Raw genomic sequence first — 70722 nt, forward strand, 5'->3', positions numbered from 1 at the left:
TCCCAAAGTAAAAGTAATCATCATAACATTAGGGTATTGTATTATTGCAACATAGAAATATAATTAATAATACATGTCTGTAATTAATATTTATTACTAGATCAATCTTTGTTAATTTCTAGATCAATCTTTATTATTCACATGTCTTCGTTTACGATTTTTGATGAGGGCAAAATTGAAGCTTCACTCAAATTTAATGAGAATAAAACGGGGGAAGATTCAGATCACCGACGTGTACTTGCACCAACATGAATGGATGATTGCATTACATTAAATACACTTTTTGATTATTAAAAAAAAAATATTGATTATAAATATCAAATGTTGAGATCATTTTATAAGTGTTAGGTCATTTGCACGGTCGGCGCATAGAAGAATTTCTAAAATAAAACTAGTTGAATAAGGTCCCTTCGTCTGCACGATTATGGTTTCTTTTTACATCAAGTTAATGAATCTCCTGGAGTACCACAATTGAGTGCATTGACGAAGGGAGATTCAAGATAGTTTTCTTAGTGTAAGCTGAGATTTGTAGTTGTGTAGGCTCTTGAATATAAGTGAGCTTCATTGTACTAGTGGATGATACCCGTATTCCCTTAACTGCTTGACCACTGATTTATGGTACAAACATATACGGCTTATTTGTGCCGTTCTGGCTTTGGGATTAAATGAAATCTCTATTACTCTGTCAAAAAAAAAAAAAAAAATAACGCAAGTAAAGATTATGCACAAACGTGAACCATATAGTTAATGTAATGTTATATGTACTAGAATCTTTGTTAAACACTTCTATAATCTCGAAAGAATTTAATAGAACGTGACACAACACTTAACTTTTTTTATTAATTGAATTATATTAGGCGTACATTTGTACTAAACCCCAAGGTCACCACTAGATTCAAATTTCATCCTCATTGCCACCACCAACATCAACAATTGATAGTGATATCTATATAATATCTCACACATTACACGGTGTTCAATCAAACTTTTTTCTAGTTTGAACCCATAGTCATTTTTCTAAAAAATAAAAAGAAAGTTTCAAAAAAGGATATTTTTCCACAAAAACACACGATAATTGAATTCAAAACAAAAAAAGAAAAAAAAGAAATCCGGAGCTACACATTTGTACTTTTGCGGCTCTCCTCTCTCTCAAGTCTCAACAGCTCTCACCGATTTTTAGCTAATAAGCCAATTAGGCTTTTCTTTCACTTCGCAGCTTAATATTTTTCTCTTTTTGGGGCTCATTTCCTCTCTCTTTCTCTCTCCCTCCCTCTCGATCTTCACGGCCCTTGTTCCCTAATCGATCTCCCTCAAAACCTAGGGTTTCGGCTCTCCAGCTTCACAAGCTTCTCTTCCCAGTCCACTTCGTCGTCTTCGCTTCGGTCCTCCCTAGATTTGCTGCTGCTGCTGCTGCTTCTTCTAGGGTTCACAGATCTAAGACGGCTCTTACTTCCCAGCTCCGCTCTTCGCTTTCTTGCTCTCCACCATGTTTTGGAAGCTCACATCTCCCTCCTCGCCTGTAACTCTCTCTAACCTTTACTTTCTCTTTCAATTTCAAAACCTAAGTTTCTGCTGCTTCTTTTATGAGGGAATTTAACCGGTCTTCTGTTTGATTAATTTGCTTATGAACGAGTTTAATCGCTCTATTTTAACTGCTAGTTAAGTTTATTTGTTGTTTATCTTAATCCAAGCACCGCTCCGTTAGTATCTTAATTGTAATTTGTTGTGTACTGATCTAACTTAGTTGTACTAGTTACATGGATTGAATGGAACGTGGATTTTGTGAGCTGTATTTTTTCCGGGATTGGTTTTACTATGTAAGAGCTCAAATTGGATGTTTTACCTATTTGTGATTACCCTCTGTTTTGTTTTCGAGACACTGAAGGAAAATAGGGAAAGAACAATTTTTGAATGTCATGCTTGTTTTTTTAAGGGTTTGGATATAAGGAAGGCTGCATTCTTTAGCAGCTACTAGTTTGTAGGTACTGCCTATTTGCCGAGTTATAGGCACGAGTAGCACCGTTAAACTATTGAATTTTAAGTGCTTTCAAGCCCACGATCAGTTTCTTGCTTATCTATTTTTTGTGTCGTTCTCATTATTACATTTGGCCTTCTGGTTTCTCTTTTCTACAGGTGGAGGCGGTGCTAGATAAGGAGAATTTTACATTGGAGGAGCTTCTGGACGAAGAAGAAATTATCCAAGAATGCAAAGCCTTAAACACTCGACTCATTAATTTGTAATGCCCCGCTGAACTCTCTTTTGGGCTAGTGCTATTCCTGATCTCAAGTTTCCTTCTGAATTTGTTATAAGTTCAATACTAAAATTTGCTCCCTTTCCTTCCCAATTTTGGGTTTTTATGGAGGAATGAATTGTAGATGATGTCATGTATTGTATCTAACATGATTGTGGATGATAAACCCTCATACCCTTGTGTAATTGTTGTTTTCAGTTTACGGGATAGAGCCCAGGTGGAGCAATTACTGCGTTATATTGTTGAAGAGCCTCCTGAGGATGCGGAAAGCAAACGAACCTTCAAGTATTCTTCTGACTTGACAAAGAATTTTAGTTTCTTTTTTAATATGTTCAAATGCCCGCACTCCAAAGTGTTCTAAATTTCGCTTGGTTTTGTTTCTGATTAAGTAAATTTGTTTCATGATTTAGGTTCCCGTTCATTGCTTGTGAGGTTTTCACATGTGAAATTGACGTAATTTTAAAGACTTTGGTGGAGGAAGAGGAGGTATTCATGATCACATGTTGTATTTAATAAGAAAGTCGATGTCTAAAATTTTGTTATTACTGACGCTCTTATTATGTGATCGTAGCTCATGAACTTACTCTTCTCCTTCTTGGAACCAAATCGTACCCATAGTGCCCTACTGGCTGGGTATTTTAGCAAGGTAAGCTACGATGATGTTTGTAATTCTCTCTTAATGTTGGTGAGAAAACAGATTGTTTGATGCTATTTAGTTTGTGGCCAATGTAGGTTGTTGTATGCCTTATGATACGGAAGACAGTCCCACTTATGAATTATGTTCAAGTAAGTAATTATTGGCTTATCTGATTTTATCCATTGCATATTGGCTTATCTGATTTTATCCATTGCATCAATGTGGAGCAGAAACTGTGCATGTATTGGACCATTGACTGCATCTTCATATTGCAAGCGTCCTACACTTTTTAGAATGTTTTGTATATACTCTTCGACATGAAGATGCACAGTATTCTTTTATATGTTTCCCCCTTCTGTGTAGATTCTCAGGGTGGTTTAGAGTGTATTGCTAAACATTGGCCCTATGCTCTGGGTCATGACATTTGGCGCCAAACTTGTGTTGTTATGACAGTTGATCTTTTAAGAAAAATCAGGATGTTTTGGAGTTGTCTTATCTGTGTTTGTAGTAGTCCCTTATGTTTGCCTTATTAAATATCGTTATTTGCTTCTTAAACAGACAAGTTATTTTCACTAGGTTCAGCATTGATTGACTTTACTATATATTCCCTCCACTGACTGCTCACAAAATTTTGAGGCAAGTTCTCTGAAATGTGGTTAATGTTCTGAAATTATTGTACAGGCTCATCAGGATGTTTTCCGGCAACTAGTTGATTTGATAGGAATTACATCTATCATGGAGGTAATTAAGAGTTAATTTTGCAGAAGTGAGTTTAAAATAGATGACAGTTATGCATGCAAGTTGTTTTGTTTGAAATTATATCTAAGGCACTTTCATGGCACAGGTTTTGGTTCGACTTGTTGGCGCGGACGACCACGTGTATCCCAATTTTATAGATGTGATGCAATGGTTAGCTGAGAGTAATCTGCTAGAGATGATTGTAGACAAATTGAGTCCATCTGTAAGTGAAAGATTAACTGTTGACTACTTACGTACTTCTTGTAGCAACCACAGACATTTTTACGTATGTGAAATTGCAGTTCCTTTTTCTTTAATATTCTGGTCACCGTTCAGTTGATTACCTCAAGTAGAGAACCATATATGGAAAAAATAACTTATTGGAGAGTTTTGCACGTGTCATGTGTATGTCTATTGCTTTTTTCAAATGTTACATAAGAGTGCTGCAAATTGTAAATTGCGTTGCTTGCGTTCTCGACTTAACTGTCTACCTTTGGTCTTTCTGTTTGGTGTTTTATATGTTATAGTTTCTTTTTGCAAGAATTGATAACAATGTGGGAAAAAAGCACAAGAGAATAACTAAATGAAGAAAACAGTAGTTGGTAACATATAAATTTATATATGCTAAAGAAGTTTGAATTAAATTTTGAATAGGTTACCTCAGTGGTGCTGTCACAGATTGAACATCTAACAGCTTTCTTTGACTTTTGATCAGAATTCTCCTGAAGTTCATGCTAATGCAGCAGAAACACTTTCTGCTATAACTCGAAATGCCCCATCAGCCCTAGCCACCAAGCTTTCTAGCCCAAGGTTTGCAGTGAGAGCCATTGTTTGGCAATGATTGTTTTATAATGTTTCTGTACATAGTTTTTGGATGGTGGTTTTGAATTGTTAAAATAATTCATATGCAGTTTCGTCACAAGGATATTTGATCATGCATTGGAAGATTCACCTTCAAAGTCTGGCCTTGTGAATTCACTTTCTGTCTGCATATCTTTGTTGGATCCCAAAAGATCAGCAGCTTCTTCACCCTTGTTTCATTCTTTTCGGAGCCAACATATGTATGAGTCTCCAATCCCTGTTAATCCAGACACTGTCAGTGCAATGCTCCCAAAACTCGGTGAGTCTGCTAAATAGTTTCCAACCAAACGTATTATATGAAAACTCTATTGCATATTACATTATATTGTGTTATTTTCAGTTCATTTCCCAGCACAAATTTTGAATGTCCATGCTTTGTAGAATTTCAATTTAACATGGACTTCATATCCACTTTAAAGGGGCTATCTTAGGTCCAGTCCATGAATGGTGGAAGTAATTGAGCCTCACAGCAGCTTGGATTATTAAGTGGCTCATAACTATAGGGTAAAATATATTGCTAATGTCTGTTAACTGGTGGGAAATCTAAGGGCTATTTGATTCATTAATTGAGTGATGCATTTTCTGTCATCTGTACAATCCTTGCACTATAGCTGCCTTAAAGAACACGAATTGTTTTGTCAGTATGATTTCAAGATTTAAAGTTTCGTTGTGCAGGTGACTTGCTTACGCTTTTGAATGTGGCATCGGATGAGAAGATATTGCCGACAACATATGGCGAGTTGAGGCCTCCACTTGGAAAGCATCGTCTGAAGGTTAGTTTGGTTATTCAGTATATGACCTCCAATTATGCTCTGAACTGGAGTTGATTAAATACTATAGCTGTCATTTATTCAATGATTAATTTCATGCTGATTACCTGAGGTTATAGATCTTTCCAACTAGACTCCTGTGGTCTCATTTAGTCCTTGTACACACCTTTCCTATTAATCACTCTTAACAGCAAAATTTCACTTGACTTGGTTTGGCTGACAAAATTGGAGATCTACCCTCTGATCAATCAAGGGACAAATTGGTGGTCTTAAAATAAAGCTCGATACATGAAACCTCAATGACTATTAAACAAGAGAACAAGTATACTTCTGAAAGAAAAGTTCGCCTTGCTCAGTGATGGAAAAGTCAACTGGTATTACCTAAAATCTGAACTCACATTGGTAATACAAGGTGCAGAGGTACAAGTAAACATTTTACGTGATTCTAACATAAAAAGCTGGAAGCCTGGTGGAATCTCTGCCACAGAATCTGTTTCAGGTGACAAAAATGATGCCTATGAGACTAAAAATTGGAGCAGCAGCAAAAAGAATCCATCTCCAAGGCCCCCAACTTTTTTTCAACTACGCTATTAAAGTGCAGGTTCCTGGCTCTCTAGGAAAACCAGTGCTCCATTCTACCTTCAACAGTAGCATGCCTTTTCTTTGTTAGCTCTATTTGAAACAGTTAACCCCACCCGCGTTCTGCTACCATATTTTCTTCACTTCAGCACTCATACTATTCTGCTTCTGTCTGCCATCGATTACTATTCTGCTTCTGCATGCATTCGGCCTGGTCATCGTGTGGTAGCTTATCGAGATGGAAGTGCCCATTTTGAGAGCTTCCATCCAATTTAATCTGCTTCCTTTTATATAGATAAAGAAGATGCTTTTGTACTTTTTTTTTTGTGTTTTTTTTTGGCCTTTTGGGTTTCTTAAGATTGGAAAGATGATCGTACCCTCCAACCTCTATGTTAAGTTGACTGCTATTAAAAATGAAAGGCGGGATGATTAAAAAAGAACTGGTAAATGCAAAGAATTGACATTTTGTGTAATGCTTGTCTAACTGTCAAATATATTTCAGGTAGTGGAGTTCATTGCTGTTCTATTGAGATCTGGCAATGAAGATGCAGAAAAAGAACTGGTTAGCTCGGGAACCATACAACGGGTCATTGATCTTTTCTTTGAGTAAGTTACTACTTCGATTGTTCAATCTTCTGACTTTCCATACTGGAACAACGGACATGCTCTCAACTAGGTTTCTTCTTAAAACTGCACCTATTCTTTTTATTTTTAATTTTTAATTTTCACTAGAACGTTGGTCTCATATTGAATGTCTCATTCGGTGCCTGCATGTGTCCTGAGGATAGCTTCGTATTTTTATTGATCAGTAATAATAATGTCACTTGTTTTAGTTTGGTATAGACAATAATCTTAACTTCGTTCTAATTTTAAATTTTATTAAATCAAATTAAATAATTTTGATTTTAATTTAAAATTCGATTTGAAAAAGTAAGACATGCTGTTCTATTTATTACATTAATGAAGATCTAATTTGGAGTAACTTACTGTGTTTATTTGATTAAATGCAGATATCCATTCAATAATTCATTGCATCATCATGTCGATAGTATCATATTATCATGTTTGGAGAGCAAGAGTGATGCCATTGTGGACCATCTTCTTCGGGAGTGTGATTTAGTGGGAAAGTTTCTCCAAACAGATAAACATCCCATTGTTTCTGGCGATACCAATAAGGTAGGGAGATGCATTTACTGGATATATGGATGAATTGTGGTTATTTTCATGTAGAATTGTGCACCACGGGGTTAGCTCAGTGGTTAGAGCGCCCACTACCTATGTACGAAGTCATGGGTTCGAGTCACCATGGGGGCAGGAGTGAAACCTTTTGATCCTCTTTTAAAAGCAAAAAGAAAAAAAAAAAGTAGAATTGTGCACCACATTAAATGCTCAACATGTTATATATTTATATAATGTGTTAATTTCCATCATTTGTGTTAAATATGATTTTCATTGATCTGTATGTTTACAATTGTACAATTATATAGCTAAGATCTGCTCTACTGTTACCAACAGAATTCAATGCTATAAATACAAATATTCAAAACTAATCTACAGTTACACAATTAGTTTTGATTGTGGAGAGGTTACACAATCAGTTTTGATTGTGGAGAGGAAATCAATATAGGAGAGTATTGATTTCCTCTTAACACTTTGCAATGAGGTGTAGTCAAGAAGATCGAGCATGCTTTTACTTAAATGGAGTTTGTAATTTGCAATTGCACTCAGAATATATAAATAATTACGTACTTGGTCTTGATTTTATTTCAAGTTCTGATAATTTTACTTTTCCCTCATTTTGTAGCCAACAGCACCTGCTGTGGGAAAATTGACCCCACGGGCGGGAAACCTTGGACACATAACACGAATTTCTAATAAGCTCATTCAGTTGGGGAACAGCCAAAGCCGTGTTCAGGCATGCCTCCAGGTTGGTTGTGGGTTTCGAGTACTATAAGGCACCTAAAATTGGATACTAGCTACAATTACAGTGTATGTCAGAAGTGATTATGTGTATCATCGATGAAGCGATTTCACTGTATTTCAGTTATACCTTTGTATCATTAGCTCCATTTATTTATTTTACTCTGTTTCTAGCAAAATGATAATGTTGAAGTTACATGTTTGGCTACTATATATATATATTACTCAAGTAGTCTGTTTGATGTTTAATATACATGCTTTTATATTCTCTCTAACACCAATTTGTTTTGCTGGTTCTCTCTAGGAAAATACTGAATGGAATGAGTGGCAAGCTACAGTTTTGCAAGAGCGCAATGCAGTTGAAAATGTTTATCGATGGGCTTGTGGGTATGCTCTTGTGTCATATATCTGCTTTGCAATGCACATTCTACCTACTTTTCTGGATTCAGTAGTATCGAGTCCAAATTAACTTTGTTGTTGGTTAGTTTAGGCCATGGCCCGTTTAAGTTTAGTCTTGCAACTATAAGATGTGAGGCTTAAGTAGCAATAGTATTATGTGGCCTTGAATGATCCTATATATTGGATTCTTTCACGTGTACTATATGTTGTGCCTGTCTAATAAAACCCGCAGAACAGTAAACTAGAAATTGGATATGTCAATATCATCAATTCATATATAAATCTAGCCCCACAAAGTTTGTCAAAAGCAGAAGTTTACCACTACTCTACATAAGCACTACACTGTCACCACTTATTTGTTAAGCAATAAACCAATTTTATAAACAAAGCTTTTCACACCCTTTTTCTTGCCCATTAGTTTAAACTACATAATTCTTTTCCCATTCTGTTATGTTTTCATATGCCTCTCTCGTGATAGATAATTTAGATAGTTTAAACCTTGTTCTCTTCAAATTTTTGGTGGTGTTTTGTTGTGAAGTTATAATTACAACTTTGCCGTCATAGATGTAAATGATTTAGGCCTAATTCTTTTGTTATTTTTCTGTAAGCATAATCACATATGATTCAAATACTACATAATGCATTAATTATCACAATTTTTTGATTGAAACTCAAATCATATATGCGTATAAAAGTGTAGTAGATACTTGGGAAAACAAATTGTGCTCTTTCTATTTTTAACATAACACCATGTGAACATATGACATGAATTTTGAAATGTTAGTTATGATGTACGTTGAAAGATTGTAAGAAGTTTGATTTGATTTTTCTAATGAACAATTTTTTCCCCAATAAATTACAGCGACTTCCTAAGATGATTCTTGCACATAGCATATTTTTGCGCTTTTATGGACAGATCTGCCAGCGTTATTAAAATGGTCAACTGATGCACTTCTATGTATTGGATTCTTTTTATTGGATCTCAACTTTGAGTTCACTTCTGTATCTATGTGTTACGTACAGGCGGCCCACTGCCTTGCATGACAGAACAAGAGATAGTGATGATGAAGAGATGACTGACAGAGATTATGATGTAGCAGAGCTAGCAAACAATCTAAGCCAGGCTTTTAGATACAAAATATATGGGAATGAGGATGCCGGAGAGGTATTTTATCTATTTATTTAATCCGGTGTCCATACCTTTTTGTTCCTCGCCATTGGTTTTTATGGATGAATGATATGATTGATCTGGCTGTAGGACCATGGAGCTCTTGATCGAGATGACGAGGTAATATTTTGGCATTTCTATTTTCTACCTCTGTTGTTTCCTGGGTTCATGTACTGGGCTTGGGGATAAAAAAAATTAATTTCACATAAGTGTGGCTCTGAGACCGAAACAAGATCCAAAAAAATCTTTGGTTGATTGTGTTTTCCCCGCTTAAAAATGATCTAGTTGTTTTTAGTTAGGTTCTGAATGAGGTGGTTTGATTGTAATATACAGGATGTGTACTTTGATGATGAATCTGCTGAAGTAGTCATATCATCCTTGAGGCTTGGGGATGACCATGGGAGGTGAGTTCCTAAATCCATTTTAGTTTACGTACTGGATTTTGTATGAAGGGAAACAACTCCTAGTGCATTAGTTACTTCTCCTAGTTAGTTTTCTGGGAAAACTCTTCTGCGGATGTTTCACTGTATTAGTCTGACCACTGGTGAATTTTCCATCTGTGTGCTTCATGAGAGATGAATTCAAGAGCTTGATATTGTTGGAAGTGTATGAAAACGTTGTTGTATACTATAAAAGTTTATTTGCAGAATCAATTATGTTAATGGAAATGCTGATTAGCTATTGTCCTTAATGCAGCAGTTTATTCACAAATTCAAACTGGTTTGCATTCCAAGATGATAGAATTGGTAATGCTTCTACGGATGCATCACCCTCAGACATGATGGATGATATAAACTTGAATGGGACTGCGAATGGTGGAAATAGTAGCAGTGATGATGAGGTTGTCGTAGGGGAGGATGATGAGTTGGCTGGAAGTAAAGACTCTGTCAATGGCACATCGAGTTCCAGCAAAGACCATCTGAATGGACCTAGTGGGAGTGGTTCCATGAGCGCTGGAAACCTGAACCCAGATGGTGAGAACGCAAGTGCCTCGCTTGATATGGGGTTCTTCAGATTTGAGTCAACTGACAATGAGGACTTGTTTGGCAACAGGCCTTTACCTGAATGGGTAAGTTGGGGTGAATCGTCTGATTTGCAAGTTGGTGGTTCAAGTGTAAATCCATTTGAGGATCATAATGACACTGATGCGAAATCTTCCACCCAACCTGAGCTAGTGATACCTGATACTAGTTTGCCTTCAAGTGGAGGAGAATCTATACTTCCAAATGGTTCTCCAACAACCACTGATACTTCCAGTGAAGGGTCAGTAGGCAGCGATGCAACCCAGAGATCAACTGCTGTACCATCATTGTTTGAAGAGGATGTTGAATTTGTTGGTGTGGAATTAGAAGGTACCGAGAAGGCTATGGATCAGGCTCTTAAAGAGGGCATAGTTGGGGAGGCTGGGCCATTGAAGAAAAACATTGTGTCAAAGGTGTCGGAAAAGGAGAATTCGGATGAGGGTGGGCCTGCAAGTAAGGAGTTCAATGATGCCAATTATTGGCGTGTTGATCAAGAGGTTGCTGTTTTGGAGTAATGATGGGTTGATGCCTTGGTGGTCCTGCTTAGGCTTGCAAATCCAAAATTGGGTCTGACGGCCACAGATCTGATTTTGAGTTGAAATTGGCTTGCGCAGGAGTCTTATGTACAGTACACTTCTGTTACGAAATGGGATCAGATGGTAGGTTGTGTTATGGGTATTTCTGTTTATTTATTGTTATTCATTGTTTATTATTCAGGGTCTTCTTTTTCTTTTTTTTTCTTAATACTGATTATGGAATTTCCCAGGTCCATTTTTTTTCGTTTATGGCTGGAATCATTTTTAATGTGGAACCTGGACTCCTTAATTATTGGTTAGGTATTCTTGTTCTATATTAGAAGTTTTGATATTGGTAGACCTCTCTGAGATTGTGTTTTGAGAAGTTGACACCGAAAACCGAACCGATTATGTTCGGCCCAGTTTCGGTTTTTTTGTTTTGTTTTTGGAAAACAGATTTTTACCAAATATACTTCTTTGGTATTGTAACTTGAGAAGTTTTTGTTTCTTCAAACCTATAATAATAATCTATAACAATGAGTTTACAAGTTTACTAATGCATGCTTTGTACTTCAATAGACAATAATCTATAATTCCATATTCCATAGTCCATATAATTCAATTGATATAGTCCATCAAGTTCTAGCATCAACAAATGAAATGGTCAAAAAATAGAGTCCAAATTTTATAGAAGTCCATCATTACATCAACACTAACCTCACAAATTAAAAATGTATAAATTCACTAAAAGATTAAACATCACAAAAAGAATGAACCAACATCAACATATGAAGGAGGGCAATGGCATGATCTCAAGCTCGGAAAGATGAAGTCTTCGACTTTGGAGGTAACATTCCGCTCCGACTACTCTCCACTGCAGCTCCACATGACATCTTAAGCATCTCTACATTAGTATAAGAGAATAATAAAAAGAACAACATTAGAAAACAAATACATACAATCATATATAACATAAATATTACAACTTCATTAACCCAAAAAACTTTAACTAAGAAACTAGAAACAATTACCTCTTTCCGCTTCTTCATATAACTCCATCTCCTTAATAGTAGGCATATGATGTAGATACACATTTTCACTCCTAAGCCAATTTTGTGTACATATCAAGGCCTCCACCATTCTAGGACTTAGGGAGCTACGGTATGGATCAATAATCCTCCCACTCGTGCTAAAGGAAGATTCCGAAGCTATGGTTGACACCGGAATAGCTAGAATATCCTTTGCAATGCCGGCTAATATATGATATTTACAAACTCCATTCACCCTCCACCAATCCAACAAGTCAAAGCCTTCACCATCTCCTTCAATAGGATCTCCAAGATATTTATCCACATCGTTGTTTACGATCTCGGCTTTCTTTGCTATTCTCCTTTGCTCCTTCTCTTTCAATCTCCTTTCTAACTCCATTAGACCCTTACTTGAACTAGATATCCCCTCACTTGATACTTGAGAACCACCAACCTCACAACACCATTTTCCCTTCCCTCTTCCTCATACACCTTGTAAATGTCATACAAGATATCTTTCACACTCTTTGTGTTAGCTTCCACCTTTTCATCCATATCCCCATCATCAAGAATCCTCCAATAGCTTAGCAATAGCCTCTCCCTTATGATTTGGAATCACACAAAAATTTAAAATTCTCTCATGCAACACCCAATTATCATCAATAAAATGTGCAGTGAGGACCATATAATTAATGTTTTGAATAGAAGTCCAAGTATCGGTTGTAAGAGACAACCTATATCTACTCAATTGATCCATCAATTTTTTCTTTTCCCCCAAATAAAGCTTAAGGACATCCTTTGCTATTGTCTTACGGGAAGGAATTCTCCAATAAGGAAGAGCTCTACCCATAAAACGCCTAAACCCCTCTCCCTCCACATGAGAAAATGGTAGCTCATCTAATATAATGTACTCCACACATAACATATATAGCTCTTCTTGAGTGCATTCTACAGTACACAACTCAGTAGTTGGTTTTTTAAAAGAGAAAATCTTTTGCCTTTTAGCTTTCAACTTCTCAATATTAGGGGGATACTTTGGACACTTGTCCATATGATTTAGAAGGGAGATTGTACCATTCTTCCTAGGATCAGCATAGAATTATTTTGCGCAATAATTACATGCACCCTTAATTCTACCCTCCACCACCTTCCTATCAAAATGATTCCAAATATCTGACATTTCCTTCCGTTTCAACGCCTCAAGGATGCTTTCCACACTTCCATCATCTTCAACCTCGGTTGCTTGGCTTCCTCTTTCTTCTTCCGGATTTGCAGCATTACTTCTTTCGTCAACTGGTATTGGTGTTGTCGATTCACCAATACTAGTGTTGATCTGCAGTTTATAGAATTTGATTGTTAGACTATATCAATACATAGACATAAAACAGAAATGCAGAAAAGAAAATAAAGCAAAACAGATTACAGAAACTGCAATAAGAAACCAAAAGCAGAAACTGCAGTAAGAAAGTGAAAAACTCAAATTGCAATCAGAAACAAAATACATAAACTGCAATACAAAACAGAAAACATAAACTGCAGTAAGAAAGTGCAAAAATCAAACTGCAAATAGAAACAAAATACATAAACTGCTATACAAAACAGAAAACATAAACTGCAGTAACTCAGTAAGAAATGGCAATACAGAAACTGCAATAAGAAACCAAAACAGAAATAGTATATAGACCAAACAGAAACAATATGCAATCTCCTTGCCTCTTTCATTTAAAGTTCATTTGTTATAAAAAAGAAAATGAAGAATTAATGTCCAAAAATGCAGCAATGGCATTGTTTTTCCAGAATGAAGTATTAATGTCCTAAAATTCCAGGTTTTAGTAATATATAGACCAAAAGAATTAATTTCATTTAAAGTTCATTTGTCATAAAAAAAAGAAGAAGAATTAATGTCCAAAAATGCAGCAATGGCATTGTTTTTCCAGAATGAAGTATTAATGTCCTAAAATTCCAGGTTTTAGTAATATATAGACCAAACACGATCTTGATTTTCCTTACTAATATATAAACCAAAAAGAAACAGCAAAACATATTTGGTAACACTTGAAACAGAAACAGAATCAAATTACAGATTTGTTTTTCCAAATTGCTACCTGAGATGATGAAGACGATTTATGTTTCGGGGCTGAGGTTGAACTTGTACCACATGACTTAGATTTCTCCATTTGCCTCTTCATTTTCAGCAATCACAAATCTAGAACTACTCACTACTCAACCAAAGCAAATGCAAAGTACCTGGAAGTTTCAGATCAAGTCAAAATGTCATTTACAAGTGAAAATCTTGTAACTGGAGGATAACACTTGTTTATACAGGAAGAATACATCTTTCATATATCTATAGCTTTACTACATATTTTACTTGCAATTAACCAAGCTATAAACATAAAAATGGATATACACAACATAACATAAACTGAAACCATCTTTCAATTCGGCTCTTACCTTATCCAGAAAGATCGCGGCTAATCCGGCTATAAACACCAAAGTCTAGCCCAAATCTGCAAGTCTATTCCAAGCTAATCTACAACAATAATAACAAAAAATTAGCAATAATAAAAGTAAATCAATGAAATCTGTTAAACAAAAGCACAAAAGCACACCTCATTACTTACCTTTCAATCGGAACACAGTCAACACAGGTCACAGAGAATCGGGAACTACTATTTGGTTCCTACACAGTCATCACACAAGTAGAGATTTTAAACATAGGATATAATTGCAATATTAGAAAGAACAAAAACAATCAGACCAGAATATAGTAATGTCAGAAAGCTTACGATCTTTTGAGAAATAATGTAGTTGTGGACCAATATAGACAGCCTTAGAGCCTCTTCTTAACTTCTTCCTCCCTTGCTCAAGCACACTCCAAATTACTCAAGTGGACAATTTCTGAAGATTCACAGGTACACAGTTCAAGCCCCAATTTCAAATAAGTGCTTAAGTAGCCACAATTCACATAAAAAACCTATCAATACTGAGACCTATAATCTAAACCTGTTTGAGCTACTTCTGGAAGCATATCTTCCAGAACAGATGCATATGAAAATAGGCAAGTACCAAAATTTAAAATACATTTACAGAAAGATATCACCATCCCACTTCCAATCATTCAAATCCCACTCCAAACTCCTTTCCCCCTCCTCTCAAATTCGTCGCCACCAGACCATAAAACCCACAATTCTTGGCTCCAAAACAAACCCTCCACAGATTAAAAACCCACAACCCCCAGATACTCTACAATCCCAGTAGTCAAAATCCAGCATAAACAATTACCCAGTATTCAACAAGTCTCAACACATCCAATCCAAAAGTATTCAACATGTATTCACAAACCAGCGTATTCCAAAGTTATAAATGCAGCAACAAGCCAACAAGTCTCAACACATCCAATCCAATTATCCAATTTCCAGAAAATCGTAAACCCTTACTAGACAAGTCAGCTACCTGAGATGATGAAGTTGATCTCGGATCAGCCCAAGAACCAGTAGCCAATGAAGAAATCACCTAAGGAATACAACAATCGGTTGAGAGCAATTGAAATCGATTCAAGACCTGACTTGCAAAACACAAGTTAAGCGTTTCTGGCTTGCTGCTATGGAGGAGAAAAGAACACCGAGTCTTCTTCAATCTCCGAACTCTGAAGTCGAAAAAACAAAATAAGAAGACAAGATGGCGCCGCTAGTGAGGATTGAGGACTTGATGTTGAGGAGAAGCAAAATGAATCGGGAACTTCTAGCTACACACACAAGTAGAGGTTTTAAACATAGGATTGGAGACCAACTAGCTAGTAGCTACACTGATCATAATCTCATATCGGTGAAAATCAAAACGGAGGCCGAATTGAACTTACCTTCAAGAGAGACAGCGATGGAAAGCTACTGACTTCGGGTTCGAGAGGCTTCGTGTCGTTAGAGTTGAGCAACGGCGGAGTGGCGGACGGTCCGGGCTCCGGTAGCGGCGAGTCCCACGAAGAGGAGAAAGTCGGGGCTGAGGGTTGAGGAACAGAGGAAGTAAGGAAGTGTCGAAGTGAGGTTGTTGAGACCAACAACCAGACCCTCACAATTGCATATGCAAATCCATTATCTTTAGGCCCAAGTAGATTAGCCCAACCACCTAGCTGTGGTCCTGATGAACACGTGTAGAGCAATTGACTTGTATGAGACAGCTGCCAGCCTATATGTTGTACCTCAAGCCATTCTGGCAAGGGATCCTTGAACAATGAAATGCAATTACTTTTTCCTTCTACAATTTCAATCTTTATCTCTCTGCATTTTCATTCCTTATCTTCTCTGCATATTTTAAATCCTATCAACTGGTATCAAAGCCATGACCCTCTGTGGCCTGCAAAACCCCACCCCATCCGTCCCCTTCTCCTCCGCCCTAGTCGATCCACCACCACCGCCTACTCCACCAACTGACCAACCTTCTTCTTCATCCACTGCCTCCGATACCCAGGCCCTCAACTTCCAAAATACCATAGACTTCCTCCAAAACCAGAATGAAGAGCTTCACCAATCCTTTGAAACCTTTCAAAATCGAATGTCTGCTCAGTTTGCAGCGCTCCAGAACACCGTTGTAGCCTCCTTGGTCCAACGCCAACAACCACCCGCTAGCACAACCTCTAGCTCCCCACAAATCACCTTTGGCTCCTTGAATTCAACAACCCCCACCTCCTCATCTTCTAGCTCTACCATGAGTACCACCACTATTCTTTTCCCCCGCAACTAGCACCCTCCCAAACTTTTCCCAATCCACTACCATACCACTTTCTACTCCTCCACAGCCACAATATTCATGGCCATACCCACCACACTTCTACCTTCTTTCTCCCATGTCCCATCCACCCACCTCCGGGTTTCTACTATACCACAAGCCCTGCCTCCTCAACCACTTACTCCACCATTACCTCCATCAACAATCAGGTTACCTCCGACCCACTCTCACAACCCCTTCCTCTTCACACCCTCCCACCTTACCGACACCAACAAACACCCTACCCACACTTTCAAACCACCAAAAATTGATTTAAACCATTTCAATGGTGAGGATGCAGTAGGCTGGGTCGCCATGGCTGAGCGATACTTGCGGGTCAACCAGATTCCTCTCCATGAACGAGTGTCCATTATCTCCTCACACTTCGGGCCCGACGCTTCAGTGTGGATGAATGCCTTCGAGCAGCGCCACCCTTTTTCCTCATGGGATCAATTCTTGACAGCATTCCTCGAACGCTTTGGAGCAGGCAACACCACCGACTTCAAATCCCAGCTAGCCCACCTGCAGCAAGAACACTCTGTGGATGAGTTCATCAAACTCTCATGCCGGGCTCTGGAGTGGTCCAACGAGCAGCTACTACCTATTTTTCTTGGTGGCCTGAAAACCGAGATTCGTCATGATGTGATGGCCATGGAGCCACGTTCACTGTCCCATGCCCACCGCCTTGCCAGGCGCTATGAGGCCAAGGTCAAAGACCTCCGTGCTGCAACGAGCCGAAATTTCAGGTCCCAACCGTGGTCGTACACTTCTAAACCTGCAAGTGGTCCACCCCTCAACCCCTTCCCAGCTGTGAGCCCCACCCCACCTACCCAGCACCCACACTCAAACCTCGTGTCAACCGGTAAACCTGCTACACCTTTTCGAAGGTGGTCGACAGCTGAGCAATGTGATTGACGTGAAAAAGGCCTTTGCTACACCTGTAATGAGCCCTATTCGAAATACCACGTCTGTAAAAAGCCGTTTATGGCTATACTGGAGGCTCCCACTCCTGCGTCCACGGAAGAGCCGTTGGAATTTCACGATGCCGCAACCGCGTTAGATGAACCAATCGCTGATTCAGAGGACATCCTACCTCTACACGCCATCACCCAAACCAAGATTAGTGACATGATGTGACTCAAAGGGTCCATTGAAGGGATTCCGATCCGGGTGTTTATCGATTGTGGGTCTGCCATGAATTTCCTCAACCCAGTTATTGCTCATCAGTTGAATCTGCCTATTTCCCAAATGCCCAAGCTGCAGTTCACCTCCGCTTCTGGCCAGACTTTAATTCCTTCTGGGACCGTGTCCAACGTCACAGTGCATATGCAAGAGTACTCTTTTACCGATGATTTTCTTCTTCTACTTGTTGTTGGGTGTGACCTCGTCCTCGGGGCTAAATGGCTCGACCAACTAGGATTCATTGGTTGGCATTTTGCTGCAAAAATCATGTTCTTCATCGTGAATGAGCGTTCTTACTCATTGCAGGGGATTACGAGCCAGACGCAAACCTCTGAACACTCAGATTTCGTAGCCTTGGTTCAATCAGAAGCATTGGGCTACAAAGACCTCTTGCAGCCCACTATGACTCAGTCCGAAACACACCCAGAAGGTATCCAGGCCTTATTACGAGACTACAGTGACTTGTTTGACCCACCTCAAGGGCTGCCTCTCAAACGACCTATTGACCACAAAATCACACTGTTGCCAAACACTGGGCCAGTGAATGTTCGGCCCTGTCGCTATGCCCATTCACAGAAGGGTGAACTCGAGGCCCAAGTCAGCGAAATGTTATCTTCCGGCATCATACGACCTAGCTCAAGCCCCTACTCTTCCCCGGTCCTTTTAGTCAAAAAGAAAGAAGGCACTTGGTGTTTTTGTGTTGATTATCGGTCTCTCAACGCCATAACGATCAAAGACTGCTTTCCGATTCCAGTTGTCGATGAGCTTTTAGATGAATTGCATGGGGCTAAATACTTCTCCAAATTGGATCTTCGCTTCGGTTACCATCAAATACGAATGCATGAGGAGGACATAGCCAAAACTGCGTTTCGTACACATTATGGACATTTCGAGTTCTTAGTGATGCCATTTGGCCTCTCAAACACTCCTTCAACTTTCCAAGCATTGATGAATCACATTTTCAAGCCTATGCTGCGTAAGTATGTTCTAGTTTTGTTTTTATGATATCTTGGTCTACAGTTCAAATTTACATGATCATATTAATCATCTTGAAGTGGTCTTTACTTTGTTGAGAGAAAATGCTCTCAAGGTTAAGCTATCAAAATGTTCTTTAGCTCAACACAGTGTACAATATTTGGGCCATGTAATCACTGTACAGGGGGTCTCGGTGGACCCAACAAAAATCCAATGCATTCTTGATTGACCCAAGCCCAAAACTGTTATGGCTTGGGCGGGTTTCTCGGCTTAGCCTGCTATTACAGGCGTTTTGTGCAGAATTTTGGGATTATAGCGCAACCCTTGACAGCAATGCTCAAGCATAACATCTTCTGGTCACCCGAGTCGGAACAAGCCTTTGCCCACCTCAAACAAGCTGTTACCACGGCTCCAGTCCTCGTCTTACCGGATTTTTCAAAGCCATTTACAGTCGAGACTGATGCGAGTGCACAGGGGATTGGTGCTGTTCTTACCCAAGACAAACATCCAGTGGCGTTTTTTAGCAAAGCACTATCACCAAAACGTCAGGCCATGTCTACTTATGATCGGGAAATGTTTGCTATCATGTTCTCCATTGACAAGTGGAGGCCTTACCTCCTTGGGAATTCCTTCACAATCAGAACAGACCATCAAACACTTAAGCATCTGCTCGATCAACGCATTTCTACTCCAACTCAACACAAATGGCTGGCAAAACTATTGGGGTACAACTACACAATTGAGTACAAGGCCGGCAGGCTTAACACGGTACCTGATTTGCTTTCACGTCAGCATGAATTGCTTTCTATTCAAACTGTTTCAGCCCCTCTGTTCGACAGCATCTCCTTAATTGACAGTGCCTGCAAACATGACAAGGAAGCCCAGACCAACAGCTTACACAAGGCAAACCTACCAAGAAGAAGTTTACTTTGCTCAATGGCCGACTACTGTACAAAAAAAAAAAATCTTTGTACCTGCAACTTCTGAGTGGCGTGCCAAAATAGTGAAAATACTACATGAGTTTCATTCCTCCTTACAAGCTGGCCATTCCGGGTACCTCAGAACATTGGCTCGATTGTCTCGCAACTTCGTCTGGCCTGGTATGAGAAAGGATGTCAGGCTCTTTATCTCTTCCTGTGATCAATGCCAAAGACAAAACTACGAGGCTATTCACCCACCAGGATTACTACAGCCCTTACCTATACCAGAAGAAACATGGGAGGATATTTCAATGGACTTTGTGGAAGGCTTACTAGATTCTCATGGGTTTAATGCTATAATGGTGGTGGTCAATCGTCTCTCAAAATTTGCACACTTTATCCCTGTTTCATACCCATTTACTTCATCCCAAATAGCGGAGATATTCATGAAGGAGATCTTCAGACTCCACGGTATGCCAAATGCATAGTCAGTGACCGTGACCCAATTTTCTTGAGTAATTTTTGGACTCACTTCTTCAAGCTCCAAGGGACTCAACTCTGCCATAGCTCGGCCTATCACCCCCAATCAGATCGCCAATCAGAGGTGGTGAATCGTTCCCTTGAGCACTACTTGCGGTGTTTTGTGTTTGATAAACCATCTGAGTGGAAACAATTGCTTCACTGGGCAGAATTCTGGCAACACACCAGCTTCCAATCCACCATCCAAATGTCTCCATTCCAGGCTCTGTATGGACACCCTCCTCCATCTGTTACAAGATACATTCCAGGTACCACACATGTCAATGTTGTGGACAAATCCCTGCAAAATTGAGATAAGATGTTACTGAGTCTCAAGAGTCACATGGCCATAGCCCAAAACAGGATGAAACAGTACACATATCAAAAGAGGAATGAGAGGGAGTTCAAGGAAGGCGACTGGGTTTTTCTAAAACTACATCCCTACCGCCAGAAATCATTGGCTAAACGCACTGTGCACAAACTATCTCCACGGTACTACAGACCATTTCAAATTGAAGCTCGAATTGGGGCTGTTGATTACCGTCTCAAATTGCCACAAAATGCCAAGCTTCACCCAGTTTTCCATGTGTCCTTACTGAAGCCACGAATTGGGGATGGAATTCCAATCTCAACATCACTACCTCCATTTGATCTACAAGGGGAAATTCTCTGGAAACCGATCAAGGTACTGGACATGGGGTATCGTACAAAGAAACACCACAAGATCACTACATGGCTAATTCAGTGGGTAGGGATGCCAAAAGAAGACGCCACTTGGGAGGACGCCTGCACCATAGCTGCCCGTTTTCCAGATTTCTGCGCCTGAGGACAGTCTTCATGTCGGGGGGAGCAGTTGTTGAGACCAACAACCAGACCCTCACAATTGGATATGCAAATCCATTATCTTTAGGCCCAAGTAGATTAGCCCAACCACCTAGCTGTGGTCCTAACGGACACGTGTAGAGCAGCTGACTTGTATGAGACAGCTGCTAGCCTATATGTTGTACCTCAAGCCATTCTGGCAAGGGATCCTTGAACAATGAAATGAAATTACTTTTTCCTTCTGCAATTTCAATCTTTATCTCTCTGCATTTTCATTCCTTATCTTCTCTGCATATTTTGAATCCCATCAGAGGCAGTGAAGATTCGAGGGCTCGTTTTGGTCTCTAACCCTAGAACAAAACGACGTCGTTTTGTAAAATGTGAACAGTGTTTTGGTTTTCGGTTCGGTTCGGTTTTCACCGAGCTGAAACCAAAAACCGAACCGAACAAAATCGATTCAGTTCGGTTTTTTTTTTTTTGGTTTGGTTTGCTTTCGGTGCAGTTTTGTTTGGCTTCGGTGCGGTTTTTTTCTATTTTTGGTTCCGCGAGCCCACCCCTAGGATCAGATGGGCGGCAAGGCTTTTCGGTGCAGAGAAGGTCGGCGCTAGGGTGCCCATCAGATTGGGTGTCCTCAGCTTTCTGAGACGGGCTGACATTCACACTTGGGCCTGGGCTCTTGCCTTATATGCGTTGGCAGGTTTGACTTTGGGTTCGGGCTGGATTTGGATCCGTATTTGGGACCCAGGGCACACGGAAATTCAGATCTTGGATTCGAGACAGATGCTCATTTTTTGCTGGTATTGGTTCTAGTTCTTGGGAGTTCGTCTGCTGACATTCGATTTCTGACACCCTCGGTCACTTTCGAACGCTTGATGAGCGAATCACCTCTCCTAGGTGATTATATCACCGGTTACGGTAACTATTACTATTACATTTACACTGCTCTAGTGACATATGCAGTGCAGTGATACCGAATCTTTTTGGTATCAAGTCACGTCCTGGTTACCTTTTATTGTAGATACGTTTGTGCATCTTGTTATGCTTTATGCATTTGTGCATCTTGTTATGCTTCATTGTTTTTCTTTCGATGTGTTTACATCGTTTCATGTACTTCTCAGTTTCACTTGATATAACTCATCGTCTTTTCTTCTTCAAAAAAAAAAAAATCAAAATAATTAAAACAGTTACAATAGTCAACATCACTGTGAGATAGGTTGAGTAGCTGTAGAGATGCCAAAAAAATTTATCAAAATCTAATCTTAGATGTCGATGTTTTTGTAAATTAATAAATTAGCACATTTCTTGTGAGGGAGAAAAGCATTACTTATTCCTTTAGGAAAAGAATTTTTCTTTAAAAGATTCAATAATCGTGTTGAATTAATTTCTGAATGATACCATTTGGTCAAGTCTCATTAGTTTTCTACTTTTGCAAGTGTGAGGTCGTGAGTTTGACTCAGAAAAGACTAGTTGTTGTAAAAGCAATGAGACTAGTAGACTACTTTTATAAATGTGAGGTCGTGAGTTTGACCATGGTCTAGTGGGTTATAATGCTCTTAATTCTTTACTTTAGTTTATAAAAGCAATGACAAATTAATAGGTTCCAAAACCCAAATTAATGAATTTTAATTGCCAACATAACCATCATAACCCTAAAATCCAGCATCCTTACTCAAAAGAGGAGAGATTGGCATTAAGTTGCCTTACATATCATTTTTCGCAGAATTAGATTTTTTCTAAAAATATTTTCTCAAGTCTTTTCTTTTCTAGAAAAATCACGTACTTTATCTTTTCTTTTCTTTTCTTTTCTTTTTCTTTATTTTTTTTCCGTCAATAATCACGTAATTTCCCTAAAAAAAAAAAATCTGAAGAGAATGTTCTGGAGAGTGTAACAGACAAAATAACCCACCGGACCATGGTAGAATCTTCTAGAGAGTCTTCCGACTTGCTATTCAGTATTTAAATCAAGGCCTCAGGGCAGCCCATTAAACTCATCAGATGTACTGTCATCATAATTTAGAAAATCTAAGATTGGTTCAGGTAAGGGAGCTTGATCGAAGAAGGTGAAGATGATTGAGGTGGTTCTGAACGATCGGCTTGGAAAGAAGGTGAAGGTGAAGTGCAATGAGGACGACACCATCGGAGATCTGAAGAAGCTGGTTGTAGCTCAGACCGGAACCCGAGCCGATAAGATCCAAATCCAGAAGTGGTACAATATTTACAAGGATCACATCACTCTTAAGGATTATGAGATCCACGACGGCATGGGCCTCGAACTCTATTACAATTGACCTATTCCATCTTTACTGTATGCATGTCGTTGATGATTGTAACAGATGCATGTATAATAAATGTTATGTATGCCTCTCAGGAGATTATTATGATGGCTTAATTAGTATCAATGGAGAAACTCAGCGTTCTCAATCATGTAATTTCATCTCTCGATAACTTGTGATTGTTTGTTCGATCGGCATCGATGTGGAATTTATGGTACCTATACTTTCTATTTCGGAAGTGTTAGACTGAATGAGCAAATCAAGACCAAGATCAATTCACAATAACATAAACACACTGAATATTAATCAAGACCACATGAACCAAAATATAAGTTTAGGGACTAACCTTCTTCATTGTTAGGTGCCATTGCTGCAGGCAAATTGACAGTAGCTAGTATTGATCTTCTCCTCGTCTCTGAATACAAGCTCCTTTCTATGGGGCAGGACTTAATGCTTTTGTGACAGAGAGAGCAGGGACCAACACTTCTATAAATATCGGTTATGTTCCTAAGAATCCTCCTATAAAGATGTTTCTTAGAAACCAAGTCACCAACAATTAGAAAACCTAATGCAACACTAAATCGGATTACAATGTAAACCAACTAATGGATTCCTAACCAATGAGTTGATATAATTATCTCAATAGGTTTCTAGGTATTGTACTTAGCTTACAACTCCTATTAATGAATCAAGTTATAATCCAATATGCATTCTGCATAATAGATGATGATAGGTCCATTTAGTTCTAACATTCTCCCACTTGGACCAACATTGTCTATTCACAAACTGAATTAAAAACAATTTCCAGAAATAGTTGAAGTGTGCACTGAGATGTAAGTGTACTTTAAATCCATTCAATTCTGTCAAAATGCATAACCATTGCAGAATCAAGAAATAGGCATGTTAATGTCTAAAAGTTCGGCGGTAGCTGAACCTTTGTTAACGCTGATCCGGTGGGCGGATCGGTACTTGTGATGTACTCAAAGTTTCCGCTACCTGTCAAGTAAAATAAAAAGGGCGTCAGAGGGAGACCGCGTTGGGCGGTCTTCAACTCTCCGATGCCTAAGTTAGTCAATGTATTTATGTTGACAAAGTAACAGTAGGTAAGTATTGAATGCGTCATTAATGAGGAGAGAAGAGAGAACCTTTTATGGGTGAGGAGGAGGCTGACCTCCTCCTTGTTTTCGATGTGGGACTGATGTGCTTCAGTTCCCAGCTTCAGAAGCTTTTGATGCTATCTTGGCGCGGCGCGTCGGCGGTGATCTGACGCTGAGGTTGTAGCCCGCCCTGGCGGTGTATCTGCATGTCATTCCTTTGGTTGGAATTAGTACCTTTGGCGGTACAATGAGCGTGGCCCATTATAGCTAATTATGCTTGCAAATGTACATGTATGTACAAGTCCCCCAAGTCCCCAGTCAAGGAGGGCAATCTTGGTTGGGGAGTTGTTCGGCGGTTTGAAGCGTTTTCTTCCGCTAGACTTGCAAGAGCATAATTAGCGTCAGTGCGTTGTCAACCATGGATTTAGTGAGCAAATGCTTTATACCCTTTCGGGTGGGCCCTTGCTAGGCCCCCCAGGGAGTCCCCCACTCCCCGGCCAAGGTAGACCTCCGGATGGTCGGCGAATTGTTTGTTGAGGGGGAGCTGCACGGAGCAGAGGGTGTTGGGTAGCGAACCCAGTCTTAGTACCCGAGTGACGGGGGTCAATGTGCCTGATCAGGGCCGTCGTAGACTGTTGACAAGTCCCCGTGTCCCGTAGGGACCGTCTGACCGTAACGCCGCGTAGCGGGATCCGCCGCTGGCGGATATCCCCCCGCTGACTGTAGCAGGAAGCAGTGTCCAGTAGACGTGCTTAGCGGTATGTTATTGAGCGGTATTGCTCTGAGCAATCGTACGTTGTTTTTCAGATGACCAGAAGGTTCCGCTAGAGGTTTTGTAGCGGAAGGTTCCCCGCTGGAAAGATGGGGAGGGTGAAGCTCCGCTGGCGGGGTTTCGCTCAGCGGAGACTTCGTCACTTGGAAGATGACAAGGGAGAAGTTCCGCTGGCGGGGTTTCGCTTAGTGGAGACTTCATCACTTGGAAGATAACAAGGGAGAAGTTCCGCTGGCGGGGTTTCGCTCAGCGGAGACTTCATCGCTTGGGAGATGATCAGGGAGAAGTTCCGCTGGCGGGGTTTCGCTCAGCGGAGACTTCATTGCTTGGAAGATGACAAGGGAGAAGTTCCGCTGGCGGGGTTTCGCTCAGTGGAGACTTCATCACTTGGAAGATGACAAGGGAGAAGTTCCGCTGGCGGGGTTTCGCTCAGCGGAGGCTTCATCGCTTGGGAGATGACAAGGGAGAAGTTCCGCTGGCAGGGTTTTGCTCAGCGGAGACTTCGGACGGTTGGTGAATTCATCCCAAGTGGTTACTTCTACTAGACGCTTCGTCTGGTGGTGGGTGACACGTGGCCAACCCGTAGAGGGTTAGCGTGCGGAGGCCTGTCCCCTAAGCCTGGCCGTCTTCTCGCCATTAATGATAGTAATTATGGATTTCGTAACCGAGGCGACGCCTCGGTTAATCCGGAGAGTAAGTGGAGACTTGCAACACGTGTACGGCTGGTGTGTGATGTCGTTTTTGAGCGGACGGCTGAGAAAGCGTTGATGTTGACATAAAAGGGGGGGAAACTCAGCGAGATTTGACACTTTGGTAAAAGCTTCAAACTCACAGTCGTCGTCTTCTCGCTCTGTTCGTCCGAGACTGAAGAAAGAGGTTGCCGGAGCTTGGAGATATCGTTCCCGGAGAAACAACGATCTCACCCACCTAAGATTACTGTGCACCATCATATCGTAGGCTTCACCACTGAGGTTGGTACCTGGATTCCCTTTTCCCTGTTTCATTGGATCTGCTACTTTCTGGGTTTTGTTGTTTTTGGTTTTTTTTTTTTTGGATGATTTCGGTTCTTCTTTGGCGTGCTCTGAGTACGTAAGGTGGGTTTTGGGGATGGGTTTGGTGTTTTTGACAAAGTTGGGATTTCGGGATTTACTAGATGGTCGAATCTGGGTTAAGTGTATGGGGGTTGTTTGTTCTTGTTTTGGTTTTTTTCTGGGTAAACTGTTGTTGATGTTCTTGGCTATAACTGATGTAAGAATAGGCTAGATCTGTGTTTGTGCTAACTGGTGTGGGTTTTAGGGTTTGGGATGGCTAACGTCATAGAGATTTCGAGCAGTGAGGATTCCGGGTCTGACGTGTCGTTCAGCGCGGCGGACAAAATATTTATTGACTCGTTGCGTCCGTCTGCCCATGCAGGAACCTCACTGCCAGAACCGCTAGAGGTTGAGCCGCTACAGACCATACCTTGGGAAGTAGTCATGGGTCGTGCTTCACGTCCAGAGAGTTCTAGGGCGGGTGAGGCCGCTGCTGCCAAAGCTAGGCGCGACGAGCGGTTGGCAAGCAACAGCGCTGCCAGCGGCTCCGCTGGGGAAGAAGAAACAGCGGGGGAGGATGCTGAGCCAGCGTGGTTCCTCCAGGATGGCACCGTCGTTGATGAGGCAGGAGGGCGGATGAATGCCGCCGCGGTCGCTCGGGTGAAGAGGATGTTCCGATTGCCGGGTTCGGTGAAGCTGCGTCCGCCGACGGCGGACGAGAAGGCGTCGATTCTCCCAGAGGGGTCTGCCGCCGTGCATGAGGCGATATTCCACCAAGGAGTGACACTCCCGCTGGTGCCAAATCTTCAAATCCTGGTGTGCGAATTTGGCCTTGCCTTCGGTTAAATTTTCCCTAACATGTGGCGGTTGATGCTTGCGCTAAACTCTCTGTGGCGGTTGTCCGGATGTGAGGGGCCTACTGTGGCGGAGGTGCTTCACTTCTACGAGCTGGTCTACGTGAAGCGCCAGGGTTGCAGAGGGCAAGTGAACTTGAGCCGCCGCCAGGGAGGGCCCAAGCTGATCGAGAATCTAAGGGATTCAATGTCCTACTGGCGGGGGACCTTCTGCGTCGCCACAGAGGGGTGGGAGTATCAGGCTGGGTCGAACGAGGAAGGGCCGACGTTTAGGATTAAGTCGGAGTTCCAACCCATCCGAGGTTGGTAACCGGTTTCCGCCGAACGTAGTTGGCGGGTTCTTGTATTTGCAGACTTGTATTTTTACTAACGACTATTGTGTTTGTGCAGCGGGACTGCGGTATAACCTAACGCGCGAAGAAGAGTGTCGCGTAACACGGATCAGAGGTTGCTGGCGGAACCGTAACTTGCTGGATTTCCGACTTCTGACCGGTTGGGAGTTGCTGGTCGATCAGCGGCTAACTCGCTCCGTTGGTAAGAAATCTCCGCCATACTGTTTTTTTTTTTTTGTAATAAGTAACCCAGGCTGACTGGTTTTTTTTTTATTTATTTTTTTTATTTTAGAACATCCGCCGGGCAACAAAGCTAGTCGCGACGCCTTCGAAAAAGCGATGGATCGCGCGGAGGTTGACAACTTTCTGGAGTCGATGTATGCCGAGGGTCTGGCAGCCCAGAAGACTCTGGTGAACCCCGAGACACTGGCGCTGAGCCAGTCCGAGGTTCCTGTGGTGCTGCCAATGCCGCACCACTCCTATCTTGGCGACGACGGCCTGCTTGTCGTCCAGGCAGGGGTTTCCGTAGGCGGCGAGAAAAAGGGGGCCGCAACAGCGGCTTCGCAAAAGGAGAGGGTACCCGCCAACAGGCGTGGTCCCCATAAAGAAAGGGCGGTGCAGCCGGCGGAGACTGTCAACGCGCCCAGGGAGGAGCTGCCGGCGAGGGTGACGAGGGCCGCTGCCGGGAACCCAAGGGCGCTGGAGAGGAAGCGTCGGCAGATTGACTCTCCCGACGAGAAAGAGGGGGAGGATGTGGAGACAGTCGGGGTCCATCAGCAGAAGAAGGCCCGTCAAGCTCCGTCGAAAACTGCCGTGGTGGAGGGGGAGGCGCCCGCCGCCAGTGACTTGGACTCATTTGCCGCGTATGCGGAGTTTATGACGGATGGTGAGCGGGAGTTCTTCTTCCATCTCTGCGAACGTCTAGGGTTCGGCGGCCTAGCGGGGATCTCGCGCCCCAAGACGATTGACCAGTCGCCCTACAGCTCAGCGTTTGGTCAAATATCAGCAGGGCTGCACGACATGTTCGAGGCGGCAAAGAAGCAGCCTCTGGTCGAAGGGGAGCTTAGGGAGGAAATCCAAAGTCTCCAGAGGGAGCTGGCGGAGGCTAGGGAGAAGCCGGCGGAGGTGGAGCGTCGTCTGACAAAGGCGGAGTGTGACTTCGCGGACGCCCGCGGCAAGCTGACGGTGGCCATCGAGCGGGACTTGGAGAGGAATGAACGCGTCTCCAAGTTGGAGCAGGACATCGCCCTGCTGCAGGAGCGGATAGCCGCTAAGGATAAGAAGCTCATTATCGTGCAGCGGGAGTCCGCCGCCAGAATAACGGAGGTGAAGCGGCTAGAGGGTCAGGTTGCCCGCCTGAGGGTTGAAGGGGATACTGCCGCGACCGCAAACAGTCGGCGGAGTATAAGAAAGCTCTGACCGAGTCGGCGAAGGCTGGGGCCTTGGCGAACGTAGAGCTGCTGCAGCGGAAGGGCGCCATCGACTTTGCAAAAGCGTCCCAGCCCGATGTGCCACTGGCGAAGAGTGCCCCACCGGAGAAGAATGTCGTGACTGCCCCAGCAGGAGGTGTCCGCTCAGGCAGTGGAGAAAGTGGCGCACGCCCAGTGGAAGGGTCCCAGCAAACTCCTCCTCCTACCCTGTCGGAGGTGTCACGTGCTGGCTTCCTGGCGGCGCACACCCGGGCGGACGGCACGATAGAAACTCCAAGTCCCACAGCCCGAGGGTCTGATCAAACGAGCCGCGCCATTGCGCCGCCGCATGCTGAAGCAGAAGATGCTGAGGGCAACCCCTGAAGTTGGAACCTCTACTATGTTCTTTTTTTTTTTTTTTTTTTTTTTGTAGCTTGCTGAGGCATAACAATTTGTAACAAGTATTTTGCAATGGAATGAAGTTTTGAATTTGCGTTTGTTATGATGTGTTTGTACCGCTAGTACTTTGACTTAGAGTTTTCCTTTGTCAATTAATGAAACATTAAAGGAATTAAGATTGGTCCAAGTGCACCAAGTAGCAGACGTGGTCCGCTGACGATTGCTGGCGTTGCCAGTTGCCCTCGGTGCTGGACTTGGGAACAATGGTTTGAATAATTCCTCGTTTCATTGATAGCTGATTGATCAGCGTGTACAAAAGTGGGGTAGTACCCGTTGGGTAGCTTCCCTTAGCTAAATATTGAACAAAAATTTAGCTAAGTCAAGATGCTCCTGGGTAGCGGCATGGCTATTTGTAGTAATACCGAAGGTGTTCGGTATTCCAAGGGTGGGTCGACGTGACACCATCCTTGCCCATTAAGTAGAAGGTGCCTGGGCTTACGACTTCCACAATTTTGTATGGACCTTCCCAAGTTGGGCGGAGTTTTGTTGGCGGTGGAATGACTTCCTTCATTACCCAGTCCCCCAGCTGGAGGTTTCGAGCCTTGACTCTGGCGTTGTAGAAACGCGATACCCGCTGCTTGTTTTGTAAGTTGTGCAAGTGGGCCTTTTGTCGTTTTTCTTCTAGGAGGTCCCTGCCCAGGTTGATGCCGTCGCTGTTGGTCTCTGGGCAGTAGCCTTCGACCCTAGCGGTAGGCTGAGTGACCTCAATAGGTAGGACATCCTCTGTTCCGAACATCATACAAAAGGGTGTTTCGCCGGTGGCGGCGGTTGGAGTTGTCCGGATGGCCCATAGAACTTCTGGAAGCTTCTCCGCCCACAAACCCTTGGCGTCGTCGAGTTTCTTTTTTAGCAACTTCTTGATTATCTTGTTTGCTGCTTCAACCTGGCCGTTGGTTTGGGGATGGGCGACAGATGCAAAACTCAGCTTGGTGCCCAAGTTAGCGGTAAAGGAGATGAGTTCCTTGTTGTTGAACTGCGTGCCGTTGTCTGTAATGATTGTATGTGGGACACCATAGCGGCAGTAGATGTTCTTCCAGAGGAAGTGAATTACCTTGGCGGTAGTTATTGCCGTCAGTGGCTCCACCTCTATCCACTTGCTGTTGTAGTCGATGGCAACAATGATGTACTTGAACTGGCCCTTGGTGGTTTGGAACTTTCCCATCAAATCGAGGCCCCACGTGGAGTGAATCCATGGGCCGATGATGATTGACAGCGGTTCTGCCGGTGCATGTGGGAGATCTGCAAACTGTTGGCATTTGTGGCAAGACCTCGAAATCCGCCGGGCGTCATCACCAAGTGTGGGCCAGAAGTAGCCTTGTCGCATTGTGCGATTGGCCAAGGATCTGGCGCCTGAGTGGTTTCCACATTCTCCGCCGTGGATCTCCGCTAGAACAACCCTTCCCTCTTCCGGGGTTAGACAGCGGAGGTTGGGATGGGTGAATCCCTGGTGGTAAAGCTTGCCATTCTGGATGTTGTAACGGGTTGCTCTCCGCTTGAGTTGTCGTGCTTGGACCTTGTCCTCCGGCAATGTCCCGCTGTGCTTGTATGCGATAATCTCATCCATCCAGCTGGGATTGACTTCAATGTTGAAGAATTCCGCCAGGGTCTTTGTGATACTTGGCCTGTCAAGGCACTCCACCCTTGTGTCCGCTGGACTCTGATGTGGCTGGGCGGTTGCCAGTCTTGCCAGGGAATCAGCCTTGGCGTTCTTTTCCCTGGGAATTTGTGTGATGGTGTGAAATTTGAATTTTTTGAGCAGCGTCTTGACGTACCCCAAATATGCCGCTAACTGCTGGTCCTTGGCTTGGAAGCTGTCGTTGACCTGGTTAACGACTAATTGAGAGTCACTGAAGATGTTGACGCTGTCAGCCCCTGAGTCAATGGCGAGGAGCAAGCCAGCGATGAGTGCTTCGTATTCCGTCATATTGTTTGAAGCTTTGAAGTTGAATTTCAACGTGTACTCTGCGTTCAGTCCCCCGGGTCCTGTTAAGATAACCCCGGCGCCGCTGGCCTTTGCGCTAGCGGAGCCGTCCACATGCAGGTTCCAATCTGAGTGTGGGGGAGCTGCTTCTTCAACGGTTACCATGTCTGTTCCGGGCTCCGTCTCAGTACCGGGTTCTGGCTGACGCTCGGTGAGTTCAGCGATGAAGTCCGCCACTGCCTGGCCCTTCATGGCGGTTCTTGGCTTGTAATCAATATCGAACTCACTGAGCTCAATGGCCCACTTGCTGAGGCCCCCCGAGTGTTCAGGGTTCTGCATCACTTGCCTCAGCGGTTGATTGGTTAACACATGGATTGTGTGAGCCTGAAAGTATTGGCGGAGACGCCTGGCGACAACGATGAGTGCGAGGGCTAGTTGCTCCAAGGGAGGATACCTTGTTTCTGCTCCGTTCATGCCTCTGCCGGCGTAGTACACTGGGAGCTCATCCTGGCCTTCCCGCCGGACAATGGCGCAGCTTACCGCTGATACTGATACCGCTAGGTAGATGAACAGTGTCTCTCCTTGCACAGGGACAGAAAGGAGAGGGACTGCCGCTAGGTATTCCTTCAGGCCCTGGAACGCCGCTTGACACTCTGGGTTCCAGTTGATGACTTTCTTGTGAGTCGTTTTGAGGAGCTTGAAAAATGGGGCACACTTATCAGTGAGTCTGGAGATGAATCGAGAGAGGGCGGTTAACTTGCCCTGGAGGAATTGGACGTCCACCTTATACTCGGGGTCCGCCAAGTCAAGGATGGCCTGTACCTTGTCCGGGTTAGCCTCGATGCCTCGCTCGCTGACGATGTAACCCAGAAATTTGCTGGCGGTGACTCCAAAGAAACATTTTTCTGGGTTGAGGCGCATACCATAGGCCAGGAGAATGGTTACTATGATCTTGAGGTTTGCCACATGTCCGCTGGCCTTTACGCTCTTAACTAGCATGTCGTCCACGTAGACCTCGATGATTTTCCCAGATGCTCTGCGAACATAGCGTTCATCAACCGCTGATAAGTTGCACCGACGTTCTTCAGACCGAAAGGCATGACATTGTAGCAGTAGAGGCCCTTGTCGGTGGTGAAGGTGGTGCACTCCTGGTCGCCGGGATGCATCTTGATCTGATTATAGCCGGAGAAAGCGTCCATCATGCTAAGGAGCTCGTGTCCGGTGGTTGCGTCAACCAGTTGATCAATGCGAGGTAGTGGGAAGCTATCCTTTGGCCATGCCTTGTTGAGATTTTTGAAGTCGACACACATCCTCCACTTTCCGCTGGGCTTCTTGACCATGACCAAGTTAGAAATCCATTGGGGGTAGATGACTTGGCGGATGAACCCAATGCCCTAGAGCTTGGCAACCTCCTCTCCAATTGCCCGGTATTTTTCCTCATCAAAGGCCCTCCGCTTCTGTTTGATGGGATAAAAGGAGGGTTTGATGGTCAACTTGTGAGTGATAATTTCAGGAGAGATACCTGGCATGTCAGCGTAGGACCAGGCAAAGACGGCGGCGTTATCACGCAAGAATTGAGTGAGCTCCGCCGCTACTTCTGGGTCTAGCTGGGCGCCTATGCGGACCGTCCGCTCAGGGTGCTCGTCCGAGATGCAGACAACTTTCAACGACGTCTCCGGGTTGACCGGTTCCTTCTTTACATACTTCTTCTCCTCATCTCTAGGATCCTCAAAGATGCTTGGTGGTGGTGCCTGATTACCCACCGTCAGGATTTCATGGCGGTGTGCTGACCGCGCTCTGGTCGTTGAATAACATTCTCGTGCCAATTGCTGACTTCCCCTCACACAGCCTGTGCCGTTGGGCGTGGGGAACTTCATGAGAAGCATGTATCCGGCGATGATGCACTTGAGCTTGTTGAGTGCCGGCCACCCAATGATGGCGTTATACGAACTGAAGCAATCGACAATTATGAATTCCGTATGTACATCCGCCATGCATGGACTAGTGCCAATAACCAGTCGCATGTAATCTGACCCAAGCGGTTGTGTGACGTCGCCGGAGAAGCTGAGCAGTGGCTCGTGATCCTGGAGTAGCTTCTTGTTCCGCTTGAGGTGATTGTAGCATCCGCTGAAGATGACGTTGACAGCGGACCCGCTATCCACCAAGATTCTCCCCACTGAAAATCTGCCAAGAATGGCGTCGACCAAGAATGGGTCGTCATGGGGTAAATGCACTCCGCGCTCCTCCTCCTCTGAGAAGGTAATAGGTTCCCATCCTGATTTTGGGAGCTTGGCGGACCTCTCGTAGCGGATGTTGCAGACCTCCTTTGGATGATTAGCGCGTGCATAGCGCTTCCTTGCCCTGTGGGACATGCTAGTGATTGGGGCACCGCCGTCGATGGTGTTGATACGGCCCAAAGTCTCAATATTGGCGATCACAGGTGGCGGTTGGCGCACCTTGAACTGCTCCAACTTGCCGTCACGGTATAAGGTCTCAATGGCCGTTTTGAGAGCATTGCAGCTGTTGGTATTGTGGCTGCTGTCCTCGTGGTATTTGCACCACTTGTCGGTGTTCCTGGGTTTGCCCGTTTTTAGGTACTTTGGAGGGGGTGGCGGTGGGATCTGATCCTTGCACTGATTGTAGATGTCTTCATACGAGGCCGTGAGGACCGTGAACACTGCATACCGCTGCGAGGACTCCGCCTGCTTGTTGCGGTTATCCCCATGGGTTGGGCGGTTGCCCTTGTTGTAATGCTGGTCCCTCTGCCGCTTGTTCTGGTGGTGGCCCTGCTGCCACTCCCTCTTCTTGTCAGTTGGCGGTGCTGAAGGGGTCTTGTTAGCGGTTTCCTGATGACTGGAGGATGGCTGTGTTGACTTTGTTGGAGTTGCTGGTGGTGGCGGTGGGGTTTCTCCATATGTGAGGAATTCCGCCTGGGCGTGGATGACCGCCTCACTCATGACGTGGTCATATGCCGCATTAGGATGATTGTAGTTGAGGTGATAGAGGAATGGCCCTTTGAGGAGTCCCTGCTTGAAGGCCGCCAATGCCATTGTTTTGTCTAGGTCACGGCACTGAGATGCTGCCGCCCGCCACCTTGTGTCGAAGGCCTTCAGTGATTCGTTCGCCCCTTGCTTGACGCAGAACAGCTGACTTGTGTTGTGATGCCCGGCGGACAATAGGATGAACCGAGAGAGGAAGGCGTGTGACATTGCATGGAATGAGTCAATGGACCCTGGCGGACACTCGAAAAACCAGCTCATTGCTTCCCCGTCCAATGTTTCGCTGAACAAGTGGCACAGGGTGGCGTCGTCAAATCCCTTGTTGTTGGTAACTTTCTTGAAGGTGTCCATGTGGACGAAGGGATCAGACATTCCGCCGTAATGCGACATCTTTGGGGTTTTTGCATACGCTGGTCTGATAGCTTGCAAAATCGCAGCGGTGAAGGGCCCAGGTCTGGAAGCGAAGAGTGGATTCTGAGTTGGCGCTGGGGCGCCCGACTCCGCCCGGATCAACCTCTGCTCCAGTTCTTGCATCCTTTCCAATATCTGGGCGGTTGCATCGCCGGCGAAATCAGCCTGAATATTCCGCTGGACCTGCCTGCGCCTCGGCGCAGGCGGATTGCCTTCAGTCCTCGCCCTAGCTTCCGAGCGGTTGGTGTGCGGCAGTGATTCCGCCTCCTGCTCTAACATTAGCTGGGGGATGGGCGGTGGTCCCATCCCCAAAAGTTCAGGTGGGTCCAGCGATACCTGCATCTGTATGACCAGCTCCGGTACCAATGTGCCAGTGCCGGGTCGACTACGCCTGGTGCTACGTGACTGTTCGCTTTGCGCTGGATTGGCGGTAGCTTTCAGCGTCCTCTTCAGTTCATCAAAACGTGACATCAGCGTAGCCAACTGTCTTTGGGCCTCAGCCTTCTCCTTGCGCTCCTCCTCCCATTCTCTGTTTGCCTTATGAAGATCCGCCAGTGCCAGCTCGTACATAGTGATGAGATCTTGGCCCGGCAGGCGGCTGCTGCTTGGATTTGCCTCGACGCCGGGGTTGGCCGGGGTTGTGAATAGTGCGCGGTTAACGCCTACCGCTGGGTCGGAGGGTTGGGGGATGGCGGAATGGTCTGCCTGCTCTTCAGCGTTTCCCCCGCTACCGTTAGTCATGTGATTGTGGTGGGATGACCTTTTGTTCAAGGATTCCCACAGACGGCGCCAATGTTAATGTCTAAAAGTTCGGCGGTAGCTGAACCTTTGTTAACGCTGATCCGGTGGGCGGATCGGTACTTGTGATGTACTCAAAGCTTCCGCTACCTGTCAAGTAAAATACAAAGGGCGTCAGAGGGAGACCGCGTTGGGCGGTCTTCAACTCTCCGATGCCTAAGTTAGTCAATGTATTTATGTTGACAAAGTAACAGTAGGTAAGTATTGAATGCGTCATTAATGAGGAGAGAAGATAGAACCTTTTATGGGTGAGGAGGAGGCTGACCTCCTCCTTGTTTTCGATGTGGGACTGATGTGCTTCAGTTCCCAGCTTCAGAAGCTTCTGATGCTATCTTGGCGCGGCGCGTGGCGGCGCGGCGCGTGGTGATCTGGAGGTGATCCGACGCTGAGGTTGTAGCCCGTCTGGCGGTGTATCTGCATGTCATTCATTTGGTTGGAATTAGTACCTTTGACGGTACAATGAGCGTGGCCCATTATAGCTAATTATGCTTGCAAATGTACATGTATGTACAAGGCATGTTCAAAATGAGCATACTCGTTCCAGACCACAAGGCAACAGTTTCTGCACTTCACATGAATTCAAAACTTAATGTGATGCAATCAAATAACATTATATATCAAACTGCAGTTGTTATTTGATAACAGTCCAACCTGAGTATTTTGAATATCAAAATCACAATGCAAACACAATTTCTTTACACACAGTGGATCAATGTTTGCTTCTTACTGAATATATGCATATATTACAATCCACCTGATGAACTGATAAAAGACAACAACTAAAAATTTAACTGAAGAAAAATAAAGCTGTCATAACTCGAACTGAAAATACCTCATTTTATTAAACCAAAGCATGAAGTACAAAGATATCTGTTACACGACTAAAAACAGAAAATAAGAACTGAAACCAAATAAAACTAAACTGAAAACAATTTTCTCCAAAATATTTTGCTCCCACTAAACTTAAGCATCTTCAAAACTCGACAGAATTCCCATGTTCCTGGAATGCTCCTTAAAAGCTGCTACTGACAATGCTTTAGTAAATGGATCTGCCAGTTGATCACTTGTCATGACTCCAGTAATCTCAACTTCACCATCTTTAACTCTCTTCTTGATACTATAGAATTTTAAATCTATGTGTTTAGAGTTATTTGATCTCTTACTGTTATTACTAAAGAACACATCAGCCTCATTATCACAAAACACCTTCAAACTTCCAGTTACAAGATCACTCAACACTTTAGTCTCCAAAATAAAATTTCTGATCCACAATCCCTCACACACTCCTTCATATATAGCTATCAACTCTGCCTGCATGGTGGAAGTAGCTATCAATGATTGTTTCATTGTTTTCCAAGCTACTGCACCACCTGCTAGCAAGTAAACATAGCCACAGGTCGACTTCATAGATGTAGGATAATTCCCAACAAAGTCAGAATCAGTAAAGCCAACTAATTCAAGCTTTTTCACACGTTTATACACAAGCATATGGTCTTTGGTCCTTTGTAGGTACCTTAGAACCTTCTTACCAGCTGTCCAATGCTCTTGTCCAGGATTTGACTGAAATCTGGATAGCATACCTACTGCAAAAGACAAGTCTGGTCTTGTACAGACTTGTGCATACATCAAACTCCCTACTAGCCTAGCATATAGTAGAAAAGAATACTTTGATTTAGGGTTTTCAATTGATGTTCGATTCATCCCACAAAGGTGTATATATACAAGCACAAGAGGAGTAGTCTAACCCTAATAGGAAACAATCATTCCTATAATTACATGATAACCTAAATAAATAAGAATCATAATTACATAAGATTTACAGCTATTCTACACTCCCCCTCAAGTTGGTGCATAGATATCTATCATGCCCAACTTGTCAACTGAGCTGTCGAATATCTTCCTGGACACTCCTTTAGTAAGAACATCAGCTAACTGCTCTTCTGAGTTTACAAATGGAAAACGAATAACCTTTCTGTCAAGATTTTCTTTAATAAAATGACGGTCAACCTCTACATGCTTTGTCCTATCATGCTGAACTGGATTATGTGCAATCTCAATTGCAGCTTTATTATCACAATGCAGATCCATAGGTTGTTTAAGCTTGTAACCTAGATCTTTCAGGACATTACGAATCCATAACATTTCACAGACTCCATGTGCCATACCTCGAAATTCAGCTTCTGCACTTGATCTGGCCACAACTTTTTGTTTCTTGCTACGCCAAGTGACAAGGTTCCCTCCTACAAAAGTGAAGTACCCAGATGTAGAACGCCTATCAGTTTTATCACCAGCCCAATCTGCATCTGTGTATCCCACAACTTCCAATTCATCCTTTTTTTCAAACAGTAATCCTTTACCTGGCGCCATCTTCAAATACCTCAAAATCTGAAAAACTGCATCCATATGTTCTTCACTAGGACAATGCATAAACTGACTGACAACACTCACAGCATAAGCAATATCAGGTCTAGTATGTGAAAGATAAATCAACCTTCCTACAAGACGTTGATACCTTCCTTTATCAGTTGGAACTTGATCAGGATAAATGGCAAGTCTGTGATTCATCTCAATGGGTGTCTCAATTGGACTGCAGTCCAACATCCCCGTTTCAGCAAGTAAGTCAAGAACATACTTCCTCTGTGACAGTGAAATTCCCTTCTTAGACCTCGCAACTTCAATACCCAGAAAATACTTCAGTTGCCCCAGATCCTTCATTTCAAACTCCTTTGACAGATACTTTTGCAACTCATTCATCTCTTTTGGATCATCCCCTGTAACAATCATGTCATCAACATACACAATAAGAGCTGTAATCTTACCATTCTTGCGCTTGATAAACAAGGTATGGTCAGAATTGCTCTGTTTGTATCCAAAAGTTCTCATGGACTTTGAAAATCTCCCAAACCAGGCTCATGGAGATTGCTTCAGGCCATACAACGATTTCCTCAACTTACACACCTTGCCAACTTCACTTGGGTAATTCTTAACACCAGGGGGCACGTCCATGTACACTTCTTCCTCTAAATTCCCATTAAGAAACGCATTCTTCACATCAAACTGGTGCAAGGGCCAATCTTTGTTTGCTGCAAGTGAGATTAGAATCCGAACAATATTGATCTTTGCCACAGGTGCAAAAGTCTCCTCATAATCAATCCCATAACGTTGTGTGTATCCCTTGGCAACCAACCTAGCTTTGTATCTATCAATAGTTCCATCAGCATTAAGCTTCACAGTAAACACCCAACGACATCCTACCGTCTTCTTTCCAACCGGCATAGGTACTAACTCCCATGTTGCATTCTTCTGAAGAGCCTCCAATTCTTCATTCATCGCCCTTGCCCATTTCGGATCCGTCAATGCATCCTGCACATTACTAGGAATAGATACAGTAGACAATTGATCAACAACAAGTGCATGTGACCCGGAAATCCTATGGTTAGACATAAAGTTAGCTATAGGGTATTTAGCTTTGGCTTTGGTATCTGGTTCATATTGTTTCTTAGGAATTCCCTTGGTAACCCTTTGTGATTTCCTAGGTTCAACACTCTCTAACCCAAAAGACTCATTAAAGTTTAGGGGTACCTGAGGTGGATCATTCTGAGCGGAATCTTCGGTTGGTGATGTAGAAGGGGAAATATCTTGTGTGTGAGCTTCAGATATGTCTAGATATTGATTCAAATTATCCAAACAGGTCATCTCAGGAAACGATCGATCGTTAGCTTCGTCTGCTTCTACCTCAGTCTCTGCTTGTTGAAACGATCGATCGTTATCTCCAAACGATCGATCGTTTGTGTCGTCTGCTTCTGTCTCTGGATTGTTTGTCTCGGGCGATCGATCGTTTTTGGCTGTTTCAGAATTTCTTCCTTCAAATCGCTCCTCCAAATTTTCCAAGTCTTCAAAGACATCAAACTCAACAATAGGATTCCCTTCACAACCTCTCTCCCCCTGAAGGGAAGACCGAGAAGCTCCCCATGGGTAATATGGCTCAGATTCACGGAACGAGACATCAAGAGAGAGATGTACTGTGTTAGTGAGCGGGTCATAACATCTGTAGCCCTTCTGAAACTCGGCATAACCTACAAACATACACTTCGTTGCACGGGGATCAAGTTTGCTCCAGTGTGGCTTTGGTATATGAACATATGCAGTGCACCCAAACACTCGGGGTTCCAAATTAGGCATAGAGGGGATGGTCAAGAGTGTATGAAGCTTCTGATGAGGATTCTGAAACTCAATTACCCGGGAAGGAGTACGATTGATGAGGTATGCGGCTGACTTCACTGCTTCTCCCCAATAAGACCGAGGTACATTCATGCCAAACAATGAAGCCCGAACAACTTCCATCAACTGCCTGTTCTTCCGTTCTGCCAAACCATTCTGTTGAGGAGTATAAGAGTTGGAGGTTTGATGACGAATCCCCTGTGACCGGCAAAATTCAATCATAGGGCCATTCACAAACTCTCCACCATTGTCAGATTGAAACACTCTGATGGATTGTTGATACTGAGTGGTCACCATTTTGTGAAATTTGGTAAACAACCCAAATACTTCACTCTTATTCTTCAGTAATGACACCCACGTCATGCGAGTACAATCATCAATAAATGTGACATAATATCGAGCTCCAGAAAGAAAAGGAATCTTTGCAGGGCCCCAGACATCAGAGTGAATTTTCATAAAAGGAACAGGACTTTTATTAAGACTTGGTGAATATGAAATACGGTGGCTCTTGGCCAGTTCACAAATGTCACAATGGAAATCCAAATCACTGACAACCGAAAACAAATGAGGTTGCAGCTTCTTAAGATAACTAAAAGATAGATGACCTAAACGGCGATGCCATAACCATACTGCTTCCTTTGCATTCTCTACCCCATTAATCTGATTAGCTTGCCCCAAAAGATGCTTCTGGTTTTCTCCAGTCTCTGTCAGATCCAGGTAGTATAATTTTCCCCTTCTAACACCATAACCAAGAATCCGCCGAGTCAGAATGTCCTGAAACACACAGAAAGATGGATAGAAGGTCACAATACATGCAAGTGCTAAAATAATCTGACCAACAGATAGGAGATTATAAGCTAGTGAGGGAACAACTAGGACAGATTCAAGGGTTAAGGTATCAGATACAACAATAGAACCTTCTCCGGTGACCGGAGTTGGAGTACCATCAGCAGTAGAGACAATATTTTGAGAGGAACGTCTAAGGTTTTTCACAAGGCTAGGGTCTTTGGTCATATGATCAGATGCACCTGTATCAATTATCCATGTATTATTCAAAGTAACCTTACGCTTCATACCTGACTGCGCTACATTAGCGGAGGCATTGTCGAGATGCTCTTCCTCTGTAGTAGCAATAGCCGCCTTGCCCGGATTCTTTCGCGGTTTCCTGGTGAAGTCCCACCAATCAGGGTAGCCAATCACTTCATAGCACCGCTCCTTGGTATGACCTAATTCCCCACAGACAACACATTTTTTGTTTGCATATGGGTTTGGTTTGTCATGAGGACGGCGTGGAGAAGGACCTGAGAAGCCTGGAGGAGGACCTGGTCGGCGTTGAACGGCCATAACAGAAGATTCGGTAGGTACCGAACGCCCCATAGCTTGTTTCTCTGATTGCACCTTGCGAATGTAAGCATAGCTCTGCTCCAAGGAGAATTTAGGCTCCTTGCGTAGGATTTCTCCACGCACCTGATCATACTCTGGGTCAAGTCCACTCAAAAACATGTGAACACGCATCCGGGACATTGCTGAAGTTTCTTGAACGACAGCTGCAACATTATCCTGTTGAGAGGCCACCCTTTGATCAATCTCCTGGAACATTGCCACTAACTCATTGTAGTAGGTTGGAATGGGCCTTCCATTCTGCTTTGCTTCAAAACACTTTTTGTTCAACTCAAAGATTCGGGTTTCATCATAATCATCATAAAAGGTTTTCTCTACAGCTTCCCAAATATCTTTCGCAGTAGGAAGACGAATATACCGATTCATGAGAGAGGATTCCATGGAGTCAATTAGCCAACTTTTCACCTTTTCATTGTTCGTGGACCAAGCTTCATACTCTGCAGAATTCATGGCGGGTTCAGCCTTTACTCCGGTCAGATAACCAACCTTCCCTCGTGCTCCAATGCGCATTCGCATAAGAGGAGCCCATATGGTGTAGTTGGATTCATTCAAGACAACGCTTGTGGGGAAAGCAGAGTTGTCTTGTTGGGTGGTGTAGTGGTGATGGATGATCGGTGAGGAGGACACCATTGTTGTCTCGGGATTTGACTGTTCGCCTTCAATTGCAGGTCCGGCCATTGAGGAATTTGGGGTGTTTTTTTTTTTTCAGGTTTGGTTTTTCTAGGGCTTCAAAAAATTCAGGGATGGCTTGATTTTAATGGTGGTGGTACGCAGCGGTTTGTGGTGTGCTTTGGGATTCAGGATTCAGGATTCAAAGAATGCAGGCAAGTTCAAAGGATTGAACCTGCTCTGATACCAAGTAGAAAAGAATACTTTGATTTAGGGTTTTCAATTGATGTTCTATTCATCCCACAAAGGGGTATATATACAAGGACAAGAGGAGTAGTCTAACCCTAATAGGAAACAATCATTCTTATAATTACATGATAACCTAAATAAATAAGAATCATAATTACATAAGATTTACAGCTATTCTACACATATGGTATTGACTCCATCTCAGTTTTCTCAATATCAGTTTTAGGACACTGATTTTTAGTTAGTTTATCTCTCTTAGACATTGGAACTTCACCATTAGCACAGGTTTCCATTCCAAATCTTTTCAGAATTTTTGAAATATAATTTTGTTGAGATAATCCCAACAATCCCTGCTTCCTATCTCTCTTAATCTCAATTCCTAGTACATATGATGCTTCTCCTAGATCCTTCATGTCAAAATTACTTGACAAGAAAGCTTTAGTATCTTTCAGTAATTTTACATTACTGCTAGCAAGAAGAATATCATCTACATAAAGGATAAGAAAGATAAAATTATTTCCAACAATTTTAAGATAAACACACTCATCAACTAGATTTTCAAAAAATCCATAAGATGAAACAACTGAGTCAAATTTCTTATACCACTGCCTACTAGCTTGTTTGAGTCCATAAATTGATTTCTTAAGTCTACAGACCATATTTTCTTTCCCTGCCTCAATAAAACCTTCAGGTTGTACCATGAAGATCTCTTCCTTTAGCTCCCCATTCAGAAAGGCTGTTTTCACATCCATTTGATGTAATTCCATGTCATAATGAGCTACTAGAGCCATTATGATTCTAAATGAATCTTTAGTTGAAACAGGTGAGAAAGTTTCTGTAAAATCTATCCCTTCCTTCTGTGTGAAACCCTTAGCAACTAGTCTAGCTTTATGTCTCTCTATGTTTCCACTGACATCTCTTTTGGTTTTAAACATCCACTTGCAGCCAATAGGCTTGTGATTTTCTTTTGGCTTCACAAGCTCCCATACTCCATTTTTATACATTGAATCAAGCTCTGCAATCATAGCTTGAGTCCAGGCATCAGAATCATTACTTCCAGTTGCTTGTTTAAAGCTAGTGGGATCATTGTCATCAGATAATGCAGATTCTACTTCATTTAAATAAACCTCATAAATATCATCCTCCCCTCCAAACCTTGGTTTCCTTATTCTCTGTGATCTTCTAGGTTGCACAACTTGATTTTGTTGTGGCTCGGGTTGAGGTTCAAGTTCAGGTTCAGGCTGAGGCTCAGGTTGAGGTTCAGCTGGAGTATCTTGTACTTGCTCCAAATTTGGTTCAGCCATTTCATAATCATGGTCATTAGCCTCTAAGACAGTATCTATTGCATTTTGATCTTCAACTAGATTTTGGCTTTGAACTAATCCTGAACTTAATGAATTTGAATGCTTGGCATTACTGCTATATTATCCACATTCTCTACAATTTCTTCAAAATCTGAAGACAAGTCCTCAAAATTTGTATTGCAGACACTTTCACCTAAAAATTTAACTTGATGAGTTTCAAAAACTCTAGGTGAATGATGAGGTGAATAAAGTTTATATCCTTTAGACTTTTCACAGTAGCCAATAAAATGACAAGTTACAGACTTTGGATCAAGCTTTCCTAAATTTGGATTATAAATCCTTGCTTCAGCTTTACATCCCCAGACATGACAATGGTGTAATCCTGAACTTAATGAATTTGAATGCTTGGCATTACTGCTATATTATCCACATTCTCTACAATTTCTTCAAAATCTGAAGACAAGTCCTCAAAATTTGTATTGCAGACACTTTCACCTAAAAATTTAACTTGATGAGTTTCAAAAACTCTAGGTGAATGATGAGGTGAATAAAGTTTATATCCTTTAGACTTTTCACAGTAGCCAATAAAATGACAAGTTACAGACTTTGGATCAAGCTTTCCTAAATTTGGATTATAAATCCTTGCTTCAGCTTTACATCCCCAAACATGACAATGGTGTAAACTTGGTTGCCTACCACACCATAATTCTAATGGTGTTTTATCTACAGCTTTGCTTGGGGATCTGTTGCAAAGATAATTTGCAGTTCTTAAAGCTTCTCCCCAAAACATCTTTGGCAATCCTGAAGTACACATCATACTTCTTACCATGTTTAATAGAGTTCTATTTTTCCTCTCGGCTACCCCATTTTGTTGGGGATTATATGGTGTTGTATACTGAGCCTTTATGCCTACACTTTGCAGATATAATGCAAAAGGACCCTTTTGTTGTCCTTGCTCAGTATATTTGCCATAAAACTCTCCCCCCCCCTATCAGACCTCACAACCTTAATTTTCAAGTCCAATTGATGTTCAACCTCAGTTTTGAAAATTTTAAAAGCCTCAAGTGATTGTGATTTTTCTGACAGTAAGTAGATGTAGCTATACCTAGAAAAATCGTCTATAAAGGTAATGAAGTAAATATTTCCACATATTGTCTTGTGTCTAAAAGGGCCACATATATCTGTATGTATTAATTCCAACAGTTTCTTACTTCTGTTGGCATTTTTCTTTCTTAAGTTTGTCATTTTTCCTTTATAACATTCAATACAGTTTTCAAGATCATCAAAGTCTAATTCTGGAAGTGTCTTATTTTTCACAAGTACTTTCAATCTATCTTTTGATATGTGGCCAAGTCTCTTGTGCCACAAATATGCAGATTTTTCATTATGCAGAATTCTTTTTACACCAGTAATGGTATTTATACTTGATGTGTTATTGTTATTTTCAACAAGTAAAGTTTCTTGTTGACCTAATGAACAATTCAATCTTAAATAATCATTCACAATAACACCAGAACCAAAAATAGAATAATCTTTAGGCAAGAAATCAAGAGAATCCTTGAAAATTTTTATTCCATTAGAACCAATGTAAAAATTACATCCACTCTTAACCAAAAGACTAACTGAAAGCAAATTCCTCTTAATTGAGGGAATAATTAAACACTATCTAAAACCAGAAAATTTCCTAAACCCAAATCTAGCTTTAAAGATCCTACTGCCTTGACTGCAACCCTCATTCCATTGCCAACGCAGATATTAGCTTCATCACTTCTTGGCTTCCTCTTCCTTATGAATCCCTGCATTGAATTTGTAATGTGTAAGGGACTGCCAGAGTCTAACCAATAAGAATGAGGTTCTATGTTAACAAAATTAACTTCTAATGAAAAAGTTTCTAAATGATTAAATAAATTAATCTTACCCTTTTTCACAAGCCATGCCTTAAATTTTGTACAGTCCTTCTTCATGTGTCCTACTTTCTTACAAAAATAGCACTTGAACTTAAATGGCTTGTTGACTTTAGCTGCTGCAGTATTTCCTGATGGCTTAGCTATTGTTTTCTTAGGCTTGAATTTGTTCTGTTTCTTTGGCTTTTCAACTAAATTGACAGAGGTGGAGGGTTGCTTCTCTTTCTTCATCCTACTCTCCTCATCCACGCAGATGGCAATAAGCTCATTCAAGGACTAGTTCTCCTTTTGTGCATTGTAGCTAGTCCTCAGGGTGTTAAAACTAGGTGGCAGGGAGTCTAAGGCATTGTGAACAAGTTGGTCATCCTTAACCCCCATATCGAGATCCCTGAGCCCAGCATTTAATTCAGTAAGCTTCAATATGTGCTGCCTAACTCCTCCACTACCAGTGTATCTTAATTCATTCATCTCCTTATTGAGTCTAGTTGCTTCAGCCTTATTGCTTTCCTTGAATTTCTCGGCTATAGCATCCATATAATCAACTGCTAGGGCTGGTTCATCTATGCTACCCCTCACAGTATCAGACATGGTGGTCCTCATTACATTCTTAGCCCTATAATTTGCTCTATGCCAATCTCGATAATATTTCTTCTCATCAGGTGAGCTACTGGCATCTATTCCATAGGGTTCTGTATCAGTAAAACACAAATCCATGTTCTCATGCATCATGAGATAAAACTCCACACCACTTTTCCAGGCCTTCAAATGAGATCCAGTAAGCATCTGGATGTTGTTCAGGTTCATGTAGGTGATTCCTAGGGAGTAAAACAAAGAAAAATTAAGTTTTAGTTTTCAACAGTTCTCAAAAACAAGTTTTGTCAAAAAGTGTCCTGCATACATGTGTTAATTCTAAAGCAGTTCATTTAAACACACAAGCAGAAAACAATCAATCTTTTAAACAAAACAATACCAAAAGCAAATAATGCAATTTTTAGCCATTCTGCAATCAATATCAAGCATCACTTTTATAGCAGAAAACATGACATTCTGGAGGTTCCTCAATCATTATTCCACAAGCAGTGAATTCATATTATTCTAAAGACAATCAACATCTTTATGACAGAAGAAAAGTCCCTAGAATCCAAAATTGAACTCAAAATTATGCATAATGCTGTTCCACCTTTTAAACCGTATAGCTCAAACTTCTTTGGAAGACAATATACATATACTGTTTAAAAGTTGAACACAAGTTTCTGATCTTTTCTTCATCTTAATGAATTTTGAATAACAAGCAGATAATCATTTTGTGCAACATATCCACTTAACCATTTAAATTCACAGACCATGAAAAATTTCCTTTCAATCTGCAACTTTTAGCATAACAAGCATGTACAGGGAAATCGACTTAATCACATGTCATATTATACCATCGCATATCATCAATTATAGAAATTTCACAACATACAAAACAATCATATCAAAAACATCAGGATATTCAAGTTCATGCTCATTCCGGAAACCATCACATCACAAAAACAAATTTTGAAAATTAAGTTTCATCCGGTCACCATCTACTCTAGCCTAGGTGCACGCCGGGAATGCCTCTATTGTTCTTGCTCATCACGATGATCAAAATATTCCAAAATTTTAAAACCCAAAAATTTCCAGAAATTCTAACCTTGTAAATTCTTAATTTGCTGCAAAACTTTATCGCGGAAGCATGATTTTCAATCAAATACAACAATCAATCAGTTCGGCTTCTTAATCCGCAGAATTTGGTGTCTTGAATTCCATAGAGGACATAAACGTCCCCTGCGCTTTCAATCTCGGACCAAAAACCCTAATCCCCGAAACGAATATGACCGTTAGAGTATAACGGTCATCTGCAACAGGGTTTTAAATGGGATTGGGTCCGGGTCAGCGCCTGCGGGTTTTGGGCCGAAATTTTTTTTTCTAAAAACTGGCCCACTCGTGGCCTTTTTCTTTAGCAAGGTTTAGAACAAGTTTTATAAATGGGTTTTGCTGAAAATAAAATTTTGGTTCTTCCAAAAATTGATTTATGTTTGTGAAAACCTAATGCTCTGATACCATTTGTTAGACTGAATGAGCAAATCAAGACCAAGATCAATTCACAATAACATAAACACACTGAATATTAATCAAGACCACATGAACCAAAATATAAGTTTAGGGACTAACCTTCTTCATTGTTAGGTGCCATTGCTGCAGGCAAATTGACAGTAGCTAGTATTGATCTTCTCCTCGTCTCTGAATACAAGCTCCTTTCTATGGGGCAGGACTTAATGCTTTTATGACAGAGAGAGCAGGGACCAACACTTCTATAAATATCGGTTATGTTCCTAAGAATCCTCCCATAAAGATGTTTCTTAGAAACTAAGTCACCAACAATTAGAAAACCTAATGCAACACTAAATCGGATTACAATGTAAACCAACTAATGGATTCCTAACCAATGAGTTGATATAATTATCTCAATAGGTTTCTAGGTATTGTATTTAACTTACAACTCCTATTAATGAATCAAGTTATAATCCAATTTGCATTCTGCATAATAGATTATGATAGGTCCATTTAGTTCTAACAGGAAGACGATATCAGATATGCTTGTGAAATCGATCGAATGGTTTCTTTTTCTTTTGTTCAAGCATGATGACAATGAAATGCTTGAAATAATAGGCTACATACGTGCTCAGTTGTGAGTCGATGGTTTTGACTTCTGAGCAAAGGCATCTCTACTTGGTGGTTTCTTTTTACCCTTTTCTTCTCTTACGTTCTTCCTTCGGTTGTTGATTTATACCCTCTCCCGGCCCCTAGGACCATTGACTTTGAGAGTTTGAGGAAGTGATCCTGCAGCGTAACTCGTGAATCATGTCATCAACTGAGGTTGGTTTTATGCGATTTTTGATTCCTTATAGGCAATCAGAGTCTAATAGCAAAATTCTATGCTATGAGGCTTAGTGGTTTTTAATAATAGTAACTCTCCACCAAGAGACAAAGCATGCTCTCTGTCCTCAAAAGTACAAAGTCACCATCTCCCATACATTGAGAATAAGAAGACCACGACATGTTAGGAGCTCAAGACCTTGGCATCTCAATGTTGTCTCCCACACTTGTTTAGCATCTCTATGCTTGTAATAGTTTAAATATCAGTTAACTCTTGTAATCAATTGACAACTAGTAATTCAAGCAATTTCATTTCTCTTCATGGTATCAGAGCTACTGCTTAACAGCTCTTGATCCTTTGATCTCCAAAACCTTCCCTGGGTGTATGGAGTAATTTTCTCCATGCACCCACGGGTCTAAAATCGATTGCAGCATTTCTGAATTCTTCTTCCCACTAGTTCAATTTCCGATTCAAGTCTGCTTACCTCTTTTCCCTTGATATGTTATTCTAGGCTTCTAGCACCATCATGGCAGAAGCACCATGTTTCAATTTCCCACCCTATCCCAACATCCCTTCTCCGAGATCCAGCATCTATGAACCTTCTTCTTAGTTCAATCTCCGATGAACCATGCCGGAGCAGCGTCCCGATGAACCATGCCGGAGCAGCGTCCCGATGAACCATGCCGGGTCATTCAATCTCCGATGAACCATGCCGGAGCAGCATCCCGATGAACCATGCCGGGTCATTCAATCTCCGATGAACCATGCCGGAGCAGCGTCCCGATGAACTATGCCGGGCCATTCAATCTCCGATGAACCATGCCGGAGCAGCGTCCCGATGAACCATGCCGGGCCATGCCGGAGCAGCGTTTTCGATGAACCACGCCGCAATCCCCAGTGATGCAGGCCTTGCTCTTTCTCTCTCTTCTTCACTGGCCACTCGTCTGCAACAATCTCTCTCTCTCTTCTACTTCGTGTCTTCTTCTTCTGCTCCTCATCTCCTCATCCTTTGAGATATTATATTCCAAACTCACTTTCTATAATCTGCCCACTCTCGGTCATCTTCTCACACCTACCGTGCCAACAACATCTTTGTCAACCACAAGAACAACCCACTATTAATCTATGTATCTTTCTCTATCCAATCATCCTTCAAGTTTTTTAATTCCTATTACGTCTTTTTCTCCCACATCCTCCCGGTCTCTCTCCTTCAAGTTTTTAATCTTTAATTCTCTCTCTTTAATTATTTCCCACATCTTCCCCATTGTCTGCCACACCAAGACAAAGCAAATACATCAAGACAAAAGAGTCTTGTCTGCCACATTTTCCCTTTTCCTTTGTTTACAATTTCTTCTTCCCATGCTTGCCAACTCTCTCTTCTTATTGTCCAGACCATGCGTCATGTTCCTCTTGTTTTTACCTTATTTTTTTCAGTCTCTTCCTTCTCTTTTGAGTTTGTGTTGCTGTCGGTGCACTCAATGTCACCTATTTGGAGCCCTCGGCTCCCATTCTGAAACTCACTCTTCTCAACTCATTCTTCTCTCTCGTAATTTCATATAGTTTTTCTTATATTTCTTTGTAAGTATTCCTCTCATTCCCATTATCCTCTGCTGAGACTCTCCTCTCTCTCACATTTTTTATTATAAATTATAATCTTCATTCCGTGGCCCGCAGATTTGAGGGACCATTTGGGTTCGTGCGTCTGCAGTGCAGTGAATTTACTCTTCCTCACTCTTTACTCTTCTAAACCCTAAATTACCTTTGACATCAATCCGCTGCCATTCTCCTCCATTGACAACAGAAGCACCATATCTAAATTCCCATCAAATCCCAACAACCCTTCTCCTTCTCCCCTGTTCAGACTCTCCTCTCACTATCTCTTTTTCTTTTCTCTGTGAAAGAAATCCTATCTGTTGGCCGTAGATTTGAGGGACCCTTTGGGTTCGTGCGTCTGGTGCAGTGGATTTACTCTTCCTTACTTTACATCTCCACTTTGCATGTGCGACTATTACCTTTCTTCATTCTTAAACAAACTCAAAATTCTCTCTTTCTCTATTCGTCAGTTCCATGGTACACCAATTCAGTTTGCTTCTTCTCTGTGTTTTCAGCCACTGTGTTTATGTCTACTTCTCTGTTTTCTCTCCAATCTAGACCAAAGCATGTTGACATGACTTTTACTTCATTCGAGAACCAGTGGCAATCCACGTCTTCAACCTGCCTCCTCTGCTGCCAGTGTTGCCGATATCTTTACCGAAGTACTTTCCAAGCATTGCTTTGCAGATCTCAGTTCCAAGTTCCAAGCTGATTGCTCCTCATCCCCGCATCAGCTTGCGGGGGGATAATAATAGTAACTCTCCACCAAGAGACAAAGCATGCTCTCTGTCCTCAAAAGTACAAAGTCACCATCTCCCATACATTGAGAATAAGAAGACCACGACATGTTAGGAGCTCAAGACCTTGGCATCTCAATGTTGTCTCCCACACTTGTTTAGCATCTCTATGCTTGTAATAGTTTAAATATCAGTTAACTCTTGTAATCAATTGACAACTAGTAATTCAAGCAATTTCATTTCTCTTCAGTTTCTTTGATCTTGCCTTGCCAGTTATGCAGTTACTGTTCCCGTCTTTGCTACTCTTATTTACCATCTAGACATACATGCATGTCACTATTTTTTGTTTCTCCTTTTTCTGTTGTCCCCTCTTTCCAGGAAGGATAATACTAGTTTCTGGGAAGTGTTGTGCAAGTTACAGTGAAGGAAGAAGGAATACATCTGTGGAGGAGGGAGTTGCTAGCCTTCATCCACAAAATTCATCATTCTTTTATGAACAATTCTTAGGTTCACCCTAAGGTGAATGAGCAAATTCACCATCTCTTGCGATTAACGCATAATAACTTTATAATTTTCTAATTCAACCATTCATGTTGTATAACGTAATATAAAGATTAGCTCTGTAAAAAAATCAATCAAATTGAAGACCTTTTAGTTATTCATTTTAGTAAGTGTTGTTAGAACCATCCATTTGTTTGATTCAATTAAATAATTAAACGATTTCCGATTCGATTGATTTTTTACATAGATGATCTTTAAAGGATAATTTAAGATATAGACCGTTGGATTATAAATTTATTAAGTAAAAATATGTTAATCGACAACGGGGGTGAATATGCTCATTCACCATAGGGGTGAACCTAAGAATTGTTCTTCTTTTATTTCAAATCCCATTTTTTATGCATGGGTTTCATAGTAATATAGACTAATAGTCTCTATATTAATTCATTAATTGTGTAATAATTTTAACCCTACTGTATAATAAGTATATCTTGTTTTCGTAGACCAGCTTGTCCTCTGTTTCTCCCATTTCCTCCAATCCGGAAGTTATTCAGAATTTCATATTCAACTGGCGGACGAAATCAACACCCTTCTTTTTACTTTCGAGCTAGATATTATGAGTACTCGAATGCACAATAATCCCTCTGTCAACTGCATTGCTAACTTTACCAGTATATGTATTGGAAATGAGATGGCTCAACTCCTGAATAGACAAGCTAATTTCATCAGTATATATGTGTTGGTTGAGTGGCTCAGTGGCACTCATCGTTCTTGTAATCTGTTTTTTTTTGTGGTTGTTACTCTTATCTGTTACTCTTTCTTATTCCATTCATAAGGGTGATTGATAATTAAATGGTTGGATAATGCTCGGCTTGTGAGACTTTGGTCTGCTAGATATATATTGCCATGGAGTTATTGTAATTTGTTCTTACAAGCAGAGCCGGCTTAGAGCCTTAGATGCCGTGCAACATGTTTGCATGCCCTATATAATTCTCTGTACTATTATATATTTGTGTAAAAAGGCCCCAATTGCATGAATGTTTTGTAGTTCAGTTGGCACTGAACTTCTAATTTCAACTCAGTGATACAAGTTCGATTCACATTGCATATCATTTGTTTTTTTTTTCCTGGAGGCCCCTTTTCCTTCCTCTATTTTCTTGGTTTTTTTTTTATATATAGATACTACATTTATCCCTTATTCTTCTTTCATTTATTTTTGTACTACCCAAAAAATTATATTTATCTTCCTTTTCTTTCGTCCTTTTTTTTTTGTTGATAATACATTTATCCTTGATCATTCTTTCATTTATTGTGTTTTTTTGGGTAGTATCGTATTGTATTGTATTAATCTTCGTTAATAATTCAGTTGTAGTTTTGCTTGTTTTAATGGAATTTTTGTTTACAAGTTTTAGTCCTCCATTCTTTCATTTTTTTTGTTTTTTTTTTTTTTGAATCAAGGAAATAGCTTTATAGATAGAAACTCAATAGAGTTGGGTTGCAATCATATTGTAACACATCCAGATAACATTCGTGGAGTGTTAACAAATTTCTAGAAATTTGTTTTAGCTTAAGGCCAGAGTGGCCATTACATACCCTTCCACTGCCATGTACAGACAGAACAAGAAGATGTGGTAGTACCCACGGTGGTACATAGAGATAGGTCCACTCATTTGATGTTTCATGCTCCGCCATTATAGAATAGCTTGAATCCTCTTTTAGTACTACTCCAGAAGATCCAATAGTATCACTGATGCCAAACATACTCGGTTTCTGTTTTAGTAAACCTCCAGGATCCCAAATACGATACCCTAGAGAGTTAGAGTCCACCAATTGGGCCCATAAGATAGCCCGAGTCCAACATAGAGCCCATAGCTGAGTCCACTTCCAAGCCCATCTCCAATTAGGCCCCACAACTGTGCTATGTTTGGGCACCCAGATTGGTTTAGGCCTGAACACGGACTTGGGCCCCAAAACTGATTTGGGCACCCAACCACAGAAGGGCACCCAATCTGCAGCCTCACCGTCGTTGCCTCTCCCGTCCGTACACCTCACCGTCGTTGCCGCTAACACTGCACCGTTAGACTCATGGGTCGGCTCAACGCTCCTCTCCATGATCTGCCTCACAACCTCAGGCAGTAGATTCATAGCAAGACCCACCTGCCATTCCATTGCCGATGTCGTCAATCTTGTCACTGACCTTGCAAGACCCTGCACACCGCCTATCACCACCATGCTCTCAGTCGACGCATAATGATGCGCAGCCTCATCCATCAAGCTAGGCCAAACGAATCCGATCGGATCTCCAAGCCCGGACCGCTGAGACTTGAAGATTCCGTTGTGATCGATCGGAGATTTGAGTCGCCCTTTCCTCGATCTGATTCGCACACCCGGATCCCAAGTGCGCCAATTCCCGATCTCAATCAGATTTGCCTGGCAATCCCCTTTATTCTCATCGAGTTTCCATGATCGAGGAGTTGGGCATGGTTGAGCGATCACTGGAAAAAAGCGGCACTGGAGTGTAGGTACTAGACCGCAGAGCGTGGAGAACCAGTCGCCACTTAGGGCGGAGACCAGAGACGATCGCCGGGATGGAGAACCATAGCCCGGGCGGCTAGGTTTTGGAGAGAGCCACAGTCTCATTTTTTATTGGTGGTTTTAGTAAATTGAAAGCTGTTCATTTTTTTTTTTTTTTTTTTAAAGAAGTGGAATAGTAATATAAGATATATAAGAGGCCCAAAACAAAACAAACACTAAAAAAAAAAAAAATTAATTGTATTTATATTTGTATATATATAACAAAAATTTTCAATAGGTTTCACCCATGCCAATAACCCGTGGATTGGATTATAGAAAACCCGAAAAAATAACCAATTGAATCTGAAAATCAGAAAATCAATTGAAAAATGAAATTTGAAAATTACCCAATGGGAATTATCAAGTCTGCAAACTGTCAGCCGATTTGTTTCTTTATCTTTCTCCTCCTTCTGGGTTTGATTCCGCTCTGTTCTTCTTTCTGTGTTTGTTTTCTACGTTCACAAGAACTGTAAATTGGAAGAGGAATGAGTACTGATGCAGATCGTGCCCGGGCAATTCCATTTATATAATCCATTTTTACTCCGATCAATTCCCACGTCATATTGAGCCTCCGTCTGTGTTGAGATCGTGCCCGGGCAGTTCTCCTCTAATCTGGAGATCGTGTGCGACTGTTTTTTTTCTTCTTCTTTCTGCCGATTGTGCCTTGCTTTTTGTTTGCCTTTTTTTATCAAGATTACCGTCATATCCTTTATACAGTATTTATATATTTGTGGAGTTTTAATAAACCATGGGCATTACAGGTACTTCAAAAATTTAACCATTCTACTTGAGAATTGGCTTAATTAATAAAGATGTAAGACCGGGTAAAGATGGCCGTATTCTCAATCTCGCACAGGGCCTCTAAAAATTTTGAGACGGCTCTGCTTACAACATCCCATGGAGTGCACACCCACCACTATTTACTTCACCTCCCGCAATGCCATTATTCTGGGTTGGCTGGAGGTTTCATCGATCTCTCTTTTAATGTTTTTTTTTTTTGGTCGAAGAAAATAAAGTTTGCATTAGATGTTTCAAATGATACACCACAATACAAGAGGTACAAAAGACCCCAGCAAATAGAGGCACGTTGGCCCAGCAAAAAAGGCACGTAGGCCCAGCAAAAGATAATTAAAGCCCCTAACAGGCTTGGCCCAAATACAATTTGAGAGCCCATAATTGAAAATGAAAAACCCTAGAACTAATGCTAGCAGCCACCAAGAGAATAGCAGCTCCATCCCTAGAAAACTACCGCCGCCACCTCCATGTCGTTGCTTGAAGAGTATCAGCCACCAAAGCACCATCTTGCTTCCTTCTACATCGGTTGGGACACTACACACAGGGATGTTTAATTTATAGATTTAGTGCTCTAGGACTGGGATCAGGTTTTCTATATATTCTTCTGGAAAAGTTGTTTTTTTTTTATGATCATTGAAGGAAATTTCCGAGGAGAAAAAGGGTAGAAGTAACAGGTCGTTTTAGAAGGAGAAGGCGGTGCTTCAAACGTACTCTTCAGTCCTTATCTAGAGGCATTTTAATCATTTACGGATAAAAGTGTGTTTCATGAGCCACATATGTTTTCACAAACCTCTCATAAACTTTATTTCCAAATACTGGTTCAATGGCATTTCTCCTTATTTTGTAAGAGGGAGGCCATGAGTATTCAAAGATGACTAGTTGTTGAATTTTTTTAATCTGTTACACGAAAATGCATCGAATCTGTTGTTGAGGTGTGATTTCGTCGAGGGATGTCCGCTCTCGGAACATTCTTGCGAAGCTTGTGCTCGCCGAACTCCTTGTTTGCTAGAGGCTACAAACAAAGAATAAGTCGTTAAGAGGAAGTTCAGGGTTATACGGATTTCGCTCCTCCAACGCTCAAGTCAGTTGAGACCAAAGCGGAAGCTATCTTAGAGAAAGTTGGGAATGGAGAATGATCAATACCTGAGGAATGAGAAATAAGGCTCTATTTATAGGCATCTAGGATGATTGGAGCCTGGGCTAGTTGTCGAACCGACCTTCCCTGGCTTGATCGTGTCCGTCCACGTGTACGAGCGCGCGACACCTTCATGGAGGCTGTCACAAGTTCCACGGAGGGCCTGTTTGGAGCTTCTGCACGAGTGTCTGTTTGCACGCTCTGCAAGTGGGCCAGCTGACATATGTAATGTGAAATTGGCTTCTCTGCTATAACTATAATTTGCTAGAAAAAAAAGTGCATCATCTGGCCCTTAAAACTTCTTGATGTTTCTTGATGTGGCATCAGCTGACCCTTGAAACTATATCTGACGGTTGTGATAGAATCCAAGCAAATTATAGCATGTCATATTATAGCAGAGAAGCCAAGTCCCTGTAATGTAGCCTAATTTAACTATACTAAAGCTCACCGCCCTTTTACTGTTCATTGGAACAGTAACTCTCTTAAGAATAGGGCCTTTACAATTTTGCCCTCATTGTTGGTGTTGTGCATTTCCGCATATGCCCTCACTTGCACGTTTGTCTCTTCTGTCTTATTCCTATTTTTCATCCTTCCTAACTACTTAGACTAACCCTGAGAGTTTCACCAATTGTCTTATTAAAATAAAAGAGGATTGATAAATTAATCATGATGTAAAACCTAATAATTATAGCAAAAAAAAAAAAAAACCTAGAATATAAGTCAAAATTAATTGAATTGTTGTGTATTATGCAATAAATACAGGTTGTATAGAATCACGGTTGATACCCAAAAAAGTAGAAGAATGCTTTGTGCACATTTGAAGACCGCTGAAGAAATACACATGCAAATATATCAACTAAGTTAACCACGCTAAACTGTCATCCCATGCACGTAGATCGAAGCCACAATCACGATTTTTGGGCTTACAGTCGTGGGCGTGGTGCGGAAGGTAATGGAAATACATGACGTTCGTTTCTTGATCAAACGACATTGATGATTTTGGTCTTGGGCTCAAAATCCAAGCCCAATGGCTTAGATCAAGAACGAAGTGGTGAGTAGGACAATTGGATGAACCCAAAACCCATAATAAAAGCCCCAATGCCCATTCTTTCATCTTCTCTGTTTCAAACTCCCCTTTATCCCGCAGCAACCTAATACACATATATTGCCTAAGTTCTTCTACAATCAGCAACAACAAACTCTCTTCTCAAGATCAGAGTGCATAAAGTTCAATTTGAGAACAATGTGGCAGACTTATTCACTAAGTCATTGCCTATCCACATTCGAGAAACATGTGAAAAGTATTGATCTACGAAAGTTATTTGAATTTTGATTAACATCAGGGGGAGGCTTGATGTCTACATGTTTTTATCTCGAAATGTGAATGGCGTGTTGTACACTTTTTCCCCTTCGATCAAGGTTATTTTTGTCTCATTGGGTTTTTGTTACTCAACAAGATTTTTAATGAGGCAACGTGATGAGCGCCATCGACATGTCCAAATGTAAACAGAAGGGCTAGAAGATAGAGTTTTAGTGTGCCTCTTCCAAACGAGGTTGCTTAACCTAGTTGTAATAGGGTTGGAATATTCTTATAGATATCCTATCAGTGTCTTAGATTTATTGTAATAGGATTCTGTATTTGTATTCCAAGAAAACATTTATGTTATCCTCTTATATATAGAGACTCCTATTATGAATGACAGGGCCGGCCCTGAGGGCTGCTGCCTGAGGCAGCCGCCTCAGGCCACCACTCTCCGACGGGCCTCCGCAAAGTTTTTTAAAATTTTTTTTTAATTTTACATATATTCGTTTATGATTATATAATTTGTTTTCGCATCCCTATTACAATGCGGCCACTCTAGCGCAGTGGTAACATAGATGTGCTGTTGTATGCAGCATCAAGGTTTGAAACACAGTGGCCTACTTTTTGTCTTTTTTTTTTTCTTTTTCTTAATTAGTTTAATTGCACTTTTTTGTCTTTTTTTTTTTTTGGTCTTAGTTTCTTTGCAATTAAACTTTTTTGTTCCTTCTTTTTCCAGCTTCTATGGAAAGAATATTTTGAAATTGAATATTAATGTACTTGCCCTTTTTTCATTGGTTTCTTTTGTAGTTAAATATATTCTGTTTTTTTTTTTTTTTTCAATTTCTAAGTGAAAAATTATTTTGGAATTGAACACTGTTCATTTCCTTGCATTACCATTAATTTAGGGGTTTAATTTATATATATAAAAAAATTTGTTCGATTATATGATTTTTTTATGTGAGGCCACATTTAAATTATTTGCCTCAGGCCATCAAAATGTCAGGACCGGCCCTGATGAATGAAATACACACTATTCTCCCTAATTCATATTCTCTTAAACATAGATGACAGTATAAACTTTGATTGTTACTCGTGCAACTTCACTCCTGCACTACCCTCGCTGTGTCCGCACTAACTGCTCTTACAATTATCAAATGTATGAATATCTTTGAAAAATATGATCGATCACAGCACTTCCAATCCCAAAGTCTTCCGTAGTCTTAACAAGTAGCTATCTTTGAAATCTCTCTGCGTTCAAATCAAAAGAAACTAATATCAATTGCCTCTGGTTAACGACAACCAACTAAACCACAGATTAACAAATAGCCATGGGTTTCTGCATGCTTAATTTGACTAGATTGAACCAAAAAAAGGGGTTTCGTTTTCAGTGAAAAACAAGTAAAACAAGAGGAGTCAAAACTCCAATCCCAATATGAAACCCCAACCCCCAGCTTAAGCAGCTTGCATGGCCACCATTTGACAGAGCTCGACGGCCCGGGCATCAAAACGGCGACATTAGTGTAGCCCGCACGTGATCTGCTTATGTCATTTGGGTTCATTGCACGTGTGCGTTGCATTGGACCGGTCATTTTCTTTTTTTCTATTGTGGTTTTTGTTATTGGGATTCAAAAAATAGTAGTAAACAGTGGAGGAAAATGTGGCATAGTGTTTGCCAAATTCAACCTGTGAAGGCTGACCAGACCCAAACTGCAAGCAAGGCAGGTCAATGTTTTCTGGGTTTTCCAGATCCCCAAGCTCTGGCCTCTGATCATCAGGCTCTTCCATATATATTATAATGCCCTGCATTGTACAAGGGGAATAAAATGGACCTAAAACATAAGGGATAAACATGAAGTAAAGACTCAGGATAGTTTGTGTTTTTTTTTTTTTTTCGGTCAATGGATAGTTTGTTTATCACACTCGATTTCTTTTTTAGGTTTGATTATGATTTTGGTCTGCAGATTGAGCAAAGTTTCACTAAGCTACTTATGAGTTCTTCTACCATGTCAATTTTGGCTTTTTGGGTAGAATATGAAAAATATGACCTAGGTTACTCGGATGTGCCGCCTTTACAAAAAGCTTTGGCATATTTTCTTGTTAACATGTGATATTCCATAGTAGGATTCAACTACTAGTTTTTCCAATGTAGTCTAAACCTTTAATAAAGGATACCTTGAAAAGTTTTAGAAAGTTTGGTGAAAATTGGTATAGTAATTGGTAGTTTTGTCATTAAAATTTGGGGAAATTACTGGTCCCCCCTATACTTTTTAGGATTCGACAGTTCAGTCCCTGCTATTTCAATTTTAACAGATATAACTCCCCGCACATTTAAATTTCACACAATTTGATCCAAAATGACCATTTTACCCCACTTCCTTTTTTTTATATATCTAATACACACACACACATATATATACATATATCTACATATATATATATATATATATGTATATATACATATATACACACACACACACACACACACACACATATATATATATAGATATATCTATATATATATATATATATATATATATATGTATATGTATATATGTATATGTATATAGATATGTATATGTGTATATATATATGTGTGTGTGTGTGTGTGTGTGTGTGTGTGTGTATCTGCATATGTATATGTACACACACACATATATACATATAAATATATATAAAAAGAGAGAGAGAATAATAAAAATACACACACACATATACATACATACATACATACATATATATTCACACACACACACACACATATATATACATATGTATAAAAGAGAGAGAGAAGAATAAAAAAACAAAAAAAAATAAGTGAGGGGTAAAATGGTAATTTTAGATCAAATTTCACACGTTTGGAGAGTTATCTGTTAAAATTGGAATAATAGGGACTGAACTGTCGACGCACCAAAAGTTAAAGGAGGGACCAGTAATTTTCCCTTAAAATTTGATAAAAATGAAGTTGAAACTACATATAATTGGGGGAAAGTAAGCAGCCCCTTCGTCATTCAATATGAAACCAATAGACTGTTAATGAAATTAGACCTGTTACTGCAATTGGAAGGAGACTATAAGCTGCCTTGGGGTTAAATATTTGGTTTGCATCAAGCTCATGCTTGGACCACTAAAAAAGAAAAATATTAACATCAAACTTCTCTAAAATATTTTAAAGCAGGAGTCAAGGGTTCAATATTTAGTGGAAGTTGAGTGTCACATAGAATATACAAATTGAATGGGAATCCTATATTGTTTCAAGTTGGAACAGTTGAGGTATCATTTTCATGTAATTCTACTATGTTGAAGTTGAAGTTGAAGTTGAAGTTGAGGTTGAAATTTTTAAGGACAAAGGGCAAAAGTCTTTCAATTTTTTATAGTAAGTTTGTTTTGTATTCTTTACCCATAAGAGGCAAAATTAAGTCACTTTTTTTTGGGTCAATCACTTGGAATTGAAGGAAGACCAAATGAGTAGGACAGGAGATACATCATGTGCCCCAACAACAGCAAAAGCCAATTGAATAAAGTCAAAAAACTAAGTGCCAATTCATGAAGCCAAAGGCCTCTTCCTTTTGTCAATCATCTAGATTCCATCATGACCAAATAAGTGTTTTCAGTATTGCAATAATATCATTTTGTTGGAGATATATTAAAGCAGCCATCTCAGACAACTTAATTTTTAAGCATAATGTGTATATCATTTTGTTGGAATCTGCTTCACATGTATGTACTAGGCTACAAGCCTACAAGCTGCTTTATAAAAAAAAATATATATATAAAAATAAAACCTTAACATGCAAACCATGGAAGCCAACTAAGTACCTCTGGATTTCATAAAAAAAAAAAAAAAAAAAATCCCATCTAGCAATAAGATCATCAAGTGGGAATGTGTCAACATATTTGTTCCATCACAGATCAGGTTATGAATGTTAAAATGGCCATTTATACTCCAAACTTAGCAAAGTTTCATACACAATGAGTGTTATTGGACTTTTCAAAAGCACATAATCTCCGAAGATATGCTTAAGCAAAATCTTCTTTGCAATCCCTAAACCAATGATAATAAGTCGGGACTTGAACTATTTCCCTGTGAGTCTTGAGAATGAAAAAGTTCTCTTCCAGAGATCATCAGATAGTAGGCAAGAAAATTTTCACCATTGGCATTATTTATATTTAGTAGAACATGCATGTCCATTTACACAGAAATGTACTGCAAGATGACACAGAATAGGAGGAGTTCAGTATCCCATTTCTCCTAGCTAAATTAAAGTGCAAATAAACATTCAACATTCATCGAGTATTCTCAACATCATCTAGTCTCAATGCCATACTAGACTAAGCAAATATGCTCAAAGGACCAGTCTTGTTTGATGCACCAAGTCTACTTTCAGCATTTTCCATTCCTCTAATCCATGTCCTGCAAAAACAGCATTCAACTTTCATTAAAAGGTTATCCTTAGAATCAGATGTCTGCAGAAGTTAACCCAATATAAGCAGAGCAATGTACCAGAAACTTGTTTATATGCTCACTTACCTTCCAATAGTTTCATTGGCCGGACGTGTTAGAATAGTCAGTCTCTTTGCTGTTTTCTTAAATTCACTGCATTAGCCAACACGAGGAAAAAAGAAGTCCAATCAATATATAGCTAATGAAACCAAATTCGCCTGAAAAGGAAGATAAAACACAAAAAACTATACCCGAATGGTTCATCTCCAGTTTGTTTAACGACACCTGTTGGATCTCGGTAAAGAACATGGCTCAGCATCTCCAGTTTTTCTAATCCAAACATGATGGTCAGCCTCCTGTATAACTCATCATAAGAGTCTAGAGCTGAGAGGTCAAGAGTCCTTCCAACATCCTCGGACTCCATGAATACCTTGCAATGACCGGTATCCACATCAATAGCTTGAAATTCCTTGTTCAATGCAGATTTCTCTAGTGAAACCCAGCGCTCAAGAGCAGAGTCTGAACCAATGGATAGAAACCTTTTTCTGCCTTGACTCTCATCTTTCAAATTATTACCAGCAAGAACTTGTGAAACTGCATCACTGGAGCAGCTACGAGAGATCTGCTGCTCAGTAATTATTGGTTGACCAAAGAGTAAAAACTGGTGTTTCTTCACATCATCAGATTTCTCCAAGTTCTGATTAGAACTTCCCATTGTTAGCAAGCAAGATAGGCTTTCGTTGCTGTTTGTGTGGCCATTCCTGATGCCATTGGGAATTCTAGAATTTTGATCGAACCTCTGGAAACTGGACGAGAACAGCCCCGACTGCAGTTTGCTGTTAAAGTGGAGATTTGATAAAGATATTCTAAGTTGAGCATGCCTGGCTCCCTGTATGCCTGCAGGAGTGTTATCTGGTAGACAACACATGGGGCTGCTGGACCCGAGGGGGTTGCCTGAAAATGACGGCAACGTTAATTGCCCATCAAAGTCTGGGTGTTGCGGGATACGCAACTTCTTCCGTGGCGGTGAAAAGGGCGCCATGTGGATAATGGGAAAATTTGATACCAGCTCAGTCAACCATGGGCTGACACACTTCACATTCTGTAACAAATCTGGCTCATCCCATGTCACCTGTAAATGTAATATGGTGGTTCGTCAATTGGATGAGGTTAGACTTTTAAAACAGACTGAAGAAATGGTGACTGCAGCAAATTAAAATTCAGTCCACAATCACCATAATCATTTGGACAAAGACTTGGGACTCCATATGAGGTGAAGTCTCGAATCAGCAGACTTAAGAGTTAAAGTCTGTTTCCACATAGAGTTCACACTATGTTAATGAATGAACAACCAATTCTTGCTGAGCATAGTATGGTGTCCTCAATCTCTAATTTAAACCCATACTGGGCATTAAGAATGGTGGTGCTGAAAACATGAAAGTGCTGAGATGTTTATGTAAAACATCATAGATTATGTCATGAAAACTCCACAAAAGTCATGCCAAAAACCTGTTCTACCAGCAACAGACTTTGGTTCTTCAGACCACAATTACAGTCAAATCACACAAGCAGGACGGTTGCTAAAAACATAATGGAATCACAAAATGCAGTGACTAGTCACCAAAATGAGCTGTGGAGTTTAAATCTAAAGCAGATGAAATAGACAAAACACAAACATTAAAGTCACCCAAACATTTTAGGAAATCTAACGAAATTCAATAGAGATAAATCTCAAGAAATTAAATCACAAACAGATGCAACTGCTGAAGTTCAGTACATAAAACACACAGATTTCAACAACATAAAAGTTCAAACACCAAATCACAAACAGAAGTTATTATGATGCAATATAATACCTGTAGAACTCTCCAAGGAGAATTAGGCCAGCGGATTTTATCATTAACATCAACAGAAGCTATGGTTCCCATGAACCAACTAATCCTGGAAGAGTCCTCAGTCTCAAAAGCCATCTTAAACCTCATGCCTGAGCACCACTGCACCCTCATCGCCGCCCTCACCGCCGAGGCCTTAACACAAAACTCCGGCGTGCTGGCTCTCGGATAATAAACCACCTCAAACGGCTGTCCGTTGGCCGCAAGAGTGGCAGCCTCCACCACAGCCTCAGGCCTCACTCTGCCCCCTCTCACCTTCCCATTATTCAGACTCGAATTCCCAAACCCATTATTTCTCCCCATTTTGCTCTCTTCATCTTTCAGAAACACCGAGAACCCGGAATACGGCAAAACCGACCCTCCCCCAGAACCGCCGTGGTTCCACCCCGATTCCGACGACCCTTCCGGCGACCCCCGCTTGGCCCTCCGAATCCCGACGCAGAGGTCGCCGTTTTCGGCTCGCAGGAACACAATCGAGTCGCCGGCGACGAGCTTCTTCTGGTTCACGAACGTGCTCCACCCGGTGGTCAGCAAATGCCGGCGAGGGGTGCCTCGGTAAATGTGCCGGAACTTCCACACCTCGCCGTGGACGTCCTTGGCGATCACCGTCTGCACGGGCGGGTCGGCGGAGTAGTCCAGCCTCGGGAAAATAGTCTCGGCGCAGTATCTCGGGACGGAGAACCCGCCGCCATTGTTGGCGTCGGACTGGGTGAGAGTCTTAGCGAAAGAAGAAGGCTTTTCCGGATTCCCAGACCCATCATCAGAGTCCACACAGCCTTGGTCCTGAGCAAAAAGCTCGTTGCTCTCGGAAGGGACCAGCCGGATTCTGGCGAAGACCTCGTCGGTTTCCGGGTCGGCCATGTATCTGATTCCGGCGACGCGGCAGAGAATGAGAGGTGGGATTCTGACGGAGGAGGCGGGGAAATCGACGTGGGTTTGGGCGTGCTCGGCGTGGCCTTGAGGAAAGTAGAAGACTTTGGAGTTCACCGGAGGCATTTGGACCATGCCGCCGGCGCAGGCGTGCCATAGCTGAGGATCCAAGCTTTTCTCCATGTCCTTCATGGTTTTGGGTTTCTGTTTTGAGTGCTCTGTTCTGGGTTTGAATGCTGGTTTGATTGACTGTTCTATTTCAAAGCAATAAATAAATGCTTCAACTTCATGAGAGAAGAAGAAGAAGAAGAAGAAGAAGAAGAAGAAGAAGAAGGGCTTTGATTCAGTGATTTAAATGCTCTGAGCAACAAGAAAACAAAGATCCAAGAAAAGGTTAAAACCAACAAAAGAGGAAACCTCTTCTACACCTCCATCATCACTGCCATTGAATTCACAGCATTTACCTTTCTCAGGTAGAGCAGAATCTTCTGAATCAAAACGAAATGTGCTACCAAATGGGAAAGTAAACCAATTTTTAGTCTTTTTCACTTCCACTACTACTAGTACTACGTACTACTCCCTCCTCAAAATGTAACACTACACAATCACAGAGACAACAGAGAACCACTTTTTACGATCACTGCCTTTTCTTTTCTTTTTTTTCCCACAGTACCCACCTGCTCTCTCTATCTCTTTCCATTGTTTTTCAGCTTTGAAAAGCGCTCCCAACTTTTTAATAAGAATCAGGGCCCTGTCTCTCTCTAATTACTCTCTATCACCTGAATTTCTCTCCTTCCTTCTCCCTGTTTTTGTATTTGTAGTCAGTCATTCAGATCTGAAAACACTGAGCTTTTCTCTCTCCATCACCCGGACCCCAAAACAAAAACAAAATCTTTAAAAAATTCAACGAAAATAAATGAATTTTCGAAATACTTTTTTTTTTTTTTTAATAGGTGGTTACTATTCAGTCGTACTTGGACTGACTCCGAGATCAGAGCACCAGCACAGTACTAAACTACTGTAGAAGCGGAGACACACGACTTTAACCTAGCGAGTTAAACTGCGGTTTCTTTACTATTTTACCTCACGTGATTAACTGCTAACCGGTTTGCCCATGGGATTAGGACCGAGTACCAACTGTTGAGTGGCACGCAATTACATGGTGCGTGGGGTTGGAGAGGAGGTGAAACTCACTCGCTGGGGAGAGAGAGTTGGGGAAGTGGGGGTCCGCCCATTTTTTGGTCGGGGGGCGAGAGGGAGGTGATGGTGACTTGGTAGAGGGCTGGAATGCGTCGGATGTTCTGACCTGACTCATTTAGGGGTCTTAATGCTCTCTGCCTCTTGACATTGGAGTTCGCTCTCTGCTTCGGGTTTAGGGTAAAAAAACAAAAAATTGCAGAGGCAATGCTTTGCTTTGTTCAGATCTTTATCACACTAAAGTTTGTGACGGTTTTCTTTTTAAGATCCTCATAATGTACTCGTACTATTTGATTTTGTTTTTCAATTAAGAGGCAAAAGAGGTAGGTAATGGGTTTCTTTTTAAGATCCTCATAATGTACTCGTACTATTTGATTTTGTTTTTCAATTAAGAGGCAAAAGAGGTAGGTAATGGAAAACAGATGTTTTCTTATCTGAGGAATAATTTTTAAAGAATTGTGACTTGTGAGAGACAAATGAATATGTAGATCGAAAACAAATGCACAATTGTGAGTTATTATAATTTTAACTTTTTACATGTATTCATGTGGTTAATATACATTTGTCTCTCACAATCCATTAAATCTATTCTTTAGGTGAGCAAGTAGGTTTGGGGCGAATATCAGTGTGATTAGTACTTGTACAAAATTATACATAATGGGGTGTTGTTTTTTAGAAACTTCATAGTTTTTTTTTTTTTATGAAAATAAAATACTTAAATAAGGAAGCCTCTTAGAAACTTCATAGTTGGTACTAGATAATTGTGTCTGATACCAGCGATCATAATATAATATAAAAAAAAGAAAGCATATGCATATCCTAGGAGTACTGATTATGAAGTTTATGCTCTGATTTTAGACTTAATGTCCATAATCGAAATTCTACATGCTTCATCATTTTTCTTATTTTTCATCAATCATCTCAAAGTCCATCGTCATAACCCTTATTTTTCTATCTCGGATAGAAGGATGCAAGAAGAGATTATATTTGATTATTTGAGCTCCAACACTTATTTTTCTAATAAAAAAGAGATAATTAGAGAAATTAATTAAATTTGTTAAGACATATTTGGGTTTTTTTTTTCTTAGAACAAATTAGGGTTTTAATTGTAATGTCTCTATTCAAATCAAAAACTATCACCAAATGTAAATCACTGTTTATGGATTGTTCTAGACTACATAATAATCTTCTCTACTAAATGAAATCCTCATTTGAACTATCACGAAAAGACTAATTAATAAGTGAACTATCACGGGTTCATTATTGAAGTAAACTCTTGAAAAGTAGGTGTGAAATACTATCTCGGATTCGGACTCGATTTTTATCTTCAAAAACCTTTTGTCTCTTTTGAAGCCTCAAAAGGAAAAAAGAAAGAAAAATTATATTAAGGATAAAATGTAATCAATGAATAAATAAACACTCAAACATTGGCTTTATGGTGGATAGTGGTATTAATTGGGAGTGAAGGATCGTCACCACCCTTTGTCGTGTCTCAAAGTGTTTAATACAACAAACATTTTTCTGAAATGTCGAAGAGTCTTGAATTGAAGCGAAAAGTGTTGGTTATGGGATATGCGACGAAAACGGCAATTTGAGGGAAAACGGCAATTTGAGGGAAAACGCCAACAACTTTTTAAAAGATTCGTCAACATTATCAAAGCATATAGTTAGACACAAACTACAGAATCTCATTGTCATTTGTCACTACCATCTAACAAAGGTATCATTCATCACATGCGCCGAATGGGTTTATTTTGGGCTTAGAAAGCCTTTGGATTCCCCTTGACAGAGTCAAAAAAAAAAACAAAGGCATCATTCATTTACTAAATATGAAGAAAGATGAATACGAGGATTACATTCATTTCGCATAAGCAAATCCTTTTTCCGATTTCGTTTTTGGGCGAGCATAGACAGATCTTTTCACATTCATAATGTATCATTATACACTCTTAATTGTCCTTATTCTATTGTCAACAAAATGGATCCGATCAAAAGATGAAGTAGTGTATCATAAGGGGAAAAAATATATTCTTTCTCCTTCCTTGGGTGACACTAGAGTTTAGACTGTCTTTTTGGATGGACATCAATGAGTATATCCTTTGATTTTAGACTTTTTGTCTTGATTTGCGTGACCGTGACTCCCTGGCCTTGGTTATTTGTTTTTAGTGAGCATGGCGATGTTGGATATCCGGCTCCTCTAAAGTGAGGACAATGTGAATTTACTTCAATTTCATAAAATATGAACTCTCTGTCCAATCTAAGGGTAATTGACACATCACTCTGTCACTAATTTTTTATTTTTTGTCGAAACCCTAGTTAACATGTCGTTAACTCTAGAAAAAAAGTATGAGGATTTCTCATTAGTGTTTCTCCTCTACGTCTCAAGTTCCTTCTTTGTGCTTCCTTTTCTATTTCTCTTTGCTTCCATGGCTGCTTCACTAACCATGCAATGACTTCTTGCACTAGTGTAAAATTCAAAACTATACCTAATCAATAATCACAAGCAAAATTCAGATGCAAGGTTAGATTCTAAAGATAGTAATCACCAACAGGGGCGGATCCAAGGGGTGGCGAGGTTTGGCAGCTGCCCAACCTCGATTCTTTTACCAAGCCATGGAAGTTTTTGTGCTTTGAAGGTTTTACAGAAAAAAAATTATGAAAGAGAGGCAAGAGGTTGAAGATGACGAGATACTGCTCTTGATTCCTGGTCTCCTTCTTTAATTGAACTTATCAAAACGACACAGTATTGATAGTGGCATATTAGCATATACCTCATCTTGTCTTTCTTTAAATTTTATTTGAGAGAAGATGTTTATCTTTTATTCTTTTTTTTTTATTTAAAAGCTTAAGAGTTTCTATAGAGCACAAACTCTACTACACGCCTCTCTTATCAACAGTACGCCTCCTCTAATCATTTCATGAAATATTTTTCTTTTTTGAAATTCAATTTAAAGTTGTATTAATTCTAGTTTCACTATTCTATTTTCAGTTTTAGTGTTTAGCTCCTACTTATTTATACTTGTTGGGTTCTAAATCTCAATTTCAAAAAGAAGAAAAAAAAACAAGAACAAACATGTTTGAGATAATTTAATTGACATCAGTTAAAAGTTAAGAATTTTTGGCTTCAAAAAAGAAAAATGATCTTACTACTTAATAGTCTTGCCCTATGTGAGAAATTTTTCTGGATCCGCCACTGATCACCAAGCACTTAAGAAGCATATATGATATAGCTTACGAGAGATTTCATATATTCAGTTTTGTTTGATAAAGTGATCTGAAGATCACGTCCAAAACCAATTGGCAATGGATAGAGTGACCCAAACTCTTGTAAACCCACTAGCAAGGTCCAATTTTTCCCATGTGGAATATATATACTCTCAACACACCCCCGCACGTGTAGCGAATTTTCAAGCCATACAGATAGACAACTTTGGGTGACGTGGAGCCCGCGTGGCCCGTGAGACATGCACACGTGGGATAACCCGCTCTGATACTATGATAAAGTAATATGAGATTCACATCCAAAACCAATTGGTAATGGATGGAGTGACCCAAACTCTTATAAACCCACTAGCAATGTCCCATTTTCCCCATATGAGATGTATATACTCTCAACACGCCCCCGCATGTGTGGCAAATTTTCAAACCATATACGTGGACAACTTTGTGTGACGTGGAGCCCGTGTGGCCGTAAGGCATGCACACGTGGGATAACCTGGCTCTGATACCATGATAAAGTGATCTGAGGTTCACATCCAAAACTAATTGGCAATGGATGGAGTGGCCCAAACCCTTATAAACCCACTAGCAATGTCTCATTTTTCCCATGTGGGATGTATATACTCTTAACATTGTCTTGCTATTCATATTCAATTAAATAGGATCACAAAGTGAATTTGGATTGGAACGTGGTGAAATTGATGGGTTAGCTAGCCATCAAGTAGGAAACTTATAACTGATTTAGAGGCCTGTATGTTTCATTCTAGGGCAAAATTGTAGGTCTGCATGTTTCAGACCCCATTAAATCGATCCAATATCCTTCTCATCGAGAGTTAGAAAGGTTTCTCGCTGAAAGTGCCTTAGGAAATGCATAAGCCAATTCGACAGCCAGTGATGAAGTTGTCAGATCAAATCATGGCTTCTGGAGGGACTTTTAGTTGAATTCTGTCTTTTGTTTTTCTTCTTTTGGTTATTAAGTGGGTGAATTTACATAGAAGCACAGAGAAACAACAACTTAGTAAGTGAATTTAGGGCTGAGACTACGCATAAGAGAAAAACGGTACATGAAGGGGTTTAACTCTTTTTATTTGTTGGAGTTAACTAGTGGAGGAGTGATGTGTCAATTGTTAGTACTCTTACATTAGACAAAGGGTCCACATTTTATGAAATTGAAGTAAATTCGCACATTCTTCACTTTAAAAGAGCCGGATCCAGCGATGTCTCAAAACTTCGGTTCCGGCAGTGTTTTTAGTGTTGGTGATTCCACCAACTGTGGTGGATTAGACAATGGGGCAAATTAACGGTTTTGGTGGTTAGGGTTTGGCTTTATGTTTTTGAGCTGCTAATGGCTTGTGAGGTTTGGGTGTACCTAATTGTGGGTCATCTAGTGAGGTAAATGGTTATTTCCAGTACCAAAAGGCTCTTTGTCGAAGTGGATACTTCTTATTATGTGGGCGTGTAAAAGTATCATTGACTTTGAGAATAGTATATCAATTAACTAAACAACCTCAAACCCTTTGACGAGAATCCTTTTCTCATAAGCTGGAATTTTTTTGGTGAAGTACCAACATCGATCCCGACATATAACATCAAGCCAATTAGGCGGTTTGCCAAAGAATTTCATAATTGCTACTCATGAGAAACAAAAGAGTCCTCTTGCTCTTTTAGTTTATGCCACAAGCCAAAGCATGAAAAATGATTTTAGATTATTGGTTGGCCAAACATACGAGAATTGTACTCACTAGTTTGCATTATCAATAAAAGGTTATCGTGTTCCTCTTATAAAAAAACTTTTAAAAAAAAAAGCATACGAGAATTGATACCAAAACACAAGGTTGAGACAAGTATAAGATGTAATAGGACCCAAGATCGTCAAGAGTTAAAAATCCAATTTGTCTCAAAAAATGCTTAGGTTACTCTCTCTGAGAGGTGGGTGGAGGCCGTGGCTTCTTGGCGGCGGCTCTGCAAATTGGGCTGGAGGATATGGGATTTCCCTCTCATCTGGTCGACGGGGGATTGAAGGCGGCGGGGCTCCTCGTTGTCGGCTTCTCAAAATTTTGCTTCTTGTTTTCTTGTTTGGGGTCGTATGCTTTGGCAACAGTGATGGGAATTTCAGGCTGCACAAGGCAGCGGCGGTGGGATGTGTCCCTGGGCAATCTGGATCAATAAGGGTCCCGGGGTCTCGATGCTTGGTGGCATCTGAGCAGGAAGATCTGGTGGTCGCAACCGGTTGGGGTGCGAACTGGAGCTTCGGCCGGTGGCCTGGGGTGGATTCTCGACCTCTGTTGCTGGCAATCGAGGATTGCGACGGAGGTGGCGACGTCAACTACCTTGGACTGGGGTTGACTGTGGATTGGTGCGGCGAAGGTTACGGTGGCCTGCTGGGTCAGTTGTCGACCGGCGTCGTTGAAGGGAGGAAGACTGGTGGTTGGCGGCTGATGGCTG

General features: G+C 41.3%; 4 protein-coding genes and 1 long non-coding RNA gene across 7 annotated transcripts; 2 read left to right on the plus strand and 3 right to left on the minus strand.

Annotated features, from left to right (window-relative positions):
* Positions 1 to 1178: 1178 nt before the first annotated feature.
* On the plus strand, positions 1179 to 11223 carry LOC133728689 (uncharacterized). 3 transcript variants are annotated; one of them, XR_009855965.1, is made up of 20 exons: positions 1179 to 1519; positions 2134 to 2237; positions 2451 to 2537; positions 2663 to 2738; positions 2824 to 2898; positions 2985 to 3038; positions 3571 to 3630; positions 3734 to 3850; positions 4343 to 4437; positions 4539 to 4747; positions 5164 to 5261; positions 6340 to 6443; positions 6848 to 7013; positions 7642 to 7764; positions 8062 to 8144; positions 9180 to 9321; positions 9415 to 9444; positions 9658 to 9728; positions 10021 to 11005; positions 11113 to 11223. XR_009855965.1 is itself a non-coding variant. In XM_062156115.1 (19 exons), exons 1-19 carry the CDS (start codon positions 1487 to 1489, stop codon positions 10859 to 10861), a joined length of 2568 nt encoding a protein of 855 aa, XP_062012099.1. In that variant the 5' UTR covers positions 1179 to 1486; the 3' UTR covers positions 10862 to 11223. The 3 variants fall into 3 exon arrangements, 2 of the variants coding, with proteins under 2 accessions (XP_062012099.1, XP_062012100.1); XM_062156115.1 differs by having other exon boundaries at positions 10021 to 11223; XM_062156116.1 differs by having other exon boundaries at positions 10024 to 11223.
* A 3109-nt stretch (positions 11224 to 14332) lies between these two features.
* On the minus strand, positions 14333 to 15636 carry LOC133729093 (uncharacterized). Its single transcript, XR_009856237.1, has 3 exons — positions 15346 to 15636; positions 14514 to 14572; positions 14333 to 14422 (listed from the first exon to the last, which is right to left on the minus strand). It is a non-coding gene; the product is annotated as an uncharacterized LOC133729093 (long non-coding RNA).
* A 7501-nt stretch (positions 15637 to 23137) lies between these two features.
* On the plus strand, positions 23138 to 23359 carry LOC133729175 (ubiquitin-like protein 5). The gene has a single exon (XM_062156659.1). The coding sequence runs from the start codon at positions 23138 to 23140 to the stop codon at positions 23357 to 23359; it is 222 nt and encodes a 73-aa protein (XP_062012643.1).
* A 22032-nt stretch (positions 23360 to 45391) lies between these two features.
* On the minus strand, positions 45392 to 47336 carry LOC133730521 (uncharacterized). The gene is made up of 2 exons (XM_062158098.1): positions 47315 to 47336; positions 45392 to 45930 (listed from the first exon to the last, which is right to left on the minus strand). Exons 1-2 carry the CDS (start codon positions 47334 to 47336, stop codon positions 45392 to 45394), a joined length of 561 nt encoding a protein of 186 aa, XP_062014082.1.
* Positions 47337 to 60707: 13371 nt separating this feature from the next.
* On the minus strand, positions 60708 to 64729 carry LOC133732097 (auxin response factor 18). Its single transcript, XM_062159565.1, has 4 exons — positions 62956 to 64729; positions 61351 to 62231; positions 61187 to 61252; positions 60708 to 61069 (listed from the first exon to the last, which is right to left on the minus strand). The coding sequence occupies exons 1-4, from the start codon at positions 64051 to 64053 to the stop codon at positions 60988 to 60990; spliced, it is 2127 nt and encodes a 708-aa protein (XP_062015549.1). The 5' UTR covers positions 64054 to 64729; the 3' UTR covers positions 60708 to 60987.
* Between the last annotated feature and the right edge of the window lie 5993 nt (positions 64730 to 70722).

Source organism: Rosa rugosa, chromosome 2 (assembly GCF_958449725.1).
Source record: "Rosa rugosa chromosome 2, drRosRugo1.1, whole genome shotgun sequence".
Lineage (NCBI taxonomy): Eukaryota > Viridiplantae > Streptophyta > Magnoliopsida > Rosales > Rosaceae > Rosa > Rosa rugosa.

Coding starts and splice junctions, on each gene's coding strand:
- LOC133728689 (XM_062156115.1), top strand. CDS start 1,487: ATGTTTTGGAAGCTCACATCTCCCTCCTCGCCT. Junction 3,851..4,342: donor TAGACAAATTGAGTCCATCT/GTAAGTGAAAGA, acceptor ACTTTTGATCAG/AATTCTCCTGAAGTTCATGC. Junction 4,748..5,163: donor TGCAATGCTCCCAAAACTCG/GTGAGTCTGCTA, acceptor TTCGTTGTGCAG/GTGACTTGCTTACGCTTTTG.
- LOC133729175 (XM_062156659.1), top strand. CDS start 23,138: ATGATTGAGGTGGTTCTGAACGATCGGCTTGGAAAGAAGGTGAAGGTG.
- LOC133730521 (XM_062158098.1), bottom strand. CDS start 47,336: ATGGCACCTAACAATGAAGAAG. Junction 45,931..47,314: donor GGCACCTAACAATGAAGAAG/GTTAGTCCCTAA, acceptor TTTACTCCCTAG/GAATCACCTACATGAACCTG.
- LOC133732097 (XM_062159565.1), bottom strand. CDS start 64,053: ATGAAGGACATGGAGAAAAGCTTGGATCCTCAGCTATGGCACGCCTGC. Junction 62,232..62,955: donor CTCCTTGGAGAGTTCTACAG/GTATTATATTGC, acceptor TTACATTTACAG/GTGACATGGGATGAGCCAGA. Junction 61,070..61,186: donor GCCAATGAAACTATTGGAAG/GTAAGTGAGCAT, acceptor CTGTTTTTGCAG/GACATGGATTAGAGGAATGG.